Source organism: Heterodontus francisci, chromosome 8 (assembly GCF_036365525.1).
Source record: "Heterodontus francisci isolate sHetFra1 chromosome 8, sHetFra1.hap1, whole genome shotgun sequence".
NCBI classification, from domain to species: Eukaryota; Metazoa; Chordata; class Chondrichthyes; order Heterodontiformes; family Heterodontidae; genus Heterodontus; species Heterodontus francisci.
In genome coordinates, this window is record NC_090378.1 from 84200363 (window position 1) to 84253259 (window position 52897).

Below are 52897 nucleotides of genomic sequence, written 5' to 3' on the forward strand. Positions count from 1 at the left end.
AGTGGTGAGATGGATCTGGGTGTCGTCAGTGTGCATGTGAAAACTAACGCTGTGTTTTTGGATGATGTTGCTGAGGGGCAGCATGTAGATGAAAAATAGAAGGGCGCCAAGGGGACACCAGAAATAACAGCGTGGGAGCAGAAAGAGAAGCCATGATAGGAATTACTCTGGCTATGATTAGTTAGCTAAGAATGGAACCAGGTGAGTGCAGTTCCACCCGGTTGAGTGACAGTGGGAGAGGCTTTGGAGGAAGGTGATGTGGCCAACCATGTCAAAGGCTGCATAGAGGTTGAGAAGGACAAGGAGAGATAGTTTACCTTTATCACAGTCACATAAGATGTCATTTGTGACATTGTTTAGAGCAGTTTCAGCAATGTGATGGGGCGGAAATCTGATCGGAGGAATTCAAACATGAAGATTCATGATGAAAGAGGGGCACGGATTTGGGACGAAACACCTTCAAGGACTTTGGAGAGGAAAGGGAGGTTGGAGATGGGGTCATAGTTTGCAAGGACGATAGGATCAAGGGTTGGATTTTTGGGGCGAGCGGTGATGCAGCAGATTTAAAGGAGCGAGGAACAGTACCTGAAGAGAAAGAATTGTTAACAATGTTGCCTAACTTGGAGACAAAGAATGGAGGTTGGGTGGTCAGCAGTATAGTGGGAACAGGGTCCAGGGAGCAGGAGGTGGGTCTCAAGGCCAAGATGAACTCAGAGAGACCATGAGGGGAGATAGAGAAACTAGAGAAAGATGCGAGTTGAGGGCTAGGGCGGGGTGGAATTTTGGACGTTGTTTAGCCCATTGGCCAATAGACAGGATGGAAGTGGCAGACACAGCTGATCGAATGGTCTCAATCTTAGCGATAAAGAAGTCCATGAGCTCCTCATTCTTATTGTTGGAGTTAAGGGTAAAGGAGACAGAGGAGAGGGGTTTAAGAAGACAGTTTGCTTTCTGTGGTCTTGCCAGATCTGGTGGTGAACAGCTAAACCAGTTGTCCACCACATCCATTCAAGTCTATGTCCCTTGGACCTAAGGAAGCGGAGATGAGGGCCATACCAGGGGAACGTCCAGGGTGAGAGAGTAATAGTTTAATTGATAACTAGGGCATCAAAGATCGAGCAATTCAGTAGCTGCAGAAATATTGTGGTAAATGGAGGACAGTTGGGATTTTCAAAGTGCAGTTGTAAGTGATTTGGGGGGTTGTTTTTCCATGGGCAGGCACAAAAGGAAGTTGAGTTGGGATGTGGGTGGAGAGTGATACAAGGAAGTGATGAGATTACCTTATCTGTGATTGACACAATAGGAGTAGCAAGGGCCCCGGGAGATGGCAAGGTCAAGGGAGTGGCCATGAATATGAATTGGGGAGTTTACATGAAGGGAGAGATTAAGGGAGGATATGAGGGCAGTGAATTTAAAGGAGAGCTTGAATTGAGATGGAGGTTGAAATCATCGAGGATGAAAAGTCATTTGTTGCAGAGGCTGAGGGAGGAAAGCAGTGAAGGTATCTAGGGAGGAAAGCAGTGAAGGTATCTGTGAGAATTTTTTATTGTACTTGTGTGGGCAGTAGAGAACAAGGATTTTAAATGAGAGGTGAGAGGATGGAACAAGGTGAGATGCTCAAAAGGAGGGGAGTCAGTGCCATTGTATGAATCTGGGTAGTGATAGATACAGCTAAAGTTGTATTTTTAGTGTAACTTCAGCGCCCATTTCGCGGTAATAAAGTTACAATATCAGGACCAGCCTGATTCAAACAGAGAAACATCAGAAAACAGGCCATAAGTAGCAGGTTCACATCACCCGCGCTTGACACCATAGGCAGTCCAACTCCCATGTGGGGTCAATACTGAACAAATCCTTTGGTTTTCTCAGGCATTTTTTTAAATCCACGATTGGTTTAAAATGTTAATTTAAAGTGTAGACACTCCCATCTGTACTCGATAAACATTTAAATTTTAACCTGGGAAGAATAATTCCATTTGGAAGTGTTTGGTATAAACATAGTCCCACCTGGCGTTTAACTTGTAGTTGTATTACAGGTACACCGATATTTGAATGACCAAATTCACACACCCCTGCTTGTTACACGGCGCAATTAATCTCTGTGCTGCCATGACAATACTGGTATAGATCCAGAATGATTAGTGTCGTCAATGGAAGGTTACTACGTCCTTTCTTTCGTCATTCCACATAATTCCCGTAATACATTTCTCTCCCTTCCCCTCCCAGTTTGACGGGAGAAAAGGTTCACAAATCCCCACTGCACGCACTGTCAGGAATACAGATGTGAAGACTCTCTGTACAGTAAGTATCCATAAAAGATGTTGGACATTAGCGTACTCGCAATTGTGTCGCTTGTGCTCCGTTTCACTCATAGATACTCGGTGAATAAATGCCTAAAGGACTAATCTTTCACCCCGTATCCTACATGTTCAGAGAGTAAGTTATGGTTACCTGCAGTGATAAACTCGACCCCTATTCTTTTCCTATTTGTTAAATAAATATTTACACGTATTTGAGCTCACGTTTTTGGATCCCTAGTAAACATATCTTAGGATATTCGACTTTAACCTTACCCGAAAATAGATACATATACTGGTATTTTAATTAAAAAAAGCAAAGTTTGCACAAATGAACATCACCATTGAATGGATTTCAAACTTCCATCACACATCCAAGTGGGCAATCGGGAAATAGCCTGCCCAGCGCCTCAGTGACCTACCCCCAATATCAACAAACCAAACACGGTCTGCCACGGATCGATTGCACTGGTCGGGACTCCACATATCAGGACGGTTCTTCCAATTGGAAGGGTTTGACATCCCTTCGCAGGCTTTAGGGCTTCAGTATGGGTGAAATCAAGTGAACATGCTGCATTGGATTCCGGTAGGAGAGGGGACAGGTTTGGGTAGCTGGCAGCTTGCAGTTGGCATGAGTTTCAGCACTAGCTGGGGCTTTGTGACGTCTCCACGCCTACAACCACGTACCTTGAAACTAACAAATGAGTAGCTGCTGACCCCCGCACCCGGGGGCTGTGAATACAGCATAGCCGCACCAATCACCTCCTCACATAATAGCATTCCACCACCTCTTTGCTGTGGGGAATTAAACGGCTATATTACAAACATCACATAAGTAGGGAGCAGAAAGGCTTATGTGAAAGTTTTTAAGATACAGGTAGAAAAGTGGAATCAGTCACAACGAAATGCGGCTTCGTGTCAAACAAACAGAACAGAGGACATCCACTCAGTGAAATCTAAGCTGACTGTAAATTACACGTGTCTGAACGTCAGTACGGTGCCTAATGTTGCATCACACCAATCAGAAGGGACTCAGTCTTGACAACTGTTTATAAATAGACCCGATCATCAATAATTTCTCCTGGATTGGTGCAGGAGAGACAAATAATGATACAGATCAATTGTATATAATGTGCCCGCTGCTTGCAGACACTTAAAGTAATAGTTTGAGAAGCAGCGCAGTGAAGTTGTCAAAAGTAGCACAGCAGGCATTGTACTAATGATCCAGAGACAAGAGTTCATTGCAGCTGGGGAATTTAAATTCAGTTAAATAAATGGAATTAAAAGCTTGGATCAGCAATGGTGACCATGAAACTACTGGATTGTTATTTTTAAAAAATCTGGTTATTGATAACGTTTAGGGAAGGACAATTGCCATCCTGATTGGGTCGAGCCTATATGTAACTCCAGACCACAACAATGTGGTTGACTCTTAAATGGCCTAGCACGCCACTCTGTTGTATCAAACCACTACAAAAAATATATTAAAATAATAAAATTGGACGGATCGACCTAGGCACCAGACATGACAAAGGCTACCCTACAAAATCCTCCTCATTGACATCTGGGGACTTGTGCCAAAATTGGGAGAGCTGTCCTACAGACTAGTCCAGCAACAGCCTGACAGTCAAACTCACATAGTCAAACCTTTCAGCCAATGTCTCGGACTCCTCCACCAACATGCCAAAGTCTCCCCAAGAGTGGTGGCACGGTAGTAAACAGGAAGAGTGGCCCTGGGAGACCTCAACATTGACGCTAGACCCCGTGAAATCTCATGGCCAACAGGCCACACGTGCAGTAACTTAAAGGAGCCAACTTGTGTGTACCCTAAGCGGGAACGTTCGGGTTGCTGCACAGCTTAGAGGGAACATTACTCATGGCATCATGTGTAATGACCTCAGTCGAGACTTAACTTTAAAACAAGAGATATGACCGATTAAAGAATTACACAATATTTCACAGTTTAAGACTTTTATTATAACAACTAAACCAAAAATCAACGTTAATTAAACAGTACTTATTAAGTAGCTAATGCACTAAATTATAGAGAAAGGAATTTTACATTAACTTATTAAAACATTTGTAAACCTCACAACACATTTATATGTTACATTAATGTAGTAATGATTTTTCTACAACATTATCAACATATAACATTGTAGACATTCCAATCATTAGCATTTTACATATTACACAGATAACAACAGTATCTTTATCTCTCTGAGTTGTTTCCCTCCATTATACCCTTTCTTTTAAATTTTGGAAAGAGCATCGGCAACTGCATTGCTCTTTCCTGTAACATGTATACTCTTTAGGGCAAATAGTTGTAACATTAAATTCCATCAGAGGTGTTGTTGGTCTTTAATTTTTCTAAAAACCTTAATGGGTTATGATCAGTATTAATGGATATTTCCCCTTGGCTTTATTGACATATAATTCAAAATGTTTAAGAGCCAAGACGAGACTTAAAGACTCCTTTTCAATAGTGGAGTACTTCTTTTGGTACTTATTCAGTTTTCTAGAGAAGTAATTGACTAAACATTTGATACCAGTATCATCATCCTGGAGTAACATTGGTCCTACCCCCACATGACTGGCATCACTAGCCACTTTAAAAGGCTTGCTAAAATTTGGTGCTGCTCGGACGGGTTCATTTATTAAAATGGCCTTTAATTTTTCAAATGCTATTTGACATGATTCTGTCCAACTGACCTTCACATTTCTCTTTAACAAATTTGTCAGTGAGTATCTACTGTACAAAAGTTAGGAACAAACTTGAAAGAACCCCGACATCCCTAGCAATCATAGTATCTCCTCTTTTGTCTTGGGGACTGGAAAGTCTATTATTGCCTGAACCTTAACTTCTCTAGGCAACACTTTACCTTGACCCACAATATTCCCCAAATAGGTGACCTTTTAATGACTTGAAGGAGGTGGCAGACTGTAATATATCCAAATTTGCTGATGATACAAAATAGGTGGGAGGGTATTGATGAGGACAGAAGGAATCTGCAAGGGGATATAGATTGGTTGAATGAGTGGGCAAAAACTTGGCAGATGGAGTTTAATGTAGGAAAATGTGAGGTCATGTACTTTGGTAGGAAGAATCAAAAGGAAGACTATTATTTAAATAGAGAGACACTTCAAAAAAGTGCAGCACAGAGGCACCTGGGTGTTCCTGTGCATGAAACACACAAAGTTAACAAGCAGCTGCAGCAAGTAATTAAGAAGGAAAATGGAATTTTAGCCTTTATTGCTATGGGGTTGGAGTTTAAAAATAGGGAAGTCTTGTTACAACATTTCAGGGCGTTGTTGAGGCCACACCTGGAGTACTGTGTACAGTTTTGGTCCCCATATTTAATAAAGGATATACTGGCATAGGAGGCAGTTCAAAAGAGATTCACTAGGCTGATTCCTGGGATGAAGGGGTTGACTTATCAAGAACGGCTAAACAGGTTAGGCCTTTATTCATTAGAGTTTAGAAGAATGAAGGGTGATCTTATTGAAATGTACAAGATTCTGAGGGGGCTTGACAGGGTAGATGTTGAGAAGATGTTTCCACGAGTGGGGGAATCTCGAACTAGGGGACATAGTTATAGAATAAGGGGACACTCATTTAAAACTGAGATACGAAGGAATTTCTTCTCAGAGAATCACAGAATCACAGAATAATACAGTGCAGAAGAGGCCCTTCGGCCCATCGAGTCTGCACTGATACATTAAAGACACCTGACCTGTCTACCTAATCCCATTTACCAGCACTTGGCCCATAGCCTTGAATATTATGACGTACCAAGTGCTCATCCAGGTACTTTTTAAAGGATGTGAGGCAACCCGCCTCTACCACCCTCCCAGGCAGGGCATTCCAGACCGTCACCACCCTCTGGGTAAAAAAGTTCTTCCTCAAATCCCCATTAAACCTCCCTTAAACTTGTGACCCCTCGCCTTAAACTTGTGACCCCTCGTAACTGACCCTTCAACTAAGGGGAACAGCTGCTCCCTATCCACCCTGTCCATGCCCCTTATAATCTTGTACACCTCGATCAGGTCACCCCTCAGTCTTCTCTGCTCCAGCGAAAACAACCCAAGCCTATCCAACCTCTCTTCATAGCTTAAATGTTCCATCCCAGGCAACATCCTGGTGAATCGCCTCTGCACCCCCTCCAATGCAATCACATCCTTCCTATAATGTGGCGACCAGAATTGCACACAGTACTCCAGCTGTGGCCTTACCAAAGTTCTGTACAACTCCAACATGACCTCCCTGCTTTTGTAATCTATGCCTCGATTGATAAAGGCAAGTGTCCCATATGCCTTTTTCACCACCCTATTAACCCGTCCTTCTGCCTTCAGAGATCTATGGACAAACACGCCAAGGACACTTTGTTCCTCGGAACTTCCCAGTGTCAGGCCATTCATTGAATACTTCTGTGTCACATTATTCCTTCCAAAGTGTATCACCTCACACTTTTCAGAGTTATATTCCATCTGCCACTTTTCTGCCCATTTGACCATCCCGTCTATATCTTCCTGTAACCTAAGACACTCCACCTCACTGTTAACCACTCGGCCAATCTTTGTGTCATCCGCGAACTTATTGATCCTACCCCCCACATAGTCATCTATGTCATTTATATAAATGACAAACAATAGGGGACCCAGCACAGATCCCTGTGGTACGCCACTGGACACTGGCTTCCAGTCACTAAAACAGCCGTCTGTCATCACTCTCTGTCTCCTACAGCTAAGCCAATTTTGAATCCACCTTATCAAGTTACCTTGTATCCCATGTGCATTTGCTTTCTTGATAAGTCTCCCATGTGGGACCTTGTCAAAGACTTTGCTGAAATCCATGTAAACTACATCAACTGCACTACCCTCATCTACACACCTGGTCACATGCTCAAAAAATTCAATCAAATTTGTTAGGCATGACCTCCCTCTGATAATGCCATGCTGACTATACCTAATCAAATTTTGCCTCTCCAAGTGGAGATAGATTCTCTCACTAGTCTGTAGTTCCCTGGCTTATCTCTACAACCTTTCTTAAATAGTGGGACCACATTAGCTGTTCTCCAGTCCTCTGGCACCTCCCCCGTGATGAGAGAGGGTAGTGAATGTCTGGAATTTTCTACCCCAGAGAGTTGTGGAGGCTAGATCACTGAAAGTATTTAAAGGAGGTAGATAGATTTTTGAAATATTGGGGAGTTGAGGCCAAAAGGAGCTGGCATGAAAAAGGAGTTGAGGTCTGGAGCAGATCAGCCATGATCTTATTGAATGGTGGGGCAGGCTTGAGGGGCCAAATGGCCTACTCCTGCTCCTATTTCTTATGTTCTTTAAGTGTTCAACATGATCTTCCCAAGTGTCACGGTACACCAATGGGTCATCAATATACACAACACAATTACTTAGTTCAACTATCACCTGGTTAGTTAATCTTTGAAATATGCCCGTGCATTTTTCATACCAAATGACATGCCCTTACACTGAAATAGGACTTCTGGGGTCACAAAGAAGGAAATTTCTTTAGCTTGGTCGGTCAAGGGAACTTGCCAATATCCTTTCAGCAAGTCCATCTTCCTAATAAGGATTGGGTTCCCCACTCCAGCAATACAATCTTCAGGTCATGGGATTGGATAAGAGTCTGCTTTAGTTATTGCATTGACTTTCTGATAATCAATACAGAATCTTTTGGAACCGTCTGGCTTTGGTACCAGAACAACCGGAAAACTCCAGCTATTTCGACTGGGTTCAATTATATCATTCTTTAGCATATATTGAATCTCTTCTTTGACCTGAGCCAATTTATCAGGATTGAGTTGATATAGTTGTCCCTACATCAACCCCTTGAATAGCCAGAAGCTTTCGACCTGGCTTATCTGCACAGACTGCTTTAAACTCTTTTAACAGCTCAGCCAGGTCCTTTTTATGTTGTTCAGAAAGATAGTGCAGAACTGTATCTAAACTTTCTAACACTTCTGTGATTGTCAGTTTCACCACAGGGGATTCAATTTGAGAGTTCTCAGTCTGCCTTTTCATCCACACACTATCCTTATCCTCATTTGTCATTTGGCATACATTTACTGTCTCCTACCAGAATCACAATGTGGATTTCGTCCATCAAGAGGCACAGTGGACATGATCTTCACAACAAGAAAAATGTAGGAATCAGCAGCAACCTTTATACATGGCCTTCTTTGGCCTCACAAAGGCCTTTGACTCTATCAACTGGGAGAGATTATGGAACATCCTCCTCAAATTTGACTGCCTGGAGAAATTCGTCACCATCCTACGACTGTTGCATGATGACATGCAAGCTGTAATCCTTGCCAACGGATCTGCCACTGACCCAATCCGAGTGCAAGCTGGGGTCAAGCAAGGCTGTGTCATCGCACCAATGCTCTTTTCCATCTTCCTCGTGCAGCAGTCCACTCATCTCCATGAAGCTCCCTGCTGGAGTAGATCTACTCTACAGGATGAGCGGGAAACTATTTAACCTACATCACCTCCAGTCCAGAACCAAGGCCACTCCAACCTCTGACATTGAGCTGCAGTATGCTGATGATGCTTGCATATGCATACACTTAGAGGCCGAGCTTCAAACCCTCACTGATGCATTCACGGAGGCGTATGAAAGAATGGACCTTAAGTTAAACATCCGGAAGACAAAGGTCCTCTACCAGCTTGTTCCCGCAGTGCAACACTGCCCCCCGACTATCACGATCCATGGCAAACCATTGGACAATGTCGATCACTTCTCATACCTTGGAAGTCTCTTGTCAGCAAGGGCAGACGTCGACGAAGAAACTCAGTATCACTTCCAGTGTGCCAACGCAGCCTTCAGTCATCTGAGAAAAGGAGTGTTTGACGACAAAGTCCTCAAACCTGGCACCAGGCTCATAGTCTACAGGGCCACCCTCCTGTATGCGTCTGACACATGGACACTGTACAGCAGACATCTCAAAGTCCTGAGAGATATCACCAGCAGTGCTTCTACAAGACCCTGCAAATTCAGTGGCAGGACAGGCGCTCCAATATCAGTGTCCTCTCTCAGGCCAACATCCTCAGTATCAAGACACTGGTCATGGCTAGTCAGTTACATTGGGTGGGCCACATCGTCCACATGCCTGACACAAGACTCCCAAAACTAGCTTTCTACTCCGAGCTCTGTCACAGCAAGAGGCCACCAGAAGGGCAGAGGAATCACTACAAGGATGTCCTTAAAGCCTCCCTGAAAAAATGTGACATCTCCACTGATTCGTGGGAATCTCTTGCCCAAGACCACTCACAAGGGAGAAGAAGCATCTGTGAAGGTGCCAGCCAGTTCGAACAACGTCGACATGCCCAGGCAGTGACCAAGTGCAAACAGCGGCAGAAGCGCTTGGAATTTCGACCATCCCATTCACTCGTCTCACCAAACACCACCTGCCCCACCTGTGGCAGAGTGTGTGGATCCAGAATTGGACTATTCAGTCACCTAAGGACCCACAACCCTGGAGTGGAAGAAAATCATCCTCGTTCCTGAAGGACTGTCTAAGAAGAAGAAGACTAACTAACAAGGTTCACGGTCATAGTATATTTTCAACATATTCACGTGACACACCCTTTGACTTTTCTGTCTGTCTGGGGTACTAACCAAATAGTTTACTTCACTGAGTTTCCTCTTAATGAAGTAAGGTCCACTGAACCTAGCTTTCACTGAACCTAGTGGCCCAGGCAAAGGCAACAAAACTAGCACCTTGTCTCCAGGTTGAAAACTACGTGCCTTAGCTGTTCTATCCACTTGGGTTTTCATCACTTGCTGAGAAACCTTGAGATGTTCTCTGGTCATCTCACAAGCTCTTGAGAATCTCTGTTGAAACTCTGACACATAATCTAAACGGATAGTTTCATGTGCCTGTGCTAAAAACGATTTCCTTAATGAGTTTAAAGGAACCCCGAACACCCATAGACTAATTCAAAGGGACTGAAACCAGTCGACTCATTTGGTGTGTCCCTGGTGGCAAATAATAAAATGATACCCCCTTATCCCAATCATGGGGATACTCAAAACAATAGGCCTTAATCATTCTCTTTAGGGTTTGGCGACATCTTTCCAGAGCACCTTGTAGCTGTGGGTAAAACCAAACGATTTGAGCTGCTTCACTCCTAAGTTACACATGACCTCTTGAAATACTCCTGACATGAAATTTGACTCCAAGTTCAACTGAATTTCATTTAGCAATCCATATTGAGTGAAAAACTGAATCAACCGCTCAATCACAAATTTCGCTGTGATCTTTTTCAAGGGTATTGCCTCTAGAAACTGAATGCATAAATCTATGATGGTTAGGAGAAACCTGTGACCTGACTCAGTTATGGGGGTCCAAAACAATCCACAAGAACCTGAGTAAATGGTCCGTCAAAAGCAGGTATTAATGGGGCTGGCTTAATTGAAGGCTGTGGCTTCCCAATCATCTGACCTGTGTGACGTGTCTGACAGAAATCGACCACTTCCCTGTGCAGCTTCGGCCATTAAAAATGCATCATTACCCTAGCCTGTGTCTTCCAAATACCTAAATGACCAGCCACTGGAATCTCATGGGCAATGCTTAAAATTTCACTGCAGTAGCCAGGAGGGACAACAATTTGATGTACTACAACCCAATCCTCATCAGGAGGCCTCTAGGGAGGACTCCATTTTCTCATCAATATGTAATTTTTAACATAATAACACTCAGGGATTTTCTCAGTCTCTGTCTCCGAATATGCTGTCTGAGATATTTTCTTCAAATCGGGTCTGCCTGTTGCGCTTCAATCAAAGATGATCTGCTAAACAATTCAGCCTCGCTATTCAAATTTCTGAAAAAGGTTTCAGCCAGCCAGATATCCGGCTTGTCCTTTATAACAACTGAGTCCTTCTCATCTTGTGTAATCTTATGAGCCTGAGATCCAGTCTGGAAATATTCCCAGAAATTCTTCCTGCAAAACCTCAGTTTCAGCAACCTCAGTTGGTTTTTCTGAAACTGTTGGAGATGCCAATACATTATCCCCCAGCTAAGTCATTTCCGAGCAACAAATCCACCCTTTCAATATACAAATCAGTGACGATTCCCACTGTTACAAGACTAATGACTAAATCACATTGTAAATTAATCTTATACAATGGAATGGATAAATAACTTCCCTCAATGCCCCGCACTTTGCATTCATTGAACTACTTGGAGGAAAATTCACATCCTTTGCTATTATTAATGACTGGATTCCCCTGTAAATCTAAGCAGCACAATTGGTTTGCCTGCCTCACCAGATGGATATAGGGACACCTTACCCTTGAACACAGGACTTCTATAATCTTCAGGGACCTGATTTAATTCATCAGTGCACAGAGTAGAACACTTCTGTTCCTTATTCAAAATCACCAAAGCCACTGGCTTGTTCAACAACACCTGCTCTAACTCAATGATGGAGTAGTCCTGAGGGGCTGAATAGCCTACTCCTGTTTCTTAGTTTGCATGTAAATGTAGATGTGATGTTTCAATTCATTGTAACACCATGCTATTTAACCATATTTACTTATTATTCCATATTTGGATTTGTTGTATTACTGTCAAGCTATGCATTAACACTGCAATTGTTTGTTCCTCTGTCACCAACTCCATCCCTCTCTCTGGCAAATATCAGAGGTTAAAAAAGACTATTTGCAACCTTGGTATTATATTCTACCCCAAAATGACTTTACTATCACATATCTGCGCCATCTCGAAAACCACCTATTTCCACCTCCATAACATTGCCCGACTCTGCTCTTGCTTCAGCTGCTGAAACCCTCAACCATGCACTTGCCACCTCTAGACTTGACCATTCCAACACAATACTGGCCATACACCCTAGATCTACCCTCTGCAAACTCTAGGTCATTGAAAACTCGACTGCCTATGTCTTCGCACATACAAAGTCCCAATCATCCATCTCCTCTGAACTCACTGACATACACTGGTCCCTAGTTAAACAGCGCCTTGATTTTAAAATTCTCATCCTGGTTTTCAAATTCTCCCGTGGTCTTACTCCTTTCTCTGATCTCCTCCAGCCCTGCAGCACCCCCAACTGCTCCACCAATTCTGGCCTTCTTCAGCCTGATTTTAATCGCTCCATCATAGGTGGCCGTGCCTTCAGCTGCCAAGGCCCTACACTCCGGAACTCCTTCCCTAAACCCCTCTGCCTCCCTACCTTTCTTTCCTCCTTAAAGCCTACCTCTTTGACAAAGCTTTTGGTCATTTGGCCTAATATCTCTATGTGGCTCAGTACCAAATTTTGTTTGATAATGCTTACAAAAGCACCTTGGGATGTTTTATTACATTAAAGGCTCTATATAAATAGAGGTTGTTGTTGGGAATCTGAGCAGTAGCCAGGCAGAATTTTTTTCCTTTTAATACATTTGTTCTTTTGTATAACATTCTTGTTGCTGAATCAGCAGTGAAACAAGACCCAAAATGTACTGAAATATTTTTCAATTTCTAGGAGCTATAGAATAAAGGCTCCAGAGAGCCTATTGTATCCAACCCCCTTCCCAAGATGTATTTGTAGTCTATTTTGATTTCAACATCTTCTACTGAAGTTACTGCTTTGCTATTGCCCAGTCAACATCTTTCCATCTTCATATCACTGTACATATAACAAGCACTTAAAGTATGAATGCATGACTTTTTTGTATTTTTTTTTTATACACACAGGAATCTATTGGTACAATGAAGAATGTCCAAACTAAAGCTCTGCGAAATACACAATTTTTGTTTCCATAGCTTTCTGCATGCTAAGTACATTTAAGGTTTCAGGTCTCAGAAGTTGGGATTCGTCATTCCAATCCCTTCACATTCTATGATATTACTTTCTGATCCAGACTCTTGATCGTCTATTTTATTCACTGTAAACTTAGCCTGAAAGAAAAGAAATACATACAAAATGAGCAACTATAACCAAATCTGTGTTAAATGTAACCCCTTTTTAAAAAATTACCTTGCATGTAACATAACAAGAAACTTTGATTCTATATTATTGCAGTCAGGCCCTATGAAATTTAATGCAGAATGTAGCTTCAGAATGTTTTGAAACAAAGTTCAAGGTATCATTTTGGACCATGTTTATTTTATTCAATAATAAAAAGAGCTAAATTATGATATAGCAGAAAAGTGTCATTAAAATTTGCTTATGTAAAAGACACACACACACACACACAATCTGTCTTTACTTATAGGCAATCAGATATGTCATTTGGTAAGGAATTAAGTATTATACCATCTATTTATTGCATGATGCTCGAGGTGGAGAAAGGTCAAAATCTAAGTAAAGCCGCTCAAGTCACAGTATACTTTTTATTTGGTTAAGGAGTTCTGCAGATTGGAAACGTTTGCCAGCTCAAACACCCAGCATTTTATGATCGTAATAAAATGTGATGCCGGTAAGGTGATATCGGCGTGGACTGGAAGTACCTTTATGATGTGTTGCCACATACTATTTTACAATGAGTATGTTATGAAGATGCTTTTTTGAGGACTTGTGTTTTAAAACTGAAAAGATTCCATGGATGAGTTTTTTTTTTACAAAGTTCACTGAAAGGACACTTGAGATGTTGTTTGAAAACAACCTTTGCTTGAAATCATATACTTTAAGCTCAATAAACAACAGAAACCTTGGTGACCTAGGGAAGATGTTTACAGAGAAGTGACATGTTAAGATTTATAGTGGTTAGAAGGTTCTGATCTGCTGTTTGGGGTTTCACTTCTGTGATATTGTTTTAGTTCAGCTGGGGTATGGACAGTGTTGGAAAAACAGTTGAAAATCAACCTGCCAAGGAATAGCCCCACCCCTAGCTCATTTTTCCTGCAGCTCTCCAACAGACCCTGAGAGGTCCAATGTGTCAGCTCCTCTTTCCTCCTCTCTTTGGAAAAAACCTTGCAAAAAACAGATCGAGATAGCAGAAGACCCTGATGCCGCATTTCTCCTGGAAAGCCTACTAGACTATTTCCCAACATCTCCAGAATGAACTACTTCTGAAAAAGATTCCAGTGATCTGTCACCGTATACCCAGACGCCAGACCAAAAGGGACAACTGACATCCTCCAACATCTCTTTTTCTTCAAGAATTGGCAAGTATTTGACCAAAGTAGTTTTTTTTTTTGTAACAGAGCTTTGCATAGAGAATTTCTTTCTATTTTTCAGTGTGTGCGTGTGTGTGTTTGTGTATGGGGGATTTTAAAAGGGAATGTTCGCATTTCAATCTGTGCATTAAGGCTTTACTTCATTACTGGACAAGTCTTGTTTTTATAATAAACTGATAACTTTGTTGTTTATTAAAGAAACCTGGTTGGTGTATTTTATTCTGGGATAAAGAGTACATGATTGACCGAATCAGTAACTGGATAAACATTTTTTAAACATATGTTGTGACCTGTGGAGAAGTGAGAGTAGAAAAGACAATGCACTCCTCCCACCTCAGTCATAACATATAATTGGGAGCTCTGTGCGAGATAACCCAAAAGCCGACCATGTGCAATTGTAAGCAGGGTAATAATAATTGAAAAGAGGAAAAGAAATAACAAGGTTTCTTGTGCATTAGCATAAACTTTACATGACTGAAATGTCTTGGTTAGTTGCTAAGACCTTTCTGGAGAAGGAGGACTTATCCCCGAGTAATTTGAGAAACTTAACCAAGGATAAGCTAATAGCATTGGCAACAAAACTTGGGTTCAAGTTAAAACCAGGAGCTAAGAAAGCAGACATAATTGAAGTAACAAAACAGCATTTGCAATTAGAAGGTGGCAAACTAGATGGTAGTTCAGTTGAATTAGCTAAAATTCAGTCACAGATCAAGCAGCTCGAGCTCAAAAAAGAATTGGAAATGAAAAACGGGAGCTTGAGCACACAAAATAAAAAAAACTTGAACTACAATTTCAAAGGAAGGAAGCAAGCAGAGCGACAGGAAAAAGAGCAAAAGAAAGAGAAGGAAGGGACTTCGAATTAAAGAAGATGGAACTAAGACAAAGGAATGGCCTTGGCTCCAGTGAAAATGTTGGTGAGGAAAGAACTGATCCCAGCCCAAGACTCAGTGGAGAGCTGTTTAAATTTGTGCAAGCCCTCCCTAAGTTTGAGGAAAGGGACATACAGGCATTTTAAATTTCTTTTGAAAAGATAGCCAGACAGATGAAGTGGCTGAAGGAAAGTTGGACACTGCTTATGCAAAGCAGGTTGATGGGCAGAGCTCATGAAGTTTATGCCATGCTTTCTGAGGAGGCTTCTTCTGCAGATTATGAAGTGGCATTAAAAGGCTATTCTTGCTGCTTACGAGTTGGTTCCTAAAGCTTGTAGGCAGAAATTCCGGAACCTCCGAGACGGGCTAGGCAGACTTATATAGAATTTGAGAGGGTAAAGCAAATTAATTTTGATCATTGGATGCAGGCATTAAAGCTAGAGGCCACGTATGAGAACCTTAGAGGAATAATTCTCCAGGAAGAATTTAAAAATTCACTCCCTCCATTAGTAAGGACCCATGTGGAGAACCAGAAGGTTTCAACAGGCAGCTGAGATCGCAGATGATTATGAGCTTGTTTACAAGCCAAAACCCTTTGTCTGTTACCCCCACAAACCGGAGAAGGATTGAAGGTGGGAGAGTGAAAGGAAGGCAAGTAGCCGGGGACAAGAAGGGACAGCTGGGAACACCCTGGGATCTCCTCCGCAGGCCAGAAAGGAAGATGCTGAGGGTGGAGGGGAGGTTGGAAAGCCTAAATGTTATCATTGTAACAAGGTGGGACACCTTTGTGTAGAATGCTGGAAGTTGAGAGATAAACCCATGGGACTTATTGTGGTGCACAAGATCAATGGCCCCTGACCGACAGTACGATAGATCAGGCTGTAGCTCTGACTGCAGCTCTAAGGCCAAGTACAAAAACTGCTGTGAGTGCGAGGGACATGAATAAGATACCCGAGAGTTATAGGCAAATTCTTGCCAAAAGGAAAAGTAACTCCTTATCCCTCAAGTGAGGCAGGAAAACCTATAGTTATACTTAGGGATACAGGAGCCATCCAAACTCTTTTGCTGGGGAAAGGCATAACTTTTCCACCAGAGAACGCAATGAATGCCAAGGTTTTAGTGAATGATCTCGACGGAATGTATATACACCCGTATCGGGTATATCAGGTGCACCTGCAGTGGGACCTAATGTCTGGAACGGTAACTGTAGGAGTTGTCCATAGTTTGCCTCTAGACGGAGCTGACCTACTCTAGGGGAATGATTTGGCCGAAGCATAGGTAGTAGCTTCTCCAGTAGTCATGGAAAGACCAAGTGAAGTTAAAGAGCAGAACCGTTGCAGGGAACAGTTTCAGGAATTTTTCCTTCATGTGTAATGACTCAAGCAATGGCTAAACATGTTCTATTGTCAGAGTTAAAATTGGCACCACAGACAGATAGCCAAATATCTGAAACTTTCTTTGGGGTTTTGGATAATCTGAAGGAAATGTTCAATAAATATTCTCTGATCAAGGCTCAGCAAACCGAACCAGAGTTAAATAAAGTGGTATAATCGGCTCTAACGGAAGTTAAGGCAAAGGGAGTTCCAGAAGGCTACTATATTAAAAATGGGATTCTGATGAGGAACTGGAGACCTCCTTAAAGACCTGCGGACAAAGAATGGACGGTTTTTCACCAGTTATGGTACCACCCAAGTATCGCCAGGAAATATTAGGATACCCATGGAATTCCTAAAGCGGGACTTGTGGGGATCCAGAAGACTCAATCACGTAAAGGTCGACATTTTTATTGTCTAGGTCTTTCCAAGGACGTGATGCAGTTTTGTAAAATGTGCCATACGTGCCAGATTGTGGGAAAAGTGCAACCTGCCATAAAACCGGCACCACTAATTCCCATACCAGTTTTTGGGAAACCATTTAGTAAGGTGTTGGTAGACTGGAAGGACCTTTACAGAAAACAAAAGCAGGACACCAATATATACTCACTATCATGGATATGGTGACTCGGTTCCCAGAGACCATTCCCTTGAGAACAATTTCTGCTAAGGTAGTGGGTAGAGAAGTTAACTCAGTTGTTCAGTGCGAGAGAGCGAGCACGAGACAGAGCGAGGAAAGTGAGTAACATAGCATTAGACTTTTGGGTTGCACATGTGAATAAAAATAATCCTTTATATTTAAACCAATGAAAAGTATGCTGCTAGTTATTCAAATTGCCCATACACTCAGCGGTTAAGAAACACACATCTTCCTTTCCAAAAAAACACTGATTACTGACAGTAAAGGGAAAACAACTGGGTTTCAATTCTCTCTCAATTCTGTCCATAACACTCACACTGGTGCTGTAGGGGATGTTCTTCTGAGGGGCTGGGGTTGGGGCATGTTGTTGAGTTAGAGTACAACAAACTTTACTTCAAGGTGTGGTGCATTTGGCCTACAGTGCTTTAGGGTTAGTGTAAAAACTGTTTTACTCTGCATCTAATCCTTTACAGTGTGCCATGGAAATGGCTGATAGTTACGATGTGCTCCAAAGTGACAAAATGTTCCATTCCCCAACAATGACAGCATAAAAAAAAAATCACGTGTCAAAGAAAATTGATTTAAAATAATAACATTGTCTAATATTTTATTAGATGACAACAATACTGACCTTCGTTAGCATTTCTGAAAAATGAATAGCAGTCTGGGTGTGAAGGGTCAATGGCCCGCATTTCACTCTGGAGACACCATTAGCTAGAGCCATGAATATAATGACCTGAGCGAAGAGAAATGCAGTTGGAAAGTTTCATGGCTACGTGACACTTTAACAATCATTGAAATAATTCCCTATGTCTTTCACCTGGGCCGAGAGACAGAAAGAATGCCTTTGGGAACAGAAATTAAAGTAATGCCATTGAACAGAACTATGACATTAATTTTTAAATAAAATATACTGTCAGTGTTAAACACTTGCAATTACCAGTAACAAAAATTGCCATCGAGTCAAGATGGGCACAAAGACCACACTCCATTTTCCCTTACCATGTATGAAGTATTTGAAACCAATGTAACATACAAAAGAAAACTTTATAGTTAAGTTTGAGATCTGTGTGTGACTCATGCAATTACCATAAAGTTCCAGCCCTAGGCGGGCACTAACAGAAAATCACTTTAGTTATCCAGAGCTTTTATTTACAGTTCTGTGTCCTCAATGCAAGATGTCAATTTTTTGCTTTCAAAGATTAGTTAAAAATAGATTTTTATGTTTGAGGTGATGGTCGCATGGATTATATTTTCCAGCTGGTGATAGGGGCTAAAAATAGACAGTAGTAAAGTTTTTGTTCCCCCTCCCATTTGAAACACATCTGCAGACAGTTGCGATAGGGAGAAGCATTGTGCTGTCAGCTGTACCACCAGGTGCTGTTTTTTGTGCTCCAGCTAATAGAGGGGAATGTGCTCCTCAGAGATCTACCAAACTGAAGCCAGAAGCCAGTGGTTTCATAGAAAACAAAGAAAATTAGTTATGACCACAATCATGTATAAGAGTAAGCACTTCGCTAGTTATTTTCTAAAAAAGGTTAATTTAAGCCCAAAAGACACTTTATGGCAGCATTCTTTAATGCCCAGCCAAAATGTTGTTCCTCTGTATTTTGATTTATATTGTGTATGTTTAAAGAAGTTATTTCACACATCAATACTAATAAAAATGACACAATCGTACATCATTGAAAATAAATGCTTTTTGCTTTGTTTTGGTGAAAGAGAGAGGAATTAGATTTAAGTATATGATATTCCACTTGGCTCTTCCTTCAGAAGTTCTGCATTGGATGATTACAGCAGAACTTATGAAACATTATTAGAGGGGGTGCTGTGCATTGGGCTATTAATGTGCGGCAGGAAACAGTGGAGTGGTGTAAGTTCACCAAGTAGAGGCAGTGAGATCAGAACAAGTGAAATTAATCAAAAACATATTTAGGTTTTAAACTTTAAGTAATCTGCCAATTCTCTATACCTGGTCCTGCAAGTACTGGTCCACACAACCACCATGTCGAAGATTCTTCATCAGCATCTCTGCAGCTTCGATTCCAACTTTATCTGCATTAACTCCTATATTTCACAAACAGTCTAGTCTCAGCATTTTGACTTAAACAGTGGATTTTGTTTTTTCAATTCTTCAAAAGCACTGTTTGATCATGTCTTTCACAAGTCCAACAAGCATGAACTAACTCTTAATGGCTCCACCCTTAGTCCTGTTACAATATTGTCATTATTCCTTCACTATCCCCTATAGTCTCGTATCAGCTCCATTGCTGAAACTGCCTGAGAAGCTTGGTGTCAAATCTTGTCTGAGGAAGCTCTTGTGAAGCATCTTGTCACTTCTTACTATTTTAAAAGGTGCTATATAAATACAATTGTAGATTAAGGGCAAAGGGTGCAGCCAGTTGCTATTTATTCCCTGTAAACAATCTTACCTCTTTTACCAAGGGCAGATCCTGCGATGATACATCCTGTAGATGTTTCAGCAAAAATACTGGAAAGGAGAAAGAAAGTAGGACTAGAAGTGAGAACTACTTTTAAAAAGTTATTTATACAAATTACACATAATTGGCTGCTATAAATGGTGGTCAGAATTATTTTCCAACCTTGATGAAGAGCAAACTTTCTTGGAAGTAGTCATGGAAGGACTTTGACAGAGACCTGAAGCTTCTTAGCTCCAGTTTGATATATTTTTATCCCCAAGCAATTCTCTGTACCACAACTCTTAGCTCAGATGGCAAGACAACAATCAATCAGCTCTGAAGATTCTGATTTTGCTGCGGATACAGGGGATTGGTGAAAGAGAAGTGAGACCCCTGATCCTGGAGCTTCATTCTACCTGCAAGTAGAGTGTTGCTCTTTGATGCTAGTAGCATGACTAAAATCAGAAACTGTAGAACCAATTGCAGCAGTAAACTCATAGGCCTGCTGCTGTTAGAAAAGCTGCTAACCCCAGACAGGCAAAATTCTCATTCATTTTAGAATAATATGCATTGCATAATCCACTTCAAAATCAGTCTTTTAAGTATAAGCACTTTGTGATAAGCACATAGAAACCAATTCAGAAGTGCAGGTTTTATTGAACTTGACCGCCCATCTACTTCAAAAAACACAAGATATCAAACAGTCAAGCTGGTATAAGAATTCACTATTGAAGTAACTGAGATGCATATCTGGAAAGCAGAGCTCTCTTAAAATAAATTCCGATTTGGCAAAATTCATCTTAATTAAAATTTGTTCTTCATGGAGCACTCTAAATTTGGGCTAAACAAAAAGGAAAGGCTAGTGTGTGTCCCACTTGTTGTCAGAGATACAACTGCTTCACTTCAAACACCACATATTTTCACAGCTTGCTACTAATGATTGAATAGCATAAATATTAAAGCACTGTATGAAATGGAGCATAGATTGAAAGCAAAGTATCACAGCTTTGTAATACCAAGATTCTGGTGCCACAATCTAAATGCTAGTTATAAGCACAGCAAAAGTTTGCAGGCGTACACACAGAGCATCTGATATCATACAATGCATGTACACAGTGCTCTGCAATTTTGAGGACCAGGGATTAAAGTGACCTGGAAAGTTCTGGGATCCCTAAATTGCTGCTCCTGGTTTTCTAATTCTGTCCTTGCACCAGAATACCATATTAAATGGTACTTCTTGAAAATGTTTCATGTCATGAACAACATAGCAGGGGCACCACATATTAAATACTGCAGTTCCAATAAGCACCTTTGATCCCACTACTGTCACCTTCATATTGTATTAAAAGCACAAAAAGCAGCTCAGTCAATATCCACAAGGTCAAATAATGATCAGATACACCTGTATAATTAAGTGGTCAGAATACCCAAAAACCACAAAAAAAAAAAAAATCAACAACTGAAAACCAAAACCATGAGTTGGTAACAAGGGCATGGCTGACAAATAGGTAGGGCCATAAGTAGGAGGCCCTATTAATTAATTCTACCACAGAGAAAGGAGGGTCTGTGGTAAACAATCCAACCAGGTCTGCAATGAGCAATTCCACTGAGGCTGCATAAGTGCTCATTAGATACAAGTAAGAACATGCACTTTAAAGGCAAGTGTGGCTTCAGTGACTTTCACCAGCCTTAAAACATCTAATTGGTGAAAAATCTCCTGCATTGTTCATTTCCTGAAACTACTTGACACCCACCAGCAACAATTTCAAACACCTAAAAGCTACAGTAAGAGGTTCACGCTGCACTCGAACCTGGCAGCTCTAAAATCTTAGTAAAATGGAATAAAAAAAACTTTGCATTCATGTACAATGACAGATTTTTTTCTTCTTACATAATTCCATTTCCATTCCCAAAAGCCTTATCCTTAGGCTCCTGCACAGACTGGATATTTATGTAAATATCACGCATTTCCTTTCTGATGCACCGAACAGCTGCAGATGCCATCTCATTTGCAAGCTAATAAAAGAGAAAAACACCTTTAGTTCATCACAATCTCAGCATGATTCACTGCTTTTAGGGCAAATGGACGGTTGCAGCAATTTTTTTTTTGTTCAGGAAACAACATTTTAGCCATCTCTGGAACTTTTAGTGGAAATGTACAGTACTTGGCAGAAAATGGTGTTACACACAAGGGAACAATAACTTGAGGCCTGACAGGCTGTCACACCATGCCAAAATCATTAGTTTTTACTGCTATTGTGCATAATGAATTTAGCACTTAATTCTAGCAGCCCAGAGATTAGGAATTTAAATGATAAATTGTGAAAGTGAATTTAATAAATCTGATAATTTTTAGGGTAGCAGAAAATGACCAAAAATTACTGAATTGTCAAAAAAAATGGGAACATCCCACCCTAGCTGGTACAGTGGCTATAGTGTGCACTACGTGGTTGACTCTCAATAGTCTCCATGCAAGCCACTCCATTGTACAAACAATTGCTTGTCAATAAAAAGGAATGAAACCGGATGGACCACCCGGCATCGACCTAGGCAATGGAAATGACAAACCCAGCCCTGTCGACCCTGCAAAGTCCTCCTTACTAACATCTGGGGGCTTGTACCAATGTTGGGAGAGCTGTCCCACAGACTAGTCAAGCAACAGCCTGACAGTCATACTCACAGAATCATACCTCACAGACAATGTCCCAAACACTGTCATCACCATCCCCGGGTATGTCCTGTCCCACCGGCAGGACAGACCCACCAGAGGTGGTGGCACAGTGGTATACAGTAGGGAGGGAGTTGCCCTGGGAGTCCTCAACATCGACTCCGGACCCCATGAAGTCTCATGACATCAGGTCAAACATGGTCAGTCCTACTGATTACCACCTACCCCCCTCCCTCAGCTGATGACTCAGTACTCCTCCATGAACACCACTTAGAGGAAGCACTGAGGGTGGCAAGGGCACAAAATGTACTCTGGGTGGGGGACTTCAACGTCCATCACGAAGAGTGGCTCGGTAGCACCACTACTGACCGAGCCCTAAAAGACATAGCTGCAAGACTGGGTCTGCGGCAGGTGATGGGGAACCAACACGAGGGAAAAACATACTTGACCTCGTCCTCACCAATCTGCCTGCCACAGATGCTTCTGTCCTTGACAGTATTGGTAGGAGTGACCACCGCACAGTCCTTGTGGAGACGAAATCCCGCCTTCACATTAAGGATACCGTCCATCGTGTTGTGTGGCACTATCACCGTGCTAAATGGGATAGATTTCGAACAGATCCAGCAATGCAAAACTGGGCATCCATGAGGCGCTGTGGGCCATCAGCAGCAGCAGAATTGTACTCAACCACAATCTGTAACCTCATGGCCCAGCATATCCCCCACTCTACCATTACCATCAAGCCAAGAGACCAATCCTGGTTCAAAGAAGAGTGCAGGAGCAGCACCAGGCACACCTCAAAATGAGGTGTCGACCTGGTGAAGCTACAACCCAGGACTACTTGCATGCCAAACTGCGTAAGCAGCATGCGATCCCATAACCAACGGATCAGATCTAAGCTCTGCAGTCCTGCCACATCCAGCCGTGAATGGTGGACAAGTAAACAACTAACTGGAGGAGGTGGCTCCACAAATATACCCATCCTCAATGATAGGGGAGCCCAGCACATCAGTGCGAAAGATAAGGCTGAAGCATTTGCAACAATCTTCATCCAGAAGTGCCGAGTTGATGATCCATCTCGGCCTCCTCCTGAAGTCCCCAGCATCACAGATGCCAGACTTCAGCCAATTCGATTCACTCCGCGTGATATCAAGAAACGACTGAAGACACTGAATACTGCAAAAGTTATGGGCCCTGACAATATTCCGGCAATAGTACTGAAGACCTGAGCTCCAGAACTTGCCGCACCCCTAGCCAAGCTGTTCCAGTACAGCTACAACACTGGCATCTACCCGGCAATGTGGAAAATTGCCCAGGTATGTCCTGTACACAAAAAACAGGACAAGTCCAACCCGGCCAATTACCGCCCCATCAGCCTACTCTCAATCATCAGTAAAGTGATGGAAGGTGTCATCAACAGTGCCATCAAGCAGCACTTGCTTAGCAATAACCTGCTCAGTGACGCTCAGTTTGGGTTCCGCCAGGGCCACTCAGCTCCTGACCTCATTACAGCCTTGGTTCAAACATGGACAAAAGGGCTGAACTCCAGAGGTGAGGCAAGAGTGACTGCCCTTGACATCAAGGCAGCATTTGACTGAGTATGGCATCAAGGAGCCCTAGCAAAACTGAAGTCAATGGGAATATGGGGGGGAAACCCTCCGCTGGCTAGAGTCATACCTAGCACAAAGGAAGATGGTTGTGGTTGTTGGAGGTCAATCATCTGAGCTCCAGGACATCACTGCAGGAGTTCCTCAGGGTAGTGTCCTAGGCCCAACCATCTTCAGCTGCTTCATCAATGACCTTCCTTCAATCATAAGGTCAGAAGTGGGGATGTTCGCTGATGATTGCACAATGTTCAGCACCATTCGTGACTCCTCACATACTGAAGCAGTCAGTGTCGAAATGCAGCAATACCTGGACAATATCCAGGCTTGGGCTGAGAAGTGGCAAGTAACATTCGCACCACACAAGTGCCAGGCAATGACCATCTCCAACAAGAGAGAATCTAACCATCTTCCCTTGACATTCAACCTCATTACTATCGCTGAATCCCCCACTAACAACATCCTAGGGGCTACCATTGACCAGAAGCTGAACTGGAGTAGCCATATAAATACCGTGGCTACAAGAGCAGGTCAGAGGCTAGGAATCCTGAGGCGAGTAACTCACCTCCTGACTCCCCAAAGCCTGTCCACCATCTACAAGGCACAAGTCAGGAGTGTGATGGAATACTCTCCACTTGCCTGGATGGGTGCAGCTCCAACAACACAAGAAGCTCGGCACCATCCAGGACAAAGCAGCCCGCTTGATTGGCATCCCATCTACAAACATTCACTCCCTCCACCACCGACGCACAGTGGCAGCAGTGAATACCATCTACAAGATGCACTGCAGCAATGCACCAAGGCTCCTTAGACAGCACCTTCCAAACCCGCGACCTCTACCAACTAGAAGGACAAGGGCAGCAAATACATGGGAACACCACCACCTGCAAGTTCCCCTCCAAGTCACACACTATCCTGACTTGGAACTATATCGGCGTTCCTTCACTGTCGCTGGGTCAAAATCCTGGAACTCCCTTCCTAACAGCACTGTGGGTAAAGCTACCCGAAATGGACTGCAGTGGTTCAAGAAGGCAGTTCACCACCACCTCCTCAAGGGCAATTCGGGATGGGCAATAAATGCTGGCCTGGCCAGTGACGCCTACATCCCATGAATGAATAAAAAAAGGGAGCCCACCATCACCCACATATATCCCTATAACAAGTAATAAAATGCTCTTCAAAAACCCCTGCAAGCAATAATGCAATCATAGTTTAAAGCCACGTTCTAAATTTTTCTTTGTTCTTCAGGAGAATAATTTCTTGGTTGGAACCATTGCTAAATGGTCAGTGTATTAGTGTCACAGTGCAGCAGATACAAATATCACTTACTGCATCCACTAATACAAACTGACCAGCACACTGCACTTTGGCCCAGGGCTTATAAACCCCAGGCTTACATCCCACATAAAAGTTCTTCCTGTAACCACTTGATACATTGCCTTCACTAAAACAGAAACCCCCAAAAAATTGCCAAATGGAATCTTGAGAGCATTTTAATGAATAATTAAAATGAGGAAAAATGTAATAACTCCAATTATGTGAGATTCAAACATGGTTATAAGATTTTCTTCTTACCTTAAATGGCAGAACTCCAGCAACAAAGGCTCTCCCATGAATTTTTGTAATTGTTCCTCTTTCAGTCATGTTTATTGGAGTAAGTTGTTTCACTGGAGATATTTTTACTCTCACTTCACCTCCACCCTTTGGATAGTAACCTCTGTAAAACACAAGGGTTGACTGGCTCAAGTACAGCAGTCTTCACCTCCAACAATTTCAAATGCATTAATGAATTTACATCATAGTATAAGGTAAATACATGGAGACACAGAATTGCTAAGTGGGTGAATCACTGATGACTAAATCTCCAGATCACGACCCTGCTAGAAAATGCAAGTATGTTGATAAACAATCACAGTTTGGTTGTGATACCCTTTTATTCTTGAATACCATATCAACATTCACCATCTTGGTTTATACATGAAGAAAGGTCACTTCAATACGGCATGAAAAAGTGCCAAAGTGTTATGTTGTGCAGTCGCATCTCAGCAGGAATGGGAAAGAGCAGGGGACTTCTGCTGAGATGGGAGTGACTGCCCTCGTCATCAAGGCTGCATTTAATTAAGTGTAAAATCGAGAAGTCAATGAGAATCGGTGGGGAACTCGCCACTGGTTGGAGACATAACTGGCACAAAGGAAGATGGTTGTGGTTCATGGAGGGCAATCATCTCAGCTCCAGGTCATTGCTGCAGGTAGTGTCCTTGGCCCAACCATCTTCAACTGCTTCATCAATTACCTTCCCTCCGTCATAAGGTCAATGATTGATGCTGATGATTGCACGGTGTTCAGAACCATTCACAACTCCTCAGATACTGAAGCAATTTGTGCCTGCATGCAGCAAGACCTGGACAACATTCAGGCTTGGGCTGACAAGTGCCAGACAATAACCATCTCCAACAAAACAGAATCTAACCATCTCCCCATGACATTCAATTGCACTACTATTACTTAATCCCTCACCATCAACATCTTGAGGGTTACCACTGACCAGAAATTTAACTGGACCAGCCACATAAATACTGTGGCTACAGAACAGGGTCAGAGGCTGGGAATTCTGCAGTGAATATCTCACCACCTGACATCCCAAAGCACCATTTACAAAGTACAAGCCAGGAATACTCTCCACTTGCTTGGATGAGCTCCAACAACACTCAAGAAGCTTAACACCATCCAGGACAAAGCAGCCCACTTGATCAGCACCCCCCCCCCCACCAACTTCAACATTTACTACCTCCAGCACCAGTGCACAGTGGCAGCAGTATGTACCATGTTACAACTGGGTGAGGAAGGGGTCTCAGGCTCCCCTCATGCCCCTTTCCTGGTTTGACCGTAACAGGGTTTATCTTTTAAAACTGTTTTTTTTTTAAGCTTACCACCTCATTAAGTCCTTGCGCACTGCTCTATAGTTGTAACTGAAAATGAACCAGACAGGTTTTCTTAGGTTTAAACAAGAACAATGTAAGTTTGTTAATCTCATCACTCTAACTTGGTTAAAACATGCTAGCATGCATACGAGATAAACACATACAAATAGATACAGAGGGGGAGAAAGAATTGGGGTGGGGCGGTTGAAGTAGGGTTGGCAATAAATGGAATGCTGTTACTGTCTTTTGATTTTTGCTGTAAAGTCCTTGATTGAAGTTGAGGTCTTGGAGTTCTCACCAGGGTCCAGTGCAAAATTTCTGACTTGCTTCTCTGGTACCAGAAGCCTGAAGAGATGCTCTGTCTTGAGGGTTGCACTGCCACCGTAGCTTTCCTGGGACGGTGCTGGACACAGAGACAGACACAGAGACAGACATGCTTTCTCCTTTGAGTTCAGTTGCAGTCTCCCAAAAAAACCTTTCGCTGAAGCACAATTCAAACAGTCCCCAGCCTGGCAGCAGGTAAGTCATGTGACCAAATTTGTTTGCGATAGCATCTTCCGCGAGAGTTATTGATTCTCAAAGCTCTCCAGTCACACTCGATGGAGTTCTGGCTCTTACATAGATAAAGAATGTTAATTATCATGATTGCCCAGACCAATCTTGTTAATTGAATCAGTGAGCACTCCCATTGTCTCTCAATTCAACTGTCTCTCAGAATGCAAATTTGCAACCATGTTTTCAGCTGTTCAATTCTGTGGTCTTTTTCAAACAAGTTATGTGCAATGTCCAGTAAAAAATTTTTTAGTGTCCCATATCACAAAATTAATATGTTTCCATTTGGCAGGTGTGGTTTCCATCACAACCATCTACAAGATGCACTGCAGCAACTCACCAAGGCTCCTTCAACAGCACCAGTCAAACCCACAACCTCTACCACCTGAAAGGACAAGGGCAGCAGACGCATGGGAACATCACCACCTCCAAGCCACACACCAGCTGAACTGGAACTACATCGCCATTCCTTCACTGTTGGGTCAAAATCCTGGAACACCCTCTCTAACTGCACTGTGGGTGTACCTACACAAGAATCAAGCAGGTGGTTCACCAGCACCTTCTCAAGGACAATTAGAGATGGGCAATAAATGCTGGCCTTGCCAGCAACACTCACATCCCAAGAACGCAAAAAAAAAATCTTCTCCCTGGAGTCCTGGGCAATATTTATCCCACAGTCAACATCACTTAAAAAATCAAGTTATCTGATCATTATCGTGGTTCTATTTGTGCAGCCTGCTGTGTACAGATTGGCTGCCATATTTCCCACATTATATCAGTGACCGCACTTCTTTGGTTCTAAAGCATCTTGGGACGTCAGGAGGTTGTGAAAGGTGCTTTATAAATTCAGGTCCTTCCTTAATATTGTCTTTATGGTCACAGGAAGAGCTACTGGCTCCCTCATTTGGTATTCCTTAGTTATTTCCAAGTTGGTCCATTTATAAGTACCTTTTTCAATATTTGAGTAATTTGGTGGAGTTGTATTCCACAATGTTAACAGGTCTGGTTACATTCAAAAGGGTAATATAAAATCAGTTTAGGTAGAGTATTTCAAATTTCAGGTCTACCTTAGATTTTCTCTGACTCACTCCTGTAAACGGACTCCACATCTTATATTCAGCAGTATGCCCAAACTGCCAGATATCTGACCATAAAACAATCCAGGGATGTAGCAACATGAATCCTCTAAACTGAATATCATGTCTTTCATGTGCCCCAATATTAGTTCACCTGCGTTTTTTTGTTTTACACAAAAAAGTATCATACAAAATAACAGTTATAATCAAAACAGATTTACGTCAACTTCAAACCCCTCCTCGTGAATACACTGCAATGGCAAGCTGACTAATACTTGTTTTTGGTCAACCTAGCAATGAAACAGATAAAAGCTTACAAGGGTTTGGATGGCACTACATTTACAACAAACTACCTAGACAGAGAGGATGAGGATCCCCAACAGGAAACAGCAGTAAAACAGGAGGAAGAATTTTCATTGCATCTCTGATTTTAGTGCAAATAGAGACAGGTGGGTCACATCCTATAAATAATATCATTTGTGATAGAGTGAGGGAGTTGAGAATTTAGAATTTAAGTCAATAGTAGATGGACAAGGAAATAAAAACAAACATTCTTGTGACTATTCGTAAGCTTCCCAAAATAAAAAGTTGTTTAATTTAGTATATTTGACTGGCTTCTTGCCAAGGTTTGCAAGTACCTATAGTTAACCTATGGTTAAAACACCAAATTATAGAATCAGAGTAAAATAACTATACTTGAGCTAACTTTTGTGAGGTACACAACAACTCCCTCCACAATCGTTTAGAAGATCAGAAGGGCAAAGACCTGGCCTATGTCTCCCAAAAGACAGCTATGATTCAATTTTTACCATTTGGGGATTCATAACAAATGCATTTTCCAGAACATTGAAAACAAATTAGATTTTGATAACTTTAACTGCTGTACATGGAATGAAGCACTTTACAACTGTGCTTTTAGAATTTTTCTTCTCCCCAATCAAGGTGAAGCGTTTAATTGTGGATAATTGAGCATTTTTGTACTCTTCAGATCAGCTACATCAACGAGGTACACAGACCCCTCTGCTCCATTTCAGTAATGTGTTTCATGTCAAGTGCAGAATTCCACTTTACATCAGTCTGACACTTCCACTTCCCACACCAAACTTAGTGAGAATTAATGCCATATTTATGAGCCAACTTTGTTTTTTTTATTCTTTCATGGGATGTGATCATTGCTGGCTAAGCCAGCATTTATTGCCCATCCCCAATTGCTCTTCAGAAGGTATGCTGAGCCTCTGCAGTCCATGTGGTGTAGGTACACCCACAGTGCTGTTAGGAAGGGAGTTCAAGGATTTTGACCCAGCAACAGAGAAGAAATGGCAATGTAGTTTCAAGTCAGGATGAAAGGGAACTTGCAGGTAGTGGTGTTCCCATGCATCTGCTGCCCTTGTCCTTCTAGGTGGTAGAGGTCACAAGTTTGGAAGCTGCTGTCGCAGGAGCCTTGGTGAGTTGCTGCAGTGCATCTTGTAGATGGTACACACTGCTGCCACTGTGCTTCAGTGGTGGATGGGGTGCCAATGATGGTGTTGAGCTTCTTGAGTGTTGTTGGAGCTGCACTCATCCAGGCAAGTGGAACATATTCTATCATACTCCTGACTTATGCCTTGTAGATGGTAGTCAGGCACTGGGGAGACAGAAGATGAGTTACTCGCCACAGAATTCCCAGACTCTGACTTCCTCTTGCAAACACAGTACTTATATGGCTAGTCCAGTTCAGTTTCTGGTCAATGGCAACATCAGGATGTTGCTAGTGGGGGTATTCAGCAATGATAATGCCCTTGAACGTCAAGGAAAGATGGTTGGATTCTCCCTTGTTGGAGATGGTCATTACCTGGCACTTGTGTGGTGCAAATGTTACTGGACACTTATCAGCCCAAGCCTGAATGATGTCCAGATTTTGCTATATATGGACACAGACTGCTTCAGTATCTGAGTTGTCACGAATGGTGCTAAACATTGTGCAATCATCAGCGAACATCCCCACTTCTGACCTTACAATGAAGGGTCATTGATGAAGCAGCTGAAGATGGCTGGGCCTAGGACACTACCCTGAGGAACTCCTGCAGTGATGTCCTGGGGTTGAGATGATTGGCCTCCAACAACCATCTTCCTTTGTGCTGGGTATGACTCCAACCAGTGAAGAGTTTTCCGCAATTCCCATCGACTCCAGTTTTGCTAGGGCTCCTTGATGCCACACTCAGTCAAATGCTGCCTTGATGTCAAGGGCAGTCACTCTCACCTCACCTCGAGTTCAGCTCTTTTGTTCATGCTTGGAACAAGGCTGCGATGAGGTCAGGAGCTGAGTGGCTCTGACGGAACCCAAACTGAGCGTCAGCGAGCAGGTTATTGCTGAGTAAGTACCACATGATAGCGCTGTTGACGACACCTTCCATCATTTTGCTGATGAATGAGAGTAGACTGATGGGACAGTAATTGGCTGGTATGGATTTGTCCTGCTTTTTGTGTACAGCACATACTTGGGCAATTTTCCACGTTGTCAGGTAAATACCAGTGTTGTCGCTGCACTGGTACATGTAAAGCACGAGAAGTAAACCATTGGGCTGTTTTTCACTAAGTAATATTTTGAGAACAATGCTTCTGTTGAGCAAGGAATTTCACAGCTGACTGATTTAAAAATAAAATAATAAGTTCAGTTGAGTAAGGACTCGGGTATAAAAAAAGTTAGTGGGTATTAACTCAGAACTTTTCCTTCAATGATAAAGGAAAAATCAAATTGATTATTCAAGTAAAAGTCACCCACCCATATACCATGCAAATTGCAGTCCTTTATACCCACCTCATTTTTAAATCACAGTTGAATTGAAATCCAAACTTTTCAATAATTGGTTTAAATACCTGAAATACAGAAAGTCTGGTTAATTCAGCCATAAGATCCAAAATTCATCAGAAATATAAAAATATTTTATTACAGCTACCATTAATCTATACCTAACTGAATAAAGATCATCACACGAGCCCAACTAGTGTCTTCAGTATTAAAAGCTGGCAGCTAAGATTCAAATGTTTGCACAGTCAGAAGTCATAGTATTTTTTTTATTTTTAGTCATTATTTGCCACTCATTTTAGCCCCTGATCCTGTTTCAAGGATAAGGAGGGAAAGTATGTGGCCTTGACCCCAACAACGTACAGTCAAGATTTACTATGTGGGGACTGAATGAGAATCCTACTTGTAGTCCACTGAGTTTGAGAGAAGGGGAAAAAGCTCCTGTGCTAAATTAAATTAATTCAAGTGTCCTTGCCAGAAAGTGTTTTGGAGCAGAGGTCAGCTGTTTTAGGATTGTGCTCAGTCGTGGTGCCCAAGACCAAATAGCATTCTGACACTTTCTATCTTGACTTGCATTAGGGTGAAGTAACAGAGGATTGCCATACTAAAATCTTATTTAGCCAAATACGCTGCGCAATTTTGATAATCTTATCACAGAATTAATTCAGCTTACTTGCTTTGTATACAGAACAGTTCCCCATCGAAATGAAACAGACACACATATCCCATGGGAAAAAAACAAGGCCTATTAATCCTATTGTTTGGTAATATACAGATGCATAGAAATAGATCACAATGCAGCAGAAACCTTGATGCTGGATTTTTAAAAAGTGAAATGCTTTCATTGATTTTCCAGTCAATCTGCTTACATCAGCCAATATTAGTAAAAGGGAGAGTTTTTAAAAAAAAACCTATGTAGTAAATGTTCAGTCAAAAGACATGGTACTGAACAGTGAAACTGAATTATTAGTGCAGGAGGATGGTTCTGTGAAAATGGCAGGATACAGGTCCACTTCTCCGTAAAACAAGGCTCTGATCTCAAATCATACTGCCATGAGTCATCTGCTAAGAGAGTGAAATCAGGAGTTAGGCTCAAGAACACATTGAAAGGTCCCCTTGAATTGGTTAACTGTCCTCTGTAAAAGCAAAAGAGGGTTCAAAGATAGCAAACAAAGCAAAATGGAAGCAGCTTAAAATATATATGGTTGGCATCTTTCCATCTACAAAACATGGACACGCAGATAACAATCCAATTAGACGGGCGTCTTCGCTTGGTGCACTCTGCTGACGGCTGTGAAGGCCAATCCTTGACGGGCAGATTCTGCCACAAGAGCTGCACGTGAAGCTGCCAAGTGATGCTGTGAATTGTTGTTTTTGACATTGGCATCTGTTGCCAAGCTGCTGTTGCAACTGGTCATCAGGTAGTGCACACCAGTCTACAGATGTGCTGCCATTTTCTTTCTTTTGCCAGCTAGTGACTCCCAAGTGCAATAGCTGCAATTTCATGTCACGCTTGCAAACATCCTTGAAGTGGAGCTTAGGGCACCCCTTGGGTAGGCGACAGTCTTCCATACTGCGGACGTGTCCAATCCAATCAAGCTGCCTCCGTTTGATTAGTGCCAACACACTTATTCCATGCACATTTTGCAAGTCGGCCAAAGGTAGTAGCTGCTTTTCCTATGTGTGTATCGAGCTCTGCATCAAGGGACAGATTGTCTGTCACCGTGGACCCAAGTTGGCAGAATTTGCTAACCACTTCCAGTGGGGCGTCATTTAGTATGAGGTACAACACCTTGTCCCATGACCACAGTTTTTGTGATGCTTATAGTCAAGGAGAATAAATTACAGGCACAGGAGAGACAGTCCATGAGTCTTCGTAGCTGAGTTTCTGTGTGAGCGACCAACGCAGCATCATCAGCATAAAAGGAGTCCTCTGATCAGGACACAATGTGTTTAATGTTTTTACTTTCAGACTTGACAGATTGTAGAGCTTGCCGTCTGACCTAGTGTTCAAGTAGATTCCTTTTAATATCTGTAGGGAAGGCGAAGGTCAGGAGCATGGAGAAGAAGATAGCATACAGAGTGGGGGCTAGGACACAACCCTGTTTCACTCCATTCTTCACTTCAAAACTGTTGGAGGTGGAGCCATCAAACTGTACAGCGCAGTGCATGTCGTCATGGAAGGAGTGGATGAAACTGAGGAGCTTCGGTGGACAGCCAGTTTTTCCACAATCTTGTAGAGCCCTGCTCTGCTGACAGTGTTGAATGCTTTAGTGAGATCTACAAAGGCAAAGGGGTATGCGTTGTTCCCTACACTTCTCTTGTAGCTGGCGTATGGAGAAAATCATATCCACAGTAGATCTGCCGGCAAGGAAACCACGCTGCGCTTTCCAGTACACATGATCTGCGAGTAAATGGAGTCTTTTAAGTATGACCCCGTGATACCAATGAGTGAGATGCCCCTGTAGTTATTGCAGTCTTCTCTGTCGCCTTTGTTTTTCTATAGTGTGATTTTTTTTGGCATCACGCATCTCCTGTGGAACAGAGCCTACTTTCCAGCAGAGAAGGAGATCATAAAAGTGTGGCAATAAATGAGACATTCCTTGCTTGAGCAGTTGGACTGGAATTCCATCCTCGCCCAGTGCCATTCTGTTTGCTAAGCAGTCTATGGCCTTCCCGAGCTCCAGTGATAAGGGTCAACATAGAAAATAGGAGCAGGAGTAGGCCATTCGAGCCTGCTCCGCCATTCATTATGATCATGGCTGATCATCCAACTCTGTAGCCTGTTCCCGCTTTTGCCCCATACCCTTTGATCCCTTTAGACCCAAGAGCTATATCTAATTCCTTCTTGAAAACATGCAGTGTTTTGTCCTCAACTGCTTTCTGTGGTAGCGAATTCCACAGGCTCACCACTCCCTGGGTGAAGAAATTTCTCCTCATCTCAGTCCTGAAAGGTTTACCCCGTATCCTTAGACTATGACCACTGGTTCTGTACTCCCCCACCATCGGGAACATCCTTCCTGCATCTACCCTGTCAGGTCCTGTTCTTCAAATAACTCATCCACGACAGGAAGTTGTGGGAGAGCATAGAGTGCAGACTGGGAGATGTCCGAGTCACAGCAGTACAGCTCACAGTAGTGTTCAGCCCAGCTGAACATCTGTTTACTTCTGTCAGTACTTCATCGTCTGTCGACTTCAGGGGAGCAATTTTAACAATGGTAGGGCCAAGCGCCCTCTTGATCCCTTCATACATAGCTCGTAGATTTTCTCTGTCACATACAGTTTGGATTTCTTGACATTAGTTGATCCAGTGTTTGTTTGCGCAGCATCGCCCTCTCCTTTGCAAGGCTGTCTTGGCTACTTTCAGGTCATGCAGCGTCTTAGCTTTTGGGTTTATAGGATCATAGGAAATAGGAGCTTGCTCTGCCATTCAGACAGATCTCAGCTGATCATCTACCTCTATGCCATTTTTCTCCACTATCCCCATACCCTATGATGTCTTTAATATGAAGAAATCTGTCGATTTCTGTCTTGAACATGCTCAATGATTGAGCTTCCAGTCCTCTGGGGTAGAGAATTCCACAGATTCACCACCCTTTGAGTGAAGAAATTCCTCCTCATCTCAGCCTTAAATAGCCTGCCCCTTATTCCGAGACAGTGTCCCCTTGTTCAAGGCTCAGCAGCCAGGGGAAGCCTCCTATCCACATCTATCCTGTCATGCCCTGTAAGAATTCTGTATGTTTCAATGAGATCTCCTCTCATTCTTCAAAACTCAGAAGAGGCCAAGTTTCTGCAATCTCTCCGCACAAGGCAATCCCGCCATCCCAGGGATTAGTCTGGTGAACCCCCATAGCACTCCCTCTATGGCAAGTATATCCTTCCTCAGATAAGGAGACCAAAACTGTACACAATACTCCAGCTGCAGTCTCAGCAAGGCTTTATACAATTGAAGCAATACATCTTTACTCCTGTACTCAAATCCCCTTTCAATAATCCTCTTGATATCAAGAAACGACTGAAGGCACTGGATACTGCAAAGGCTATGGGTCCTGACAATATTCCGGCAATAGTACTGAAGACCTGTGCTCCAGAACTTGCCGCACCCCTAGCCAAGCTGTTCCAGTATAGCTATGACACTGGCATCTACCCGGCAATGTGGAAAATTGCCCAGGTATGTCCTATACACAAAAAGCAGGACAAGTCCAACCCGGCCAATTACCGCCCCATCAGTCTACTCTCAATCATCAGTAAAGTGATAGAAGGTGTCATCAACAGTGCCATCAAGCAGCACTTGCTTAGCAATAACCTGCTCAGTGACGCTCAGTTTGGGTTCCGCCAGGGCCACTCAGCTCCTAACCTCATTACAGCCTTGGTTCAAACATGGACAAAAGAGCTGAACTCGAGATGAGGTGAGTGACTGGCCTTGACATCAAGGCAGCATTTGACTGAGTATGGCATCAAGGAGCCGTAGCAAAACTGAGGTCAATGGGAATCAGGGGGAAAACACTCTGCTGGTTGGAGTCATACCTAGAGCAAAGAAAGATGGCTGTGGTTGTTGGAGGTCAATCATCTGAGCTCCAGGACATCACTGCAGGAGTTCCTCAGGGTAGTGTCCTAGGCCCAACCATCTTCAGCTGCTTCATCAATGACCTTCCTTCAATAATAACGTCAGAAGTGGGGATGTTCGCTGATGATTGCACAATGTTCAGCACCATTCGCGACTCCTCACATACTGAAGCAGTCCGGGTAAAAATGCAGCAAGACCTGGACAATATCCAGGCTTGGGCTGAGAAGTGGCAAGTTAACATTTGCGCCACACAAGTGCCAGGCAATGACCATCTCCAACAAGACAGAATCTAGCCATCTCCCCTTGACATTCAATGGCATTACCATCGCTGAATCCCCCACTATCAACATCCTAGGGGCTACCATTGACCAGAAACTGAACTGCAGTAGCCATATAAATACTGTGGCTACAAGAGCAGGTCAGAGGCTAGGAATCCTGTGGCGAGTAACTCACCTCCTGACTCCCCAAAGCCTGTCCACCATCTACAAGGCACAAGTCAGGAGTGTGATGGAATACTCTCCACTTGCCTGGATGGGTGCAGCTCCAACAACACTCAAGAAGCTCGACACCATCCAGGACAAAGCAGCCCGCTTAATTGGCACACTATCCACTAACATTCTCTCCCTCAACCACCGACGCACAGTGGCAACAGTGTTTATCATCTACAAGATGCACTGCAGCAACACACCAAGGCTCCTTAGACAGCACCTTCCAAACCCGCGACCTCTACCACCTCGAAGGACACATACACACAAAGAATTAAAATCTAGCATTACTGTAGATTTATTTGTAAACCAATAGCATATTAAACTCAAAATAGTGCCTCTGGGAAAGAGAAAGGTAGATGCATTCTTCTACATAAATATAGCTGCAGTATTTTCCTCACAAATCAGTGGGGACCATATTAGCTCTTACTTGTAAGGTATAGTCAATTTGTGGAGCCATCTCTGCATTAGTCCCTCCTCGTAAAATCAGTTCTGATGGAGAAGCAGCAAAAAGTACACAGGGTGTAGAGACCTGCATTAACAGACAGACGCTCCTAGAAAACAAAACACACAACTGACCATCTATCTTAGTGGCATATTCGAGTGCAATCACTGTGCATGCCAAATATAATTCTGAAAAAAGTAATCAGCACATTTAGACAGTTCACACAAGCTTCTTGGGAGCCCTGTAGGTAAACAAGTCAGCTTTTCGGTAATGAAAAGGCTCACACAACAAAAACCTTTTCAGACATACAGTTCAGCAGTGAGCGGCAGGTTCCTATAGCGCTGTATTTAAAATGACACTTGCATACACCCACTAAGTCACTTTGGGAAATGGAGGAACTTGCATCAAATTAATGTCAGTTTCAACACAATATTCTAAATAGCAAAATATACTCAGTTAAATTTTAAATTCCATTTAAATTTCCATTGCAATTTCGCATGAAGGCAGCCCAAGTTGACAGCACCCTGATTAAACTTCAGTAAGATCCAAGAAACTATCTCAACGTACTTATATTCTAATGTTGCCATCTGGAACTTGTTTATACACCACTCTATCCACAATATCGCTTAAAATCAAGGGCAACTGACATTTCACTAATTACATAGTTTACCATTAATTTTAGGATGGGAGTTCTAAAATTTGAATATAAAAATTAATGAAACATTTGCACACTTCAAGTAGCAAGAAGTACGAGTATAGAAGACTTAGTACCTAAAAAGGTCAGTACATTTCATAATTTAAGTATCAAGACTTTTTCCAATATTTTGTATTACACACATTGCAAAAATCATGAGCAGCTCCCAACTAGTAACTGCTAATTTTTGTCCTTTATAAAAAGCTCATTTTATGTCCCCATGTCTGGAAGCTTCAGTGTTTCCCTATCATCACCATGGATTTCAGCTTGCTACCTGCTCTAATCTCATTTGCCACTTTTCCTCAGTGGTGACTAAATTGCCTCTTCTTGGCCTTGCACGTGGAGAAACAGAATGCTATAGAAGAAACATTATTCTGTATCATCAGTGAAAGGAATAAACCATTCTCCTCTGATGATGGTAACACTGGACAGCCACAACTTCACAGCACCCTATTTGACCCATTTAGCTTCCTACGCCATACCCTCTCCATTAGAGGCTGTTTACTCTCAATTCTATAACATGACCTGCCTTTCTGCTCCTACTTCAACCCATTTTCTGTTGAAAACCTCAACATGTCTTTGGTACCTCTAGAATTAACTATGCCAATGCTCTCCTGGCCAGCCTCTCATCGTCCATCCTCCATAACCCTGAAACTCTGCTGTTTGCAACCTATCTCTCCAAATCACACGCACCCATTACCCACGTCCTTACTGACTTACATTGGCTCCTGGCCCCCTAATTCAGTCCCCACTGCTCATTATGAATGTGTTGGTGCTCATGCAATTTTCCTGCTTTTAGCAAATGATGGTAAAAGCGCAATGTATCAAAGCATCAAATAAAAACTCAGTCGACATTTCTAAGAGACGTTTATTTACTGTACTGAAATCTGATCTAGATTCCTTGCTTTGCCTGCTCAAGGCCACAGCTCTTAAACTGCTGGCTGTTAGACTGTAATAAGCTGACTACAGAGCACTACCCAAAATCCAATATAGTTCCTTTAAGGGACCTCTGTTCACCACAATGACCACCAAAAAAACTACTGCTAATCATTGAGACTTTTGAGAAAGGCACAGCGGCAGAGAGAATGACAAGTAAACCCAGATATACGCAGAGGCACTCAGCTCTGTAGTTGAATAGTTAACAATATTTAACCACTCTTTGAATTGACTGAAACAGTGTGCTTGGTGTTATAAGTGATGCCATGTAATTGATACAGTGGAAAAGGCAAATTGTTAGTGCCATTTGTCCAATATAGGCAGCTGCCAACAACAACAACTTGCATTTATATAGTGCCTTTAATGAAGTAAAATGTTCCAAGGCACTTCAGAGAAATATTAAAATCAAGCACAATTTGACACTGAGCCACATAAGGAGATATTAGGACAGATGACCAAAAGCTTGGTCAAACAGATAGATTTTAAGAAGCATCTTAAAGGAGGAAAGAGAGATGGAGGTAGAGAGTTTTCAGGAGGGAATTCTAGAGCTTACAGCCCAGGCAGCTGAAGGTATGGCCATCAATGGTGAAGTGATTAAAACTGGGGATGCTGAAGAGGCCAGAAATGGAGGACTGCAGAGATTTCAGAGAGCTGTAGGGCTGGAGGAGATTACAGAGATGGGGAGGATTGAAGCCATAGGGGCATTTGAAAATAAGGATGGGACTTTTAAAATCAAGACATTGCTTAATTGGGAGCCAATGTAAGTCAATGTTGATGGCTGAAAGGGGATGCATGCGAGTTAGGACACAGGCAGCAAAGTTTTGGATGAGATCAAGTTTACGAAGGGTGAAAAGTGGGAGGCCAGCCAAGGGTGTGTTGGAATAGTTAAATCTAGAGGTAAAAATGGCATGGAAAAGTGTGGACGGTCTAAGAGATGGGGACTGTACCTCAAAGTTCTTTTTTTAACCATGTGTTTAAATCTCTTCATGGCCTCACTCCCATCTCTGTAATCGCCACCAGCCCTATAATCCTCCCTAAAGTCTGAATTCCTCCATGACCTCTTGTGTAAATCTCTCCTCCTGCCCTGCCTTTCCTTCATCATTGGTGCCCATGCTTTCAGCCACTGAGGCCCAATGCTCCAAAATCCCCTCCCTAAATCTTTCTGCCTCTCCACCTGTAAACATCCTCCTTAGAATCCACCACTTTGACCAAGATTTTGGTTACCCACTCTAACAACTCCTTCTTTGGCTTGGTATCTATTTTTCCCCTTGTGTCTCGGGACATTATTCTATACGAAGACCATATAAATGCATGTTGCTGCTACAATAAAAATGTACAACCAAGCAGGAGATGGGTTTAAAGCTATCTATGGGCATCAATGGGCAGAATCTCAGAAACACAGACTAAACTAAGTGGGGGAAAAAAAGTGACCTGTGACATGAAACTGACAGTTTACAAAAGATAACAGACTTTGCAAAAAAGTGAAATTATCTGTAAAGTACAATATGTCATCATAAAAGATCACTTAATATTTCCTGCTGGAAACCACATGCGTGGGCCGCATGGGTGAGGACAAAAGTCAGGCTCAGCTGTGATACCCTCCAAAGTAAAATTGAGTGTGGGTAGGCTGCATCTCAGGTCACACATCAAGGGAAGATATCTGAAGATTGCCAGCAGTCATGAAATCTGCACAACTCTTGTTACTAAAATCCTCAGATTCTGTGGTGCCATGACACAGGCTTTCTGATGATCTTCAGTTGCTCAACTAAGTTTACACTATATTTATAATTAATTGCACCATAAGCTCAGTAAGTTAGTCTCTTAACTGCAACACTATTACCAGGCTAAGTGACTTACATTATTCAAATTATATATTTCAGCCAACATTTAATAGAAGCCCAAGTAATTAGAATATCAAAAAAACTCTAATTTTTTGATAGTTGTCAATGTTTGTTGGCATTCTTCTGAGGGCCAAGGTCTGAAGCTCCATATCAAATGTAAACAGTATTCAACAATGTTTGCATTAATGAGCACAAGGAAAATCAATTGTTTACCCCAGTCCTGCTATAGTTAGGGCTCCTGCTTTTCTTGCCTAAATAAAAGTTAACCCAGCCTCAATACTTATGCTTACCCAGCTGTTTTTGTATCCGCAACATGGTTTCCTCCTTTGATTTTATCCGGAGAGAAGGAGATTTCTGTGGAACCGACCTTTGCCTCTTCAAGGCGACCATCACATAAATCACAAACCATCTCGAGTCCTGACAGATGCTGTGGCCTTAAAAAAATTGTTTTCATCTTCAGTAGTTATACAAAGTAGGCTTTTAATGCTTCTGCACATGAACATTTGCACTCATTAAGATGAAGTATATTGGTACTTTGCATCCAGGGCCTGCAACAAAGCTCTCCCTGATCAAAGTCCTCTTCAGCATGGTTCGGTGAAGAATAAGCTTTGCTCCATTCTGTATCAACAATGCGCCTCAGGCACGATCACAGCAAAATATCCCTCTTTTTTTGTATCAATTTAATATTCTTCCATTTCTGATACCAGCCATTGATTGCCACAAGTGAGACTGCAAATTATAGCAAAAATAAGGGCAGGTTTCTGTCATTGGTCCATACCATTGTGAACTGCTTTCAAACCATCCAAGCTCATTTTGCACAGGATACTTAAAGCCAATAAACAGGTGAAACTTTTATCTCAGCAGAATAGGCTGATTTTAAGCCACATCACAGAATCGCCCAGTCTCTGCACAGACTTGTTTAACTGACACATTCACAGAAACCCTCAGGTTAATGGTGATCAAGACTTTCCAGCTGAACGTGACCTTTCTAAAGTAGTTACCTTGGGTACTGATTACTGAGAGGGCTTTTTAATAAAAAAATTCAAGTAAATTTGAGAATATTTTATAGAGGTGCCAGTTTACCTTTGGTTTGGGTACCATCCCTACTTTAGCACTTTTTAAAATAAGAGTATTTAAGCATGTGCTCAGGTTTAACTATAATTACCCAATACTGCAAACCTGTGGCAAAATTTGTGAGGAGGAGCAGAAAGGAACTGACCAATGAAGAAACTAATCTTAGGGCAGTGCAGAAAGGATTGAATCCAAAGGAACAACTGGAATCTGGTGAATGAACAGTAGCAATAAATAGAAACTGTAAATAATGAAAATCTGAAATAAAAACAAAATACTGGAGAGGAATAAACATGAGTTTATATCGGAATTGTAAAGTGACAGGATCACAAAACAAGCTTTTCTGTTTTGCTTTAACTTGTGTGGTGGTGGCCAGAATATCACAGGTGTAACGGAAGGCCTTTCAGACCTGATAACTGCCATTCACAATATTGATTAAAAGTTCTACTCTATGCATTATATATAAATCGCAGTGTTGTCACCAAATTTATTTAGCACATATAGGTACCAACATACTGAAGGAAAACAAAACAAAAATTTAAACAACTGCCAAATTACTTCTTGTCCAATACTCTTAATTCATCACCTTGAATTACTCCATCCAGGAACACTGATAGGTCAGTAACCACCAGCACTTCACCTTTATGTTATAGTCTTCAAAATACTCTCTCCAGTCCTAGGCCAAGTTTGGAAAAGCACAATCTATAATTGTATTGCTGGGCATTTTCACATTTCAAGTGGACATCGTATGAAAATTTCATGCCCATCATTAGACTTCAATGAAATTGTACCAACAAAAACCAACAGAGGACACCACACACTCTCACATGACTGTCCGGCATTTGGTCTATCTCCTAAAAGCACAGGAGAGTCTGGATTATGTAAACTGAAATGTACAATATTGACCAAAGTCACTGCCAATATTGAAAATTACCCCATGGCTCCTCATTAGCATACTGTATACAGCACTGATAGCAAGTTGGCTATGGGACAGAAAATAAGGTCGAATAAATATTACTTCAGATTGGCAGAATATGAATAGGAAGGTACCAGAGAGATATGTGCTGAGATTTTGACCACAAGCACAGGAGAAATTACATTGAAATTTGCTGATGATACAATGTTGCCGGTGGGGGGGTGGTGGGGGGGGGGGGGGGGGGGGGGTTGCTGTTGCTGACAAACTTAGTAAGAATGCAAGAGGACTAGGGTCAAGGATGTCATGGAGCGGCTGCAGGACATTTTGAAGGGAGAGGGTGGACAGCCAGAGGTCGTGATTCACATTGGTACCAACGACATAGGTAGAAAGAGGGATGAGGTCCTGCAACAAGAATTTAAGGAGCTAGGTAGCAGGTTAAAAAGCAGGGCCTCAAAAGGTTGTAATCTCTGGACTACTCCCAGTGCAAAGTGCTAGTGAGTATAGGAATAGGAGGATAGAGCAGATGAATGCGTGGCTGAAGACACGGTGCAGGTGGGAGGGCTTTAGTTTCCTGGATCACTGGGTCTGTTTCTGGTGAATGTGGGACCTGTACAAGTTGGACAGGTTGCACCTGAACTGGAATGGGATCCAACATCCTTGCAGGGAGGTTTGCTAGTGCTGTTGCTGGGGTGGGGAGGGGAGGGGGGGGGGAAATTAAACTAATTTGGCAGGGGGATGGGATACAGAGTGGAGGTACAGTAGGGGTGATGCACAACCAAATATACAAGAGAAATTAAATCAGTCTGGAAGGCAGAGCAAATATAAACCTGTTAAGGCACAAGCGAACAATGCAAGGCTGGATTGCATCTATTTTAACGCAAGGAGTCTTACAAGTAAGGCAGATGAATTGAGGGCATTGATTAACTCTTGGGAATATATTATTGCTATCACAGAGACATGGTTGAGGGAAGGGCAGTTCTGGCAGCTCAATATTCCAGGATATCGAATCTTCAGGCGTGACGGGGGAGGGGGGTGTAAGAGAGGAGGGTGTATTGCACTGTTGATCAAAGAGTCAATTACTGCAGTAAGGAGGGATGATATCTTAGAAAGTTCCTTAAATGAGGCCATATGGGTAGAACTTAAAAACAAAAAGGAGGCAATCACTTGGCTGGGAGTGTACTACAGGCCTCCAAATAGTCAGGGGAAGACAGAGGAGCAGATATGTAAGCAAATCTCAGAGAGGTGTAAAAATAATAGGGAAATAATGGTAGGGGATTTCAACTGCCCCAATATTAACTGGGATAATAGTGCAAAAGGCTTAAGGGGTCGGAATTCTTAAAGCACATACAGGAGAGCTTTTTGAGCTAGCACATAGAAAGTCCTACAAGAGAAGGGGCGCTACTGGACCTAATCCTAGGGAATGAAGCCGGACAAGTGGGGGAGCATTTCGGGGATAGTGACCATAACTCTAAGATTTATGGTAGTTTTGGAAAAGGACCGAGATGGACTGGAAATAAAAGTACTGAATTGAGGGAAGGCCAATTTCAATATGGTAAAACAGAATCTGGCCAAAGTGGACTGGGAGCAGCTACTTGTAGGAAAGTCTACATCAGACCAGCGGGAGTCATTCAAAGAGGAAATAGTGAGAGTTCAGGGCCAACATGTTCCCGTAAAGGTGAAGGGTAGGACCAACAAGTCCAGGGAACCCTGGATGTCAAGGGATATAGAGGACTGGATCAGGAAAAAAAAAAGGAGGCTTATGGCAGATTCAGAGGGCTGAAAACAGCAGAGGCCCTAGAGGAGCATAGAAATTGTAGGGGGGTTCTTAAAAATGTAACCAGGAGAGCAAAGAGAGGGCAAGAGAAAACACTGGTAGGCAAGATAAAGGAAAATCCCAAAGCGTTTTTTTTTTTAAAAAAAAGTATATTAAGGGCAAGAGGATAACCAGAGAAAGAGTGGGGCCCATTAGGGACCAAAGTGGTAATCTGGGTGTGGAGCCGGAGGACGTAGGTGAGATTTTAAATGATCACTTTTCATCTGTGCTCACTATGGAGAAGGACGATGTAGGTGTAGAGATCAGGGAGGGGGATTGTGATAGACTAAACAAATTAGCATTGAAAGGGAGGAGGTATTAGCGGGATTAAAAGTGGATAAATCCCCAGGCCCAGATGAGATGTATCCCAGGCTGTTATGTGAGGCAAGGGAGGAGATAGCAGGGGCTCTGACAAATTTTCAAATCCTCTCTGGCCACAGGAGAGGTGCCAGAGGACTGGAGGACAGCGAATGTGGTACCATTATTCAAGAAGGGTAGCAGGGATAAACCAGGTAACTACAGATCAGTGGGTCTCACATCAGTGGTAGGGAAACTATTGGAAAAAATTCTGAGGGACAGGATTAATCTCCACTTGGAGAGGCAGGGATTAATCAAGGATAGTCAGCATGGCTTTGTCAAGGGGAGATCGTATCTAACAAACTTGATTGAATTTTTCGAGGAGGTGACTAGAGGTGTAGAGGAGGGTAAAGCAGTTGATGTAGTCTATATGGACTTCAGTAAGGCTTTTGATAAGGTCCCGCATGGGAGATTGGTTAAGAAGTTAAGAGCCCATGGGATCCAGGGCAATTTGGCAAATTGGATCCAAAATTGGCTTAGTGGCAGGAGGCAGAGGATGATGGTCGAGGGTTGGTTTTGTGATTGAAAGCCTATGACCAGTGGTGTACCACAGGGATCGGTGCTGGGACCCTTGCTGTTTGTAGTGTACATTAATGATTTTGACGCGAATATAGGAGGTATGATCAGTAAGCTCGCAGATGACACGAAAATTAGTGGTGTTGTAAATAGTGAGGAGGAATGCCTTAGATTACAGGATGATATAGATGGGCAGAGCAGTGGCAAATGGAATTTAATCCTGAGGAGTGTGAGGTGATGCATTTTGGGAGGACTAACAAGGCAAGGCAATAAACAATGGGTGGTAGGACTATAGGAAGTACAGAGGGTCAGAGGGACCTTAGCGTACTTGTCCATAGATCACTGAAAGCAGCAGCACAGGTAGATAAGGTGGTTAGGAAGGCATATGGGATACTTTCCTTTATTAGCCAAGGCATAGAATATAAGAGCACGGAGATTATGATGGAGCTGTATAAAACACTAGGTACTGTGTACAGTTTTGGTTCCCACACTATAGGAAGGATGTGATTGCACTGGAAAGGGTGTAGAGGAGATTCACCAGGATGTCACGTGGGCTGGAGCATTTCCGCTATGAAGAGAGACTGAATAGGCTGGGGTTGTTTTCCTTGGTGCAGAGAAGGCTGAGGGGGGACCTGTTTGAGGTATACACAATTATGAGGGGTAGATAGGAAGAAACGTTTTCCCTTAGTGGAGGTGTCAATAACCAGGGGGCATAGATTTAAGGTAAGGGGCGGGAGGTTTAGAGGGGATTTGAGAAAAAGATTTTTCACCCAGAGGGTGGTTGGAATCTGGAACACACTGCATGAAGGGGTGGTAGAGGCAGGAACCCTCACAACATTTAAGAAGTATCTAGATGAGCACTTGAAACACCATAGCATAGAAGGTTACGGACCAAGTGATGGAAAATGGGATTAGAATAGATAGGTGCTTGATGGCCAGCACGGACACAATGGGCTGAAAGACCTGTTTCTGTATAACTCTATGACAAGGTGACAAACAAGGGAGAGAGGAAGTATTAATGGGATTAGCATCCTTGAAAGTTGATAAATCACCAGGGCCGGATGAAATGTACCCTCGACTGTTAAAAGAAGCAAAAGAGGAAATAGCAGAGGGTCTGACCATCATTTTCCAGTCCTCACTGGACACAGGTGGTGCCAGAGGATTGGAGGACTGCTAACATTGTACCTCTGTTTAAAAAGGGAGCGAGGGATAGACCGAATAATTACAGGCCAGTCAGTCTAACCTCAGCAATGGGCAAATTATTGGAATCTATTCTGAGAGACAGAATAAACTGTCACTTAGAAAGGCACAGGTTAATCAAGGAGAGTCAGCATGAATTTTTTTTAAGGGAAGATCTTGTTTGACCAACTTGATCGAATTTTTTGTAGTAACAAGGAAGATAGATGAGCGTAGTGCAGTTGATGTGGTCTACATGGATTTTAGCAAGGATTTTGACAAGGTCTCACACAACAGACTGTTAGAAAAATAAAATCCCATGGGATCCAGGGAAATGCAGCAAGATGGATACAAAACTGGCTCAGTGGCAGGAAACAAAGGGTATTGTCGATGAGTGTTTTTGCGACTGGAGGACTGTTTCCAGTGGCATTCCGTAGGGCTCAGTACTGGGTCCCCTGCTTTTTGTGGTATATATTAACGATTTGGACGTAAATGCAGGGGGCATCATCAAGAGGTTTGCAGATGACACAAGGATTGGCCGTGTGGTAGATAGTGAGGAGGATAGCTGTAGGCTGCAGAAGCATATTGATGGTCTGGTGAGATGGGCAGAAAAGTGGAAAATGGAACTCAACCTGGAGAATTGAGAGGTGATGCATTTAGGGAGGTCAAACAAGGCAAAGGAATATACGATTAATGGGAAAATACTGAGCAGTGTAGAGGAAGTGAGGGACTTGGAGTGAATGTCCACAGATTCCTGAAGGTAGCAGGTCAGGTCGATAAGGCGATTAAGAAGGCATACGGAATCCTTTCCTTTATTAGCCGAGGTATAGAATACAAGAGCAGGGAGGTTTTGCTGGAACCGTATAACTCATTGGTTAGGCCACAACTTGAGTATTGTGTGCAGTTCTGGTCACCGCATTACAGAAAGGATGTAATTGCACCAGAGAGGGTACAGAGGAGATTTACGAGGATGTTGCCAGGACTGGAAAAATGCAGCTATGAGAAAAGATTGGATAGGCTGGGGTTGTTTTCCTTGGAAGAGAAGGCTGAGGAGAGATCTGATTGAAATGTACAAAATTTTGAGGGGCCTGGATAGAGTGGAGGTGAAGGGCCTTAGCAGAGAGGTCAGTGCCTAGGGGGCATAGATTTAAAGTGATTGGTAGGAAAATTAGAGGGGAGATGAGTAAAAACTTTTTCGCCCGGAGGATGGTGGGGGTCTGGAACTCACTGCCTGAAAGGGTAGTGGAGGCAGAAACCCTCAACTCATTCAAGGAGGCTGGATATGCATCTCAAGTGCCAGAAATCTGCAGGGCTACGGTCCAAATGCTGAAAGGTGGGATTAGAATTGTTTTTTGGCCGGCATAGACACGATGGGCCAAGTGGCCTCTTTCTGTGCCTTAAACTTTCTATGATTCTTATCAGATTGGGCAGTTAGGTACTGATGAAATTCAATGCAGAGAATGTGAAACAACAAATTCTCGTAGAAAGAAAAGTGAAAGGAAATCAGTGTTAACATTCTCAACAGAAAGGACAAACAAAGAATCAAGGGGTACAAATATATTTGCTGTTTAAGGTGGCATTGCAGGTAGAAGAGGCCAAAAGAAAAGCAAATAGGACTCTGGATATATGCAAAATACTTAAGGGGCAATGATTACAAACGCTATGAATTTGTACAAGACATATATTATAACACATTTGAAGTATTGCATGCAATTCTGGACATCCCTTAAAGATTATTGTTATGCAAGGGTACAGTGAAGATTCACTGGAACAATACATGGAACAAGAGCTTGTAATAATGAAGGCTAGCCAAAACAAAAACACGTTTTTGACAAATAGAGAAGACTAGGACAGAACCAAAGAGCAGTTTTCTAAACTATGATTGGTTTTGAGATGACAAGTTATGTCATTACAGTCATTCCATGTACTAGCAGGCAAGTGATAACAACAAGGCATACACTCAGGATCAGGTGAAGAATGAAATGGAAAAATAACTTCTTCTGTGCCTCCCCCTCCCCCAAACACAGGTTATTTTACTGCAAGTGGCTATAAAATCATTTAAAAGGGAACTATACAAGAATTTGAAAAGAAAAAATACAAAATGATACCAGGACAGTGGACTTGCGTGCTGCAATTTCTATTAATGGTACATTCTACTGCTCCCCAAGTAGCCTGCTGTCTACTCACAATGCAGCTTAAATCAAGACATTCATAGTCAATGGAGTTCCTCATTCACTGCAAGAATATAGGTACTGCACAATGTCGTATAGATCAGGGGCCGGTGGGAAGGAAAGCAAAGCAATCAGTTAAATTGATAAGAGACTTGTTGTACACTTACCGAAGTCCAGGTGTGCTTCTTCCTGCTCGTATATTGTGAATTTTTATCTTGGCTCCCAGAAGGCAACTCAGTGCTGTGCACACACGTAAAATCTGTCCTCCCTGGAAAAAGAAAAAGGCACCTGGATAATCTTAAAACTTGTACACAACACAGCAACAACTACTTGCATTTATGTAGCACCTTTAACGTAGAAAAATGTTGCTTAAGATGCTTCAAAGAGGTGTAATTAACCAAACCAAAGGTGGTGATATTGAAGTGGTTTTAAGGAGGGAGGTAGAGGGGCTTAGATAATTTCAGAATGTGAAGCTTAGGCAGCTGAAGGCACAGCCACCAATGGTGAGGCAAAGGGAGGCGGATACACAGGGGGTTACAGCCAAAGAAAGATAGTTCAGAATTGGAGGAGATTACAGAGATATGGAGGGTCAAGGCCAGGAAAAGATTTAAACACAAGGATGAGAATATTAAATTTGGAGGCACTTTGGGATCAGGAATCAATAGAGGTCGGTGTGGACGGGGTGATGGTGAGCTGTACTTGGAGTAGGATGATTCAGGTTGTGGTGTTTGAGGCAAGCTGATGTTTATGGAGGGTGGGGGATGGGAGGTTGGCAAGAACAGCATCAGAACAGTTGAGTCTAATGGTGACAAAGTGATGGTTGAGGGTTTCAGCTGCAGATGAGCTAAGATAGAGGTTGGGGCCGAGGCAGGTAATGTTTATGGAGGTGGAAGTAGATGGTCTCAGAGCACAGGTAGTCAGCTCGGGTTTGAATGTGATGTCGAGATTTTTAAACAGTCTGGTTCAGCTTCAGACAGTAACCGGAAAAGGTGATCAAAACAGAGTTCGTGATTTTGCAAGGGGGATGGGGAGGGTGGGGTAGTTGGTTGCTGTCAAAGACAAGGGCTTTGCTCTTCTCAATATTTAGCAGGAGGAAATTGCAGCTCATCCAAGACTGGATGTCAGACCAGCAGTCTGAAAACACAAAGGCTGGAGAACATAAGAACATAATAGGAGGATTAGGCCATTCAGCCCCTCAAACCTGCCCCACCATTCAATAAGATCATGGCTGATCTGCCTCAGACCTCAACTCCTCTGTCGTGCCAGATCCTCATAGCCCTCATCTACCTCCTCTTTAAATACTTTCAGTGATCTAGCCTCCACAACTCTCTGGGGTAGAGTATTCCAGACATTCACTACCCTTTCAGAGAAGAAATTCCTTCGCATCTCAGTTTTAAATGAGTGTCCCCTTATTCTGTAACTATGTCCCCTAGTTCGAGATTCCCCCACTGGTGGAAACATCTTCTCAACATCTACCCTATCAAGCCCCCTCAGAATTTTTTACATTTCAGTAAGATCACCCCTCATCCTTCCAAACTCTAATGAATAAAGGCCTAACTGGTTTAGCCATTCTTGATAAGTCAACCCCTTCATCCCAGGAATCAGCCCAGTGAATCTCTTTTGAACTGCCTCCAATGCCGGTATATCCTTTCTTAAATATGGGGACCAAAACTGTACACAGTACTCCAGGTGCAGCCTCACGAACACCCTGTACAGTTGTAACAAGACTTCCCTATTTTTAAACTCCAACCCCTAGCAATAAAGGCCAAAGTTGCATTTGGCTTCTTAACTGCTTGCTGCACCTGCATGCTAACTTGTGTTTCATGCACAAGAACACCCAGATCACTCTGTGCTGCACTTTTTTTGGCGTGTCTCTCCATTTAAATGGTCTGCCTTTTGATTCTTCCTACCAAAGTGCACGACCTCACACTTTCCTACATTAAACTCCATCTGCCAAGTTTTTGCACACTCAACCTATCTATATCACTATGCAGATTCCTCATGTCCTCACCACAACTTACCCTCCCACCTATTTTTGTTTCATCAGCAAATTTGGATATATTACACTCTGCCCCTTCTTCCAAGTCATTAATATAGATAGCAAATAATTGAGCCCTAGAGGTGGTGGATAGGCAGAACTGGGTGTTATCACTGTACACATGCCTGTGGATGGTGAGGCTAAGGGGCAACATATATTCAAAGAAAAATATGGGACCTAGGATAGATCCATGGAGAACTTCAGGGGTAAACTTGAGGGGACTTGAATCCACAATCTCTGACTTAGAAGCAAGAGTGCTACCAGCTGAACCATGGTTGATAACTCAATATGGGATGTGTTAGAAATCACTAACTTGTGTCTTGATATCCTGGGTCATTGGAAATGTACCAGCTACCTGTGTTTCAGCAGGTGGATACGTGCACTTGTTAGCAGTGGCGCAGGTCTTTTGACAGGCACAGAGAATGACAGCATCATGAGACATCTTGGCAGTATCCGTTTGTATTTTGCATTATGTGCTGTCACTAATCTCATCAATAATATCTTGGTCAAAATAACTACTTATCAAATCAGTAAACACTTTTAATCAATTTCTCTTCTTCACAAACTACATCCCATCTAGTGCATAGTGATGTTTTGCAAGATGAAAAACACTTTATCCACAGCCATTCCTTTATAGTTTTGTTAAAAGTCCTTGGTAACCATAAATATATACAGTATGATACGAAGGCCTCAGTATTTTGGCTTGCCTAGCTGCACGCTATGGACCACGTATACATTTTAAATGAGCATACATCTCACGTTGCGGCTACCGGTGGATTTATCCACCAGTCATGCAACATTATAAACCTCCAGACTTCTGAAATCCAAACAGCACAGTCGAGAAAATTAAATTTATATATAAAATTGCAAATAGGCCAGAGTTTTCCTGGGCGCTGTTGGACAAACCGACAGGATTTACCAAGCCACTGGCAATAGTCTCTCAACACCCGCCCCTTCAAGATGCAAATCTTCCGACACATCCCTAGCCAGACTTAAATGTAGACCCATCTGACCAATACCGGGTTTATTCCTCGCAAACAATTCTACCATTCGGATTTTATTTTTAAGTAACCTTTCTGTGAGGTTTTATTATAATCTATTGTTGATGCCAATCCCACAATGAAGGAACAGTTCGGTAGCAGAGGGATCGGGCCGTTGTTTCAAAACTTCATTCTGCAGCAATGAGACCGAGGGCGGCCGGTTTAATCCCACTTCTCCCTCATCTACTACCTGCATTCAAACATTAATTCCACCCGGTGCTATTCACACCAAGGCCGCAAAAGCCACAGCGTCAGCGCAAATGTAAGGCCCAAGCAGCACGGGGCCAACTCCAGTCATCAGTCACACTCACCCCCTCCATTATTCCACCATCAATTTCAAAGATATACTCCGCCATTACCACAGGCCGAAATATCCGTGTTCGACGAAAGACCCACAGCTTTCAAGAGCCCAATCTGACCCAGCACAAACGCGCCTCTCAAATCAATCACCCACTTAAACCCCGCCCCTCAAATCAATCACCCACTTAAACCCCGCCCCTCAAATCAATCACCCACTTAAACCCCGCCCCTCAAATCAATCACCCACTTAAACCCCGCCCCTCAAATCAATCACCCACTTAAACCCCGCCCCTCAAATCAATCACCCACTTAAACCCCGCCCCTCAAATCAATCACCCACTTAAACCCCGCCCCTCAAATCAATCACCCACTTAAACCCCGCCCCTCAAATCAATCACCCACTTAAACCCCGCCCCTCAAATCAATCACCCACTTAAACCCCGCCCCTCAAATCAATCACCCACTTAAACCCCGCCCCTCAAATCAATCACCCACTTAAACCCCGCCCCTCAAATCAATCACCCACTTAAACCCCGCCCCTCAAATCAATCACCCACTTAAACCCCGCCCCTCACATAAACACCGCCATTCAACTCAATCACCCACTTAAACCTCACTCCTCAAATCAATCTCCCACACAAACTAACAAAAAAGCAAAATACTGCAGATGCTGGAAATCTGAAATAAAAAAAGAAAGTGCTGGAAATACTCAGCAAGTCAGGCAGCACCTGTGGGGAGAAAAGCAAAGTTAACGTTTCAGGTTAGTGACCTTTCATTAGAACTGGCATAGGTTAGAAATGTAATAGGTTTTATGCAAGTGAAGGGCGAGGGGAGGATTGATGGGGAAGACAACAAAGGGACGTCTGTTAGGGCAGAGGCAGGAGAAATTAAATAATAAAGATGTCATGAGAGAAAGGCAAAGAGCGTGTCTATGCTTGTGGTGAAAGAGAAAGCATTAGTCCAGAGAGAGTGTTAATGACAGAGTAATGAGCAGCTCTGTCCAAACGCATCACCTGAAAAACAGGCACATGGTTAAAAAAAAAAAAAATAATAAAAACATAGAAAAATATAAAAAAGGCCAGTCATGCTCTGAAAGTGTTGAACTCAATGTTTAGTCCACAGGACTGTAGAATGCCTAATTGAAAAATGAGGTTCTGCTCCTCGAGCTTGCGTTGATGTTCACTGTAAC

At 42.7% G+C, this 52897-nt stretch overlaps 1 protein-coding gene across 1 annotated transcript; it reads right to left on the reverse strand.

Moving 5' to 3' along the window:
* Nucleotides 1-12966: 12966 nt before the first annotated feature.
* rtca (RNA 3'-terminal phosphate cyclase) lies at nt 12967-51869 on the reverse strand. The gene is made up of 11 exons (XM_068037562.1): nt 51720-51869; nt 48498-48598; nt 40601-40744; nt 36825-36948; nt 31355-31413; nt 25584-25725; nt 21628-21752; nt 19749-19807; nt 19289-19383; nt 17948-18052; nt 12967-13213 (listed from the first exon to the last, which is right to left on the reverse strand). The coding sequence occupies exons 1-11, from the start codon at nt 51762-51764 to the stop codon at nt 13115-13117; spliced, it is 1098 nt and encodes a 365-aa protein (XP_067893663.1). The 5' UTR covers nt 51765-51869; the 3' UTR covers nt 12967-13114.
* Nucleotides 51870-52897: the final 1028 nt, after the last annotated feature.

Excerpts from the sequence above, each read along its gene's own strand:
- rtca (XM_068037562.1), bottom strand. The coding sequence starts at position 51,764 with ATGGCGGAGTATATCTTTGAAATTGATGGTGGAATAATGGAGGGG. Across the intron at positions 21,753-25,583 it reads CTGGAGTTCTGCCATTTAAG|CTTGCAAATGAGATGGCATC; the intron begins GTAAGAAGAAAA and ends CTCTTTTATTAG. Across the intron at positions 18,053-19,288 it reads ACCAGTACTTGCAGGACCAG|GTCATTATATTCATGGCTCT; the intron begins GTATAGAGAATT and ends CTCTTCGCTCAG.